Genomic DNA, 72,089 nt, shown 5'->3' on the forward strand with positions numbered 1-72,089 from the left:
AACACTCCAAGAATTCGATGGTCGATGGACGAAACGATGTGTACAGATCTACTTTTGTCCGTGAATGTAAGTAGAGAATGCCACCATTATCGTGTTAGAATTATCAAAATACTGTTCTAATTTGATTTGTATACTTAAGAAAGTGTGTTACTTTCCCGACGTTTCGACCGATGAGTTTTGGTCTTCCTCAAGGGTCGTAAGGTCTACCGTTTGTCGTTACGATTGTCCAAATGATTTCGTTGTCGTTTCCCGGAAACAATGTTTGTTGAAGGATTGCTTCGACGGCGTTCCATCAGCGAACTTACGATATGACAAGGAAGGATAGAACAACATTTTGTTTTAGCAGTTTCTCTTTATTGAATAAATATCATTTTTTTTGTGTGTGTGATTGCATGCTTGTGTTTCAATTGTACACAAGAATCATCGTTACATGTTACGAAAGTAATACTTAACCTAGCGCGTTGTATATTGGGTTTTGTATTATTAATTAGCAAATAGTAAAATAATAAAAAAAAACGACAGACTATTACAGTAATGATGATAATCAATTATGTGATATAACAAGATCTTTACTTTTCTCTTTCTCTCGAGGGAAGAAAATGGAAAGGGGCTGCACACTAGTTCCTACGGTATGACAAGCACATTCTTTTGTTTTCCTTTGGTTCAGAGCTTAAACTAACAATATATTCGATCGTTATTCTTTCATTGCAATTCATTCAACCTATCTAGCTATTGTAGAACTTGTTTGATTTGTTATTGTGTAATGTTTGTTAGCTAGAACCACCGAAAGGGGGCGGGGTGGTTAGCCTGTTTTCATTCATCTCTCAAAAAGCGCGCTGTTACTATAACTCGCCTAACTGCGGGGTTTCCTAATAAGATTTTGGACTTCCTATCTACTGCTGAGCAAATTATTAATAATGGTTTCGTGTGGTAGAAAAGGGTGCTTGATAGAAGGTAAAAGGGACAGGTTAAATTCGTTTGGCGGTTTCGGTTACTGTTTTTGATTTGTGTTTTCACGGTGATCGCAGGTTCGTGTCCTGGTCGTTCGCAATTGTAATCACTAAATCTGGACACTTTGCACTGCTCATTTTGTTGTTTTTTTACGTTTTGTAGTGAATGGATGACAGTTTTTGAAGTTTGAAGGGATGGTTAGTTTGAAGACCTTTTTTTTGTCGAGCAGCAAAGTTGTTTCCTAAATCTTACGCATTGGTTGGTTGGTCAGAGCTATACATTTTAAAAAGGGATTTTAAAGGGAATATCAGCGATCAAGTCTGTAAGCTTCCAAAATATAGAAGCTCGAGAATACACATTTAGTTTAATAAATAAAAATTATTATAATAGAAAAAAGAATAAACGAATCTATATCTGGTAGGATGTGGGATTTAAACCATCGTTAGCGCACCAGCTCCAATTCCAAATCCGACGCCTCGTGGACCGTAATTTCGACCGTAGCATCCTTTGCAGTAGATTTCTCCGTTGGGACCGTCGTTCAGATTGGTCGAGTCCAACGATTTGTGGCAGTCGAAACAACTGAAACACCGCTTGTGCCATACCAGGTTCTTGCTAAGCATTTTTCAGCTTCATACACGGTGCATCCACACCGGCGGCAGCCTGCCGTCCTTGGCCTTTGGACCATTCATTGGGTTAAACTCGGTACTGTAGGGAAGTAGGGAAGATAAAAAGGGCTTAGTAATGTAGGGAAAAGAAAAAAGGCTTAGTAATGATCGTGTGGTGATAGTGTCGTTGGAGTAACTTACTGGAACGGAGTCTCCTGCACTTCGGTGGACACCAGAGTGGGAGTGTGTCCAAATCCGAATCCCTTAGGTCCGAACAGTTTTCCGTAGCATGCACGGCAGTGGATTTCCTTGTCTGGTCCATCACAGGCCAGCATCGAGTCCAGTGGACGATGGCACTCGTTGCAGTTGAAGCACTTCTTGTGCCACATGGTGCCCTTAGCTAGCTGTTGTTCAGCAGCGAACACCATTCCACCGCAACGTGGACAACCTTGACCGGCCGGAGCCTTGATGCTGGTCGTATCGATAGGAACCGATGGCTTTTGGGAGGCCAACTGCTCCTCTCTGTAATGATAACACACTGTAAGTCAACAACAAAGTCTTGAAAATAATATTTGACTTACGTCATGCAATCGGTCTGTAAAAATCCGGATCCGCAGGCGAATCCATAGCCATGTGGTCCCCACTTCTTGCCATAGCAGGTCTTGCAGTATACATCATGATCTGGGCCGTCACAGGCGATGATCGAATCCAGTGTTTTGGTACAATCACGGCATTTGTAGCACTTGCGATGCCATTCGCGTCCCTTAGACAAGACCATTTCGGCAGCGAATACTACACCACCGCAACGTGGACAGCCTTGTCCGGGGGTTGCCTTGATGGCACTTGTATCGATGGCCGATGGTTTCGGTGTAAACTCACTATGGAGAAAAAACAAATTATTCACTTATTTGGGGCTGACCTTCTACATTGTAAATGGATGCTGGTAGTCACTAGCCGACACAAATACGAAGTAATGGAATCTGTACCTCTGGAACTCAAGGTCCCTTGCATCACACATCAGCCCGAGGAAGGAAATACCCGAGTGTCCATACCCGCGTGAACCGAATCTACTGGCGTAGCATCCTGCGCAAAAGGACAATCTTAAATGTTTTATCTCATATTCAAACACGGAACATTTAGACTTCGGAGCAGTTAGTGACTGGTACCAGACTTCGACAACATTCCCACAAACAGAAAATCCATTCTTACCTGGATGAATCGTTACTGTCGCTCTGCAGAGCTCCGCCACCTTGGCCGTAGCCGTAACCCTTGGGGCCAAACTTCTTGCCGTAGCACACTGTGAAGACAACACGAGGATACGTTTAACATACACGGAGTGGACACGAACAGTTAACAAATAGCAAACCCACCTCGGCAGTAGATTTCTCGATCAGGACCCTCGCAGCAGTTCACCGAGTCCAGGTTCTTCTTACAGTCGCCGCACTTGAAGCATCCCTTATGGTAGGCCTGCGGAAGACATTATCAACGGACAACACAGATACAAAGATGGTGGTGAGAACACGTGGACTGGAACGGCACGCCAGTTAACGACTAATACGTCTGGTTTAGTACAAATGGCTTCCGTAAGCGTAATACAACAACTACATCGTCTGATACTACAGGAGTACATGGGAATGTTTCTTTGGTTTGGCGATTTAAGTAGGTACCTCGGCAATAGATTTCTTTGTCCGGACCATCGCAGTGCATCGTGGAGTCAAGGGTGCGATTGCAAACCAAGCACTTGAAGCAGCGTCGATGGTAGCCCTGCGGGTTAGGTTAGGTTTGCGGTTAGTAGCGGCAGAAAGCATAAGCTATAAGTGTTGTACACGGAAAGAAAGTACTGGTCGAAATTTTGAAATTGTTTCCAATTCATTTGTTGCATTGGTATTATTTGTTGTCAGATCAAAGTTTCCCTTCAGTGTTTAATGCTTGGCATAGGTCATTTCATGGCTTAACAGTATTTCACAGACAGTGTTTTTTTAGATCGCTTACAATATTTGTTAACCTTCCGGGACTCGCATGCTTCTGGATCACCCATGCAGTCTCGCCCCTCTTGTGAACGACAAAAATAAGGACGGATTTGGCAGAGTTCCGTTCTATTTATATATATATACATTTTATTTTTCAGCTGAGGCTTACCTCATGGTTTATCATTATTTTTTTTGCCATATTGTCCTGCGTCCTAGGCTTACCATTATTTTTGCCTGATTTTTTTTCTTTTCAACCAACTGCTAACTTATCTTACCATTTGTGGGAGCAACGATCACGTCATTGTCGTAGCCAAGCAAATCCGTTTGCCAACTTGCTTTTTTTTTTGTTTAAAATAAGCGTTGGACACTTGCAAACAAATGGTGTGTTCACGCCTCAAGAAACGAACACTGAATGATCTTCATTTATTTTCTTTGTCCCCTTCTAACTAACTAGAATTCCCGGTCAGCCTACTGAGATTCAATTTCAAATTTCTTCTCATTAGCTTTCTAGTATGCTGGTTGAAATGCCTACTACGATAGAATTTCAAATCCGTTATATTTTTTTTAAATTCTATTTTATTTATCAATGTAACCAAAAACTGCAAATGCTTTTTTCAGGCTCTCTTTATTCCCCACACTGTATACAAATCTTTAGATTGTGAATATCAGTGTAAGACATTAAGAAAAACCAGAAAAACATATACATATTCATGGGCGTAACTAGCCCCGATGCCTAGAGGGGGGGGGGGGCTCTAAAGTCCCTTCTTATATTTTCTCTATTTTGTTCTTTTTAAAAAAAAAATTTGCACATTTTTCCACCTCATTAAGTTATCTTAGTGGTAAATGGTAATGTGGTAAATACGGCCCAACCAGTCAAGGCAACTACGGATCAATCACACTTATCCATATTCTCTTTTCTCAAGAACGTGCTTTATGTTGCAAGACCACATTATCGGAATGTGTTTGTTTACCAGCCGATTATTTGAACAACGTCTCGCATTAAAAGTGTATGGCTATTTCGTCTAGTGTAGTAACGCAATATGTGACGAATCGCCATCAGGTTCCCAGGTTGCATATTTCATAAATATTCTCGATCTTCAATGAAAACAAAATAATGCAACATTCCTCCAGGAATTCACACGGATTTTGATGAGAATCCTTTAGTGATTCTGACGGGAATGTTACGGGAATTCCGACGAGAATCTCCAGAGTTTTCGACGGGAATCCTTCAAACATTCCGAAAGGAACCCTCTAGGGATTATGAAGGGAATTCACTAGGGAGTCCCAAGGATTCAAATTCTTCAAGGGATTCCGATAGATTTTTTTCAGGAATTTAAATGAGAATCTTCTAGGGATCCTCCATCCTCCAGGAATTCCTTGAGAAATATGCCAGGAATTCCGACGGGAATATTTGAGGAGTTCCGACAGGAATGTTCCAGACATTCTGTCGGCAATCCTCCAGGAATTCCAACGTAAATATTCCAGGGATTTCGTAGGCAATGTTCCAGGTTTGTAAAAGCAAATCGTCGAAGGATTCTGAAGCAATCTGTCGAGGGATCCCGAAGCAAATCGTCGCGGGACTCCGAATTTATCCGCCAGGAATTTCGAAAAGAATCCTACAGCAATTCCGTAGGAAATCCTCCAGGGATGTAGAAGCAAATCGTCGAATGATTCCGAAGCAATTCGTCGAAGGGATTCCGTAGTAAATCGTCGATGGACTCCGAACTAAATCTTCGAGGAACTCGAAGCAAACCGTCGATGTATTCTGAAGCGAATCGGAAGAGGGATTTTGATCGTCGAGGGATTCGTAGGCAAAACGTCAAGAGACTCTGAAATAAATATTCAAGGAGTTCTAAAAAAGAAATCATCGGAGGATTCTGAAAGACACCGATAAGGAATTCCGATCCAAATCTTCGACCAATTCCGAAACAAATCTTCGTACGATTCCGGAGGAATTCCGAAGCAAATCAACGAGGCATTTTGAAGCAAATCCTCCATGGATTATGGAGGGTATCTATCCCCCACAGATTGCCAATGGTATCCATCAACGATACCGAAAGGAATCCAGTGTGAGTTCTTCTGGATTCCGGTTAGGATACTTCGATGATTCTGAAAGGAATTCCAAACTTTTTCAGTAATTCATTATGCTATATGTTGAAAATTGATATCACTTCTAACCAACTTTTCAAATCCTAGGAAGGGCTATGTTTTTTTTCTAGGGAGGGCTAAACCCCCGCTAGCCCCTTCCCCCTTATTTACGCCAATGCATATTTTTAATGTATTTCCGAAAGCAAGGGATAAAGTATCAATTTTGTAGGTAATATAGGTATCAGAGTCTCTTAATTCTCGTGTATACATGGATGAGACATGATCTACAAAAGCTCCCGTAGCATTGATTCTGTGCGACGAGAGAAGCTAGCGCGCATAAAATAACTGAGTGAGCGTGTCTCAATGTACGTCTCATGAGACTCATCTCATGCGCTAGGAATGCATAGTTGGCGTTGAAATGAAAATTTCCCGCCCAAGCTGTTTTACGCACCTCCGCTGTTGTTTGCAAAGGTTTGCCATGGCAAACAGCGCATGAGCTGATCGCATTGAGATGTCTCAATGCGACTCACCAATGTTATTGTGAGGTACACAAGCTTCGTGAGACTCGCGTGCGCTAAATTTTATGTGCGCGTAGCAGCACCCCCCTGAAATGAGATGTAGTTCTTGAAGCCGTCTACCGATTGGGTGGCGCTAGTGTTGCCTTTCCTATTTTAAGCTCCGTTCATACTGCCTTGAGAGAATTGGCGATTGGCACTTCAATGTTGCATGAAGAAGAAGAAGCAGAAAGATGATAATCAAAAATATTCGCACGGGAAAACATACGAAGAAATTTTTGAAACTCTCTCTCTTTAAAATTCTAGAAGCAATTTAATCAAAAACGGTAAGCAGTACGAGGTTAGGCTTGTTTTCTACTGCACAATAAACACAATATTTCAATTTCAATTTTTACTCTGTGATATCATACTTAATACACAGCTGGATGCTGCGGATAGAGCCACTTTTCTGCGCTCAAGCGAGTAGAGGGATATTTTGAAGTCACTCCCATAAACAAAATTATTTTGCAGTTACTTGGCTGTCAAACATTTCCCGCTCTTCGAATTTCTCTTTCCACGCTGCATGAGGGCGAACAAATGCGCTAGACTCTACATGACTTTACGATTGTTAACATACTTTCATGCTCCAATCAGAATTATGCTCCAATTAGAATTTCAGAGATATCTTTGTATGTTTTCTCGTGCGATATTTTTTAAATATCATCTTTCTGCTTTTTCTTCTTCATGCAACATCAAAGCGCCAATTAATCACGTCGAGAATCACGCAACAATGCAATACATCTCGTTGAATATAATTTAACAATACAACACATGCCGCTTACGCATCCGACTTCGACATTCTGACTTCGTGTGTTTATTGCTTAACCGGCAATGTTTACATCCAGCACCATGTTGCAGCACCATGTTTTCGGCTTCAGGCGAGTTGTTCGTGGATGACAGCCGTTTCATGGGGGTGCGTAGCAGTCGTTGCTCAATCTCATCCTTTTTTGTACGCGTGCATGATGTCTGATAGGTATAAGTCAAATTGTTATCATTTTATTATTTGACTTTAATAGCATGAATATATTATAATAGGTGCGGTAAGAAGCGCGGCTTCAAAGCAAGACTATGCTGAGGGTGACTAGGTGACTGGCGATTCCCAATGCCGGTCTATGCAATTTTCGTATTGGAAATTGTCTCGACTTCCCTGGGGATAAAAGTATCATCGTGTTAGCCTCATGATATACGAATGCAAAAATGGTAACATATGGCTTAGAAACTTTGCAGTTAATAACTGTGGAAGTGCTTAATGACCACTAAGCTGCGAGGCGTCTCTGTCCCAATGTGGGGATGTAATGCCGATAAGAATAAGAAGAAGGATGAATATGCCACCTGTGGATGGAAGAACCATACTAGTTGTAGGGCTACCTTATTTCTTATGAAGCTGTATGTTAATTATTAATAATTGAAAAGATTTTGAGATATTTTTGTTTTGTATTGGTTCTAATTCAATACCAAATTTTCAAAACGACTTATCTGCTATTGTAAACAAAGATTGCATGATGTGTACATGCCCATTGAACCAGATTGGGTGAATACCGACGATGAGGACATTGGCTAAAGCCTTGATTGATCTGATGGATACCGTGGGCTCAACTCCAGAGCGTTTTGGAGTACCTTGAGTATGTCGTATTCAAGGAAATTGGGTTTGCATGCCTATTGAGCCGGATTGGGTGAATACCGACGATGAGGACATTGCAAAAACCTTGGTTGGTCCGGTAGATACCGTGGACTGAACTCGAGAACGTTTTAGAGTACCTTGAGCATCTCGTATTCCTGAAAATTAACCACAGGCATAACGTTCAGGATGGCTCAACTTGTCTGAGTTAAAGACACTGTAAACCGGGGGTCTGATGTTTTGGTTGTGTTTTCGTAGCATAGATGCAGTCTCTTTTAAACTGCTTTTCGTTTATGGAACTGTCAGTGTGGATCGCACCTATCTCTTTTCTTCCCGTGATTATCCTTATGGCTGTCAGTGCGGAATTTCCAATGTTGACTACAAAACAAACTGTGGTGGAGGTATACAAATGTCAGTCCCGTGCTGTAAACAAGGCGGGAAATGTTCCAATTGGAATTTCAAATTTACTGTCAGTGTCATTTCAATCGAGCAAGAGACCTGTCATTCCAAAAAAAACGCGCGTGACATTTGGTAAGGGCTATAGATAGTAGAATCTGTAGATGAGCGAAAGCATGGCTGAGTCGATTTTCTTGCCCGTGCATACGCGCACACGCGCATATTTCCATTGAAATCGTGACGTCATGCTCGTTTGGAGACACGTTTGATAGTTCGTTTGGAGACAGAGGATTTATCTTCGCTCATCTATATATTCCAACTATCTATAGTAAGGGCTATTCCAATTATTACAAATATACATGTTTGAATTATTATTTTGCTATTTTTAGATCATTTTGAACTAATCAACCCCAACAAATAAAGTAAATAAAGTTTACTTGTTTATCGTGAATTTACAACCCGATTTGGTTCGGTAAACGCGTTACAAACTGAATATTGTTGATTAATGAAAATCTTATTGACCAATTTGAAAAGTTTATGCAGCATCAGCAGTGTTGCGCATTCCGGGTTGCCGACTGGTTGGTTTGTTCAGGGATCAGATTTCGCGTCTTTGTATATAGTGTCTTTAGTCTGAGTATGCAGAACTATCAAAAAATGTGATTTAGGATTCAAACATGTCAGATTTATTTGCATGCTCTCAGAAGCGAAATCTTCCCAAGGTTTCGGATATCTGGGACTTCAGGGTATAGTCAAACTTGACCCCTGATATTTTTCCTGCAAAGCCAACATCCTGGTGAACAGTGGTGACCTATCTCTCTTCTGTTATTTTACACAGCCAATCTAAAACGCTGGGCATATATGACCGATCCGTCTTGAAAGGGTTAAATTTTGACAGATAGCAATGAAGTTTTCCACAGGAACGAAGATCAGCAATAATTATTAGTTTCAACCTCGCGAATAATTTATGAAGGCTCCTATACAAATATATCAGTGATTCATTTTTTCATGGTCTTAAATATATTTATTTAACAAAACAAACATACAATTGGGCAGACAAACGCTGAATTCGTTGAATAATTTGTAAATAATACGAGGGAACTATTTTGTATGACTTTCGTTTTACGAAGACTTTTACGTTTATTCTACGATAAGGACGTCTCACATTTTCACTACTCGTACTGGTCCATTTTACTTTATATTGCAGATTCTTCGATTTTTTTCATATTAGTCAGCTTACTATCCTGCTGAGCATAGTTGTCTCATGTCGTTTTTTTATGCCATTCCAATTAAGTTATTTCTCTATCAGACATCATTGACTGACGGGGAAATCTGTCCCATTGGTTGCTATTAAAAATTGGCCAGATTGGACTATGGGATCAGAAGTTATGGCTAAAATACTATTTTCTATGTGCAAAACACGTTAAAAATCACTCGCTCATATTTTCAGTATTTGTTTTGCACGAGAAAGCTACCAACATCGCTAGGTGGGTTAATCAGGGTTTTCATTCGACAATACTCACGTTTGCTCGTGGTATAAGCTCAAAGTAAGATTAGAAGAAAAGCGCATGATTGTTTTTCATTTGACAAAAAAGTACCTACGAAATAACCTAATATCAGAGTTGTTCAATTATCTGGTTGATGTCGATTTTTGAGCTTTTGTAATAGTCTTTCTCTCCTACTAACTTTGATAAAGGAGTTTGATACTTCCATACTACTGTCAGTCACTAAACCACAACTTTCGAAAGTATCGTAACGATTCGTAAGTTTACGTTTAGGACGTTTTTGACGGCAGACGTGGTACCTGGCGACAGAGTATTTTTGATATTCTTGGAGCTGATCAGTACACAAAACTGAATCTACAAAGGACAGGCGCCACGGTTTGGATGGCATTCTTCGAGACGCCGAAAATACCGCCGCCGTCGATTTTAGAACTGACGCACATCTCCAATCTAAGAGTTCCAAAAAAAAAAAACGATCAAAAGCGTTTTTGTAGTTTGCACTATTGGCAGATCATATCGAGATGTTGATGGTTTGTCGGACGTCGCTGCTGATTTAAATATTATTTATTCAGACTAAAGCCGTGGTGGTCCATGACTGTACGTCGCCAGCCACGCAGTCTACGAAGTGGCGGCAAATAATCTTCCACCTGATCGATGATCCACCTTACTCGCTGCGCACCTCGCCTTGTTATGTCCATTTGATCGCTATCGAGAACCATTTTCATCGGGTTAAGGGCCGACGTCCACGTAGCGGTTGTTTAAGCTGCGTGCACGCTGCTTCCACGCAAGGTACCCAACATCAAATAGAGTAATGCACTGCACACGTATACGTGTGCACGACTACATTTGATGCTGGGTACCTTGCGTGGACATGTCTGCTAGAGCCGCTCTGAAGACTGAGATTAGATCAAGCAAAAAAGCCTGCTTCGAGGGCCTGTGTCAAAATGCCAACGCGAATCCATGAGGTGACGCCTATAGGGTCGTGATGGCCAAGACACGTGGGGCGATGGCCCCTACCGAGCGGTCTCCAGAGATACTGGAGAAGATAATCGCGGGGCTCTTCCCACGTCACGACCCATGTCCCTGACCTCACTTTGTGGAGCTGCCAGGGGCCAGGGTGGCCGACGAGGGAAGAGTAACTGTGGCGGAACTTGCGAGGATGGCACAGTCCCTTAGTGTAGGTAAGGCGCCAGGACCGGATGGTATTCCGAACCATTGCTGAGGTTCCCGAGATGTTCAGATCTGTCATGCAGAGATGCCTGGACGAGGGAGTCTTCCCTGAAGCATGGAAAAGGCAGAGCTTGGTCCTATTGCCAAAGGCGGGAAAACCACCGTGGGATCCGTCGGCATATAGACCAATATGCCTGCTTGATACGGCGGGGAAGGTGCTCGAGAAGATCATCCTAAACACATTGTTGATACACACGGAGGGTGCGGATGGTCTATCGAGTAACCAGTTTGGCTTCCGAAAGGGTAAGTCGACTGTAGACGGAGATAGCTATCCAGCGTAAGAGAAGGGGAGTTCGCTATTGTGCAGTAGTAACGCTCGACTTGAGGAATGCATTCAATAGTGCCAGTTGGGCAGCTATTGCAGATGCGCTCCTGCGTCTTGGAATTCCCGAGTACCTGTACAAGATTCACGGAAGCTACTTCCAGAATCGAGTACTGGTATAAGACACGGCGGTGGATCGGAAGTGCGTTGACATAACCTCAGGGGTTCCGCAAGGTTCCATACTGGGTTCGGTGCTATGGAACGTCATGTACGACGGTGTCTTGAGGTTGAAGTTCCCGGTGGGCGTGGTAATCGTTGACTTCGCTGACGATATTACGCTGAAGGTCTACGGCGAATCGATCGAAGAGGTGGAGTTGACTGCAGTCCACTCGATCGCAATTGTGGAGGAGTGGATGAGTTTCAGGAAGTTGAAACTGGCTCACCACAAGGCTGAGGTGTTTGTTGTCAACAACCGAAAGTCGGAGCAACAAGCGGTGACAAGGGCAGGCAACTGCGCGGTCACCTCTGAACGCTCCATCAAACTCTTGGGGGTAATGATCGACGATAAGCTCACCATTGGTAGCCACGTCAATTACGCCTGCAAGCGTGTCTCCACAGCTATAGTGGCATTGTCCCGGATGATGTCCAATAGCTCTGCGGTTCTGGCTAGTGTCGCTCTTTCACATGGCGTAAACGCAGTTTGGCGACTCGAAGTGTAGCTGTTGGTATGGTATTGACTGCAGTGACCTAACGATTGAATTGTGGTGACCAGTTGTCGCCGTCGCGGCGATAAAATCGCTTAGCTCTGGGGGATCTTTCATTGTCTGACATTCTGGTTACGTGCCCGGCCAACTGTAATTTATAGTTTGTTCGTACCGAAGTTTTTGCTGATCAGTTGAATGAGTGAGTATTAGCAACCCTATAACCGGCGGAGTGAAAAATTGTCGAAATGGCAACGTATGAAAATGCATGAAATCGTAAAAATAATACTGGCAGCACTTGAACTTTTTGCTTGCTTCTTATAGATGCAAAATGTGAACAAGTCGAATTGGAACCGCTTTTGACGGTTCGATTGGAAACAAAATTGCGTCTTCGTCGATCTCTTATTCTAGTATTTCTAGCGATTATCTTGTTCTTTTGGGTCGGAATCATCCTTGCTTCGCCCATGTGTCGTGAGATATCGATAAGGAAGCGAATATGGACAGTTGTTGTGAATTTCACTCCTTTGTCGACTGAAAGTCCACCCACGCTCGCATGTCGCATCTGTAGCTCCTGTTTCTTCTAAGTCTGAATATTGATGATGGGACTGTTCATGCCCGCTCAATCGCGATTCGCAGCTTTTGCTTCTCTACGCTATTCAACCTTCCGCCAAGTTTCATCACATTTTCACTATGTGGTTGTTCTTGCTAGTTTTGATAAAGGCACTCTTGATGACAGTTCACTGTTTTCTTCGCTGACACCTTCCGGAACATCTCCTGCGTGAGCTTCAAGTTCTTCAACTAACGATATCTTCACAGTAGGATCTTCAGGGTGGCGTGTGTTCAACCTTCTCCACCGCTGAATATGAGATAGGTGTAGCTGGATCTCGAAAATTATAAGGTAATGTTCAGACTCTATATTAATAGCTGAAAGCTTCTTTAATAAACATTATATTAGTATTGCGTTTAGGGGGGGTCCCGTAGCGTAGTTGGCTACACGTTCGCCTTACAAGCGAATGGCCATGGGTTCGATTCCCAGCTCCTCCAACAAACCCTCGTCTGTCGTCGGATGCGCAGCCCATACGGTGGCGTTTGGGAGACGCGCCTTACCGTCACGGCTGCCTGATGACGACTGACAACTTGTTCTTCTCGGAGACATTCCTCCAACGTACCCGGATAAATGGCAAATAAACAATGCAACGATCATTGGATACACGACATGGACAAACGTAGCAACCCTATAACCAGAGACCGACGGAGTGAAAAACTGTCGAAATGGCAACGTATGAAAATGCATGAAATCGTTGAAATAATACTGGCAGCACTTCTAATGGATGCAAAATGTAAACAAGTCGAATTGAAACCGCTTTTGACGGTTCGATTGGAAACAAGATAGCGTCTTCGCCGATCTCTTATTCTAGTATTTCTAGACAAACGGACACAATGGACTCACGATGAGATGGACTGGCAACGACAACAATAATGGTAATTAAAAATCTAAAAATAAATTCTGTGTGGATTCTATACAGCAGAATACCACAGTAGATCTCGGCACAGTAGCGGTTAAGTAACACAGAGTGCCTAACAAATAAAGAAAGGAATAAATTAGTACTGCGTTTATTCCGGACATCATAAAGGCTCCATTCCGTCTTAATTTTTTGCTGATGCAGTTGTGGTCGATTTAATTTTCAGTACGTCATGAGTATGAGCATGATTTATCGCTCACGGTTGCTACTCCAATCCCCATTATTGCCGGATCAGTTGTAATTACCAAAGAAACAACATTTTCAGTATGTCACGTTAATGATGAAGTAAGAGTGAATCACAAATCACCATGTCGTTATTGTTACCAGTGTTGGTAGAATCATGCTAAAATGTCACTCAACGAAGCCTCATGCGCGAGCTGACTCGCTTGCGATTCTGCTGGGAGAGCATCGTGCATTAGTTTTTCACGCAGAAAAATGATTTCGCTACAAAAAGTGTCAAAACCCAATCGAAGCGTATATTTTATGTTTACGTATGGATTTTTTATCCATTGTTTTAAGTAAAGAAAGTTATTCCGATGAATTTAACGAAGAAGAACACGCAGAAATCACGCAATAATGCAGATCGCGAATCGAATCATGGACGATTCTCTGAGCCATGAGTCGGGTGAGGTTTGCCTCGCGCTTGATTTGAATCGTGGATGAGATTTGAGAATTTGAGTTTTTACCAACACTTGCTACTGAATTCTGCAAATATCTCACCGTTTTTGCTCATTTCGTTCCATGACAAGCTCATAGTCTGTGTTGTCGAAGAAGATTTTCACATTGAGATCGCCCGTGTAGATGCTGATGTCACCCTTCGGCACTAGCGCATTCAGTTTACTGAACCTGGGTATTAAATAGGAAATCAACTCAAAGGTGTCCGTGAACGTTGTCTCCCGATTACCGGAATATAACAATACCTGTCCCGACGGTAGTTTGTGCTCTTCAAAGTTTAGCCGACGTACTTCACTCAGGCAAGGCTTAAGATGTCGAGCTTCATGCGTCGCGCTTCGCTGACGAGTTGCGCCAGCTAAGCTGCTATAAGTTAATATTTATACAATCCATATTCCAATTCTTGTTCTTTGTTTTTTTTTTTAAATTTACCGTTAAATCAGTTTGCGATGCTTCTCTTCTCTTTGGGCAAGAACTTCATCGGAAGTGGGCCTTGTTGCCAGTTCATCAGCATCGTGCAAACTATTTTGGTCTAAATCAGCGGTTCTCAACCTTTTTGTTTAGAGGTACCCCTTCGAGCTTTTACATTCATTGAGATACCCCCTATTTTTTCGCTGTAAATGAAAATAAGCATAACGGATAAGTGTGAAAAAAGTATATGAAAACTAATGGGATATTGTCTGAAATTTTTGAGGTTCCGAGAAGCTTTCCAATTCAAATTAAGTTTATACATACTCTGAGGACTTTTTAAAGCTTCCGAGCCTCTTAAAATGAATCCTCCGAGCCCATTGAAAGTAAGTTTCCGTGACTCATGAAAGTTGCTTCCAAGCCTTTTGAAAATAGGCTTCCAAGGCTCTTAGAAGGAGACTTCTGAGCATTTTGCAATGAGGCTTCTGAGTCTCTTGAAAGGAAGTTCTCAAGCCTATTGAAAGCAGGCTTGAGAGACTTCCGAGCCTCTTTGAAGGTGGCTTGCGAGGCTCTTGAAAGAAGGCTTCTGAGCCTCTTGAAAGGAGGCTTCCGAGCCTCTTGAAAGGAGGCTTCCGAGTCTCTTGAAAGGAGGCTTCCGAGTCTCTTGAAAGGAGGCTTCCGAGCCTCTTGAAAGGAGGCTTCCGAGCCTCTTGAAAGGAGGCTTCCGAGCCTCTTGAAAGAAAACTTTGGAGCCTCTCGGAAGGGAGCTTTGGAGTCTCTCATAAGGAAGCTTTGGAGCCTCTCGGAAGGAAGCTTATACGATCTGCTTGGAAGGAGACTTCCAAGCCTCTTGTAACGGAGCTATTTAGCTTATCGGAAAAAGGCGTTATGCCTCTCAAATAGAGGCCTCCGAACCTTTAGGTTCTAGATTTTAATCACTCACTCTACTCTGTTCCACAGCTCTTCATACACTGTGCTGGTTGTAGTAGCGGGATTCAGTAGGTTTTGATTTACTGATCACCATGCATATTATGTACAATACAAAGTTTTCGAATATAAAATTACACAATTATCAAATATTCAAATTTTGGCTTTCTCAGTCTGTTGAATTAAGAAAGATTTATTGTATACGTTCCCGACGTTTCGGCCGATTGGTTTTGGCCTTTCTCAAGGGTCGTAACGTCGGCCAAAACCAATCGGCCGAAACGTCGGGAACGTATACAATTAATCGTTCTTAATTCAACAGACTGAGAAAGCCAAAATTTGAATAGGTGAAGCAAATCCAGTCGGTAACGCCATTACAATTATCAAAGCATTATCAATAAATGTTTATTGGAATTGTGATACATCCGCCATTATGCATTTTTGTCCGAGGTACCCCCTGAGATCAGCGAAGGTACCCCCAGGGGTACATGTACCCCAGGTTGAGAACCGCTGGTCTAAATGCATAATATTTACCATTTTAGAGAGAAATTTGCTCGGCTGTCTGTCCGTCTGTATTTGTGTGATAACATTTGCTAAAACGTTAGCCAACGTTGCATATATAGTTATTCTTTTTACATATCTCCATATTTTCGCATAAATATCTTCACGCGTCATAGCCACTAGTCAACTGTTAAGCCTGTTAATAAGCAAAGCCTACTATACCTATCGCAAGCTACCAGTGTCAAACTTAAAACAAGTATTAATTGAGTAAACAAAGAAAAATCAACTCACTCGTCCACGTGCCAACATTTGCTCGGCCATGTAAACATATCCACCACAACGAGGGCAACCTTCTCCTTCGGGTGCTTTCGTTACCGGTTTCGGCTCTACAACGTGCCCGTTAGTTCTGTTTCGAATGATGAGTGGCGTTCGGGAAACGACGAGGACGATGAATGTGGACGTGATCGGTGTGCGTGTTTGTGTGCGTGCGTATGTTTGTGTGTGTGTGACCGCGCACCATCGAATGTTTTGATTGGTGTTTTTGGGTTGCGGCACCAGTGTGAGTGTGTGCACGTGTAAATGACCGAAGTGCGTACGAAGGAATTGGTGGTGACGGTGTAGAGAATGAGAAATACAAAAAACGAAATAAAGAGAAAAAATAGAGAGAATTAGTGAATTTTGGTCTCTGACAAGTTGGGTGCGAATTTCACTCTACGGAGCTACGAATTCCATTCAATTCGATAGAAAGTAGGAGAGATAGGAAGAGCGAGTGAGAGAAAGTGGACAACGGAGAAGAAATTAAGTACAAAAAGTGAGTAGTTGTCAGTCAGGCTTTGGCAAGCGTACTTAATTTAGTCTCGGGACAAGGACAAGTCCCCCGTTTTGGATTTCTTTCACTAATGGCGCTTGCGTCATTTTTATGATTCAGTTAAAATATAATTTTTGTTACAACATGACTACTATTTTAAATGCATTCATACTTCGACTTCAGGGCACTTTCCTTATCCCTTTGCGGATAGAATTACGAACAGAAGTTGGGAATTGTACGGAGGGATTACGCCCAACACGTTCATCTTGTTTGACAAATGTTGGACGAAATCTTTGGAGGAATGACAGGTGGTTAGTAGAAACTAGATTTGTCAAAGTGACAATTAGCGATGTGATCAGTGGTGGGTGCATGCGGTGTGTGAGGTTGTGATGGAAGCGATAAAGCGGAAAACTCATTTGCAGAGTTGGTAAGACACAAAAACAAACAAAAACACAAACTCGGCAAATCACCTGTCAAAATGGGGGGCTTACTGCCGGAGGAGAGGGATTACAATCACATTGGAAACTAACACAGAATTCTCGAGAAGACATTAGGCCACAACGAATTATGAAAAACACGAAAAAAACACCAAGAAACAAAATATCTCACCGATCAACTGTCAAATTACACGTACACTGGGAGAGACGAGACGCCAGACGTTACGTGTGTGGCTTGATTTGTTTACACGCTTTTTTTTGCTCAGTTGGATGATGACAGTAACACACAACAAGATGCGATCCAATATGTTCCGTATTGTTTTTATGCTTCACACACAATCACGCTTCTAATTTTGAATACACGAAATTAGGTAGTTCACCCTACTTCGTTATCAGTTTCATTGGATGATTGTCACATTTATCAAGGGTCATTTGGATGGAGTCATTTGACAAGACGACGACAGTAAGGTTTTTGAATGTTTTTGTGTTTCGACTTGTTAATTGTTGTTTTTCCGTAGCGTGCCATGTGATCAAGTGGTGATTATCATGTGTGAGACACTTCGGTTTCTGCTTTTCACCTTCAATGCAATCTGTTGCAAATACCCGAACTCTCACAAAAATATTCAAAATCCCTCGCTCAGTGTGACGTGATTTTGGATTTGTACAAAACAAATGGAATTAGTCACAAATGGTTTACTGAAAATCGACTTTATTCAAATTCTTTCCTTTTTTATTTGTTTACACATTAAAGCAAATTGTCAAAAAATCCATTTAATTTACGCAAACCAGAAAGCTTCCTACAAACTAAATCTCTGCTTGATAAATATCGATGTAAAGTTAACTGATTCATAAATAATTCATCGAAACTAACTCAATCCTTTCATCGTTCAAAATTATCTCAAACTTATATCTTATTTATTTCCTGTACGTTCGAATCAGAAGAAAATCCTGCTAAAATTTTACGAAAAATAGAAACGAAATATCGCTCCTATGACACAAACTTCTTCAATCAAGCAAGCAAAACAATGGAGAGACGTTTTCTTTTATCGCTGAATCTCGCTTCCTTTTGCACGGCAAACGGCGTCCTGTCGTGTTCTTTTGTTCAGATCGAGTGGTCGTTGCGTTTGATGTTGTTGTTGTGTGTGTGTGCGCGCTCAAAAAGTGACATTTTGCAGTGTTGCCAAACAAAGGAAGTGGAGGAAATTACGCTTGCTTGGATATTTATATTTATTTTTATTCTCTCTCTCTCTTTTTCTTTTTCTTCATCTAGGATCAATCGATGCATAGAAGTGGATCATAAATTGGCTTACTCAAATAGTGAATGGTTTAAATTATAGCACTAAACATAAACATAAATGGACACCTATAGGTATTGGCTCTGATGATCTTTGTTGTGGTTTTAGATTCGGGTAACGATTTTGTTTGGGTGTTTATCCTCTCTAACGACTGTCAGTGGTCAAATTTGGTTTACTTGCTACGATATTGGATTCGAACATAAATATTTATTTGTTTTTGGCATTGGTGGTTGTCAGTGGTGGTTATTTGATATTGTAGTAGCGATTGCGGTGGTGGTTGTGGTATTTTTTTTTTGGTTGGCGGTAGTGGTGGTGGTAGTTGAAGGTGTCGCATATTTTACGTAACAAGAAATAAATGGAAAACAGAGAAATGGAGATAAATCAGCATGCAGTCGTTGAATGTGTACATATTTATATCTTATTCGGCACATAAACAGATTTTGAATATATTGTTATGAAAACATGAAATTCGAAGAATAAAATGCAACAATTTGAAATCTTAGCCAACCAGTGCAGTGTTGGTTGGCTAAGGTTGGATCAATTAGTTTTACAAATCTTAGCACAAGACATTTCAAAACAACTGAATTTAAGGACAGGCCTCTCGGAATCCAAAACAAAAAGCCTCTATTCAAAACGGAAGCAACGCACAGCTATCATTTTTATTATTTCACACATGCTGTGTCTGCCATGTTGGAATAATTAAAATAACCGTTGCGCGTTGCTTTCAAATTGAGTGGAAGTCCCGACTTCCGAATTCTAAGTTGGTGCTACACCGACAATATAATCTTACCAAGGGTCTCGCAACTGCCTCGATTTGGAAAGTTTTAAAATATTTCTGATCATATTAGAATTTGAATTGTCCTAAGGCCCTAATATCCTTTTGAAATACCTTATGCCATTGATGGGTCACTACATGCGACTGACGGTACATTTCCTGATTGCTTTGATTGCTAATAATGTGGCTGTCAGTTGTGGTTCGCATTAGGCCTACTTCGTTGTATTTCATATATGGGTTTTTATAGCACTTATTTCTTCGAATATCATGAAATCAATATATTTGATTGTATATTCATAGATTTTTATCGCTGTATTTTTATTATAAGAACTATAAAATATTTCGTTGTGACACAAGGCAATAAGGGGATAACGACATCATGAGATATAATTGGTAACAGGTAAACATACTAACATAAAAAAAAGAATTTAAAACATTGAAACAATAAATAAAAAAGAATGTAACAAACCGGAAACATAATCAAACGAAATAAAAACGGGAAAACATGTGGAATGACAACGCAAAATACACTCCAGCATAAATCGATTGATTCTGTTGCAATCGTTTAGAATGGAGTAGAAGAATGATTTAATGATGAACGAGAGAATGTGATGTTTACGTGACGAGAGTCTAAGGAAAGGCCCTGAACGAATCCGAACTTCATTATCGTGTTTCTTTCACTTGCGACAAATGTTGAACACCGATACTGATACGAATTGAAGCTAGTTATCAACAAAACGACGGACCCATCGCATTTGGGACGAGAAAGGGGGCGTGCAAATTTTGCATCACAAACGGAAACTTACCCTTCAGTTTGGAATTGGGCACCGGAGTCCATCGATAGGCAGCCGGCACCACCGCCGAAGCCGTATCCCTTTGGTCCGTACTTGCGTCCGTGGCAATTTTTGCAGTACAGCTCGTTCTCGTGCTCTGCGCAGTTTGTCGAGTCCAGCATCTTGCCGCACATTCCTGTGGATTGAGGTACGAACAGTGAAAAGGGAATTAGTTATTAAATGGATTTAGATTCAAATTGAAATGAAAATTTAAAAAATTCAAGACAATTCTTAATAAAATAATTTTTGCATAACAAAAGAAACACGTGCTGATCAATTATCATGGCTGTTCAAATGCATAGCCCATGTTAGGAAAATTGAAAATGGACAAATCGATATTAAATTTGCAAAAAAGATTACGTGACTTGGTAAGACTCGTACTCACAACCTCCTGCGTCAATACCACTCAGTATTTTCGTTTGTGAAGGAAACCACATACGAATGTAAAGTTTTTGAAGTACAGTTCAAATTACCTTGTGTCAATGATGTTTGCAAAAGCGTTTTAATCGAAAATGCATTTAGCAATAGCAATGGAGAATGATATTCCAGTTGGATTACAAAAAAAAAACAATGCTAAAATCGTTGGAATATTCGTATCTAAGCTAAGAGTTTGACGCACAGACTCCAACCAGATTTTTCTCAATCGCACATCATTTACGCGTTGTTTATCCCATTTTTCGAGCGATTGAAAGCTGATTGATTGATCGTCCAATCTGCGCGTTGGTGACCACTTTGCTTCACCTCGCTTCCACCCATCAACTAAATAGCCCAAAAATAGATCGGCCTCAAAAGCAATCACCCGCGTAGGTGTTGTTATGTAGCGCACATCACCAAGCGCCACATTGTTTCGCCGGCGGATTGTAGTCAAGTGATCCTCACATGTTTCTCAGCCTCAGACTGTACCGTGCGCACCGGCCTCACAGCTTCGTGTAAACATTGTGCCACAATGTATAAACTATCTGTGGATTTTGGACCATTTCGGATGTTTTCCCCATCGTTTAAAATTATTACCGTGAGTTGCATAACAGCCTGCACCCCCGGGGAAGTTTCATCTCGTATGGAACGTACTGAGGCTTCTAAAAAAAGCACCTCATCCAATATCCATACACTTGATTGATGGAAAATTAACAAAAAAAAATCCTCATCGCAACAGCAACAGGGTGCGAACTGCCACGACCTCCCGTCCGCCTCTTCTGTACCAAAGCGGCAGTAAATGGCGAATGTTGCTCGGTGCGGTCCAAGATGGAGACGCATGGTGTCGAATAAATTTCACTAATTGAGAAATTCTTGGCAGATCGCCTCGCTTAGGTGACCTCGTTTCGGACGCGCGCGCACACACATATTCTATTATGCCGCCGCCGCCACGGTTGCACCACTGTCGAAATGTTAATTAAAACTACGGCGTGTAAGGCATTTTCCACCATTTCTTGGCTATTGGCAGGCGTTTCTTGGCTCATTAAAAAACGCGTGAATAGTTGCGGTTTCTGATGGAGGACTTGGGGATGATGTGGGTATAGTTAGATGCGATTCGCTCAGTACTCCGAAAATCGTTTTTCTAGGAAAAAATACAACACATATATTTCAAAGTTTTCCAGTCAAATATTTTTAACAGATATGCCCAAAAAATATTATTTTACTTAATATCGCTAGGTTAGGGTTAGGTTAGGGTAATTTCAAGCGAACGTAGAGGTGTGAGCCGTTTCGGAAATTGTTATCGGTGTCCCATCGCAAGCCGAGTAAATTTCCAACCAAGCCTCCTTCAGCATGGTCTTGCTGCCTCCGGAGTATTGTCCTGAATTTTCGCAGGATATCTTTTTTTTTTGCAAGGGTACTGGTCGCATTTTTCGCGATTAGATTTTTGAGTTGCATTTTTATTAATTCAGTTAGTACTTTAATTTGGTGAGATACTTATTTTCAGATCAAAATTGATCAAAAATCAAAATTGGATTTGTTAATATGCAGTTTATAACTGAGAATTGGATCTGGTGATGGGTTCAGATTTATTGAGTCGAAGTTGTGGTTGGATATGGAGATCAAATGATTAAAATTCATTTTGATTGAGAAATGTAACTTGGATTGTAGTTAGAAATTAACTATGAGTATCCGGCTTTGTTCGAAGAGTGCATTATGCAATTGAAATGCTCAATACTTAAGCTATCAGTATTCATCGGTATCTTGAAGCATACAGACACGTTTTTTCCTTCATCGCTACGGTATCGGCTACTATTTTCCTCCGCAATATACGCGTCATTAAAGGCTGAAGTCGAACCTCCGACCAGAATGTCGCAGATTATAATCCGACGAGCATAACATTACAACAAATCTCTTCATGATGAAATTTCATCGGATAGCAAAAATTCCATAAGTGAAGAGTCAAGGCCAAAAAGTCAAACAAAGCAAAAAACACTGAGAAAACAACAATGCAGACGATGCCTACCGGCAGTAGCCAAAAATCCATTACTAACATCCCCACAAGTGATAAGTACATTACTCTCACAACCTTCTGATGGGAACGATGATACGCAAATCGTAAACAGGAGCAAAAATAATAACCTCCTTAACAAGAGGGTGCACTGCCCACCTATAACAGTGTTACGGCGGGATGCGAAGCAAATTAGAGATTTGCTTAAAGGCAACAAAGCTCCCAACGATAGCTATCACACCGTAGGTATAAGAGGTAGTGTACTAGTTATCACCAATAATTTTGACATCTTCAAAAGCATTATTAGCTCAATGAGTGTGAGTTTCATGGGAGTTTTTCACCCACCAAACAAAAAGTGATACACCCCATGATGTGTAGCAAATTTGGTTGAAATCGGTTAAGAAGATCAAAAGTGCATTGGAATGCTCTTTTTCCAAACCATGTCCCTTTCTTTGAAGCCTCTCGCTTTTCCTAATGACTCTTCTACCCCTTTTATAAACATCTCCATAGAATAGAGAATAGGTGCATTCTAAACAGAACATGAGCCAAAAGCGTACCTTCGTTTCGTGTTCTTAGGTTTGAACTCTGAACACAGTTCAATATGCACTGGGTTGATACGCAAACAAAAACGATCATGGTTTTAGACAATGTTCCCTAAATTTGGAAATATGCAAAGTCACTCGTGCGTGGGTGCGCAGGCTGTAAAAAATGGATTAGTTTCGCAGTTTGATGTACCTCGTTTTTCTCTGAAAGTTGGGCAAGTTTATTAGAAATTAGGAATAGGGTATGCATAAATCATAGTAATTAACCCTTTAAACTTGAAAACGTGCACATTTGCATAGAAACCTATCTTGAAACAAATCTTAACATTTTTTTGTAGTTCATGCGTTATCAAAGTATACATATGTATTAGAGTGGGGCGTCATGGTCATTTTTTCAAATCAATGGTTTTTCGAAGCCATTCTGGGTCCTGAACAACTGTGCAGAATTTGGGACCGATTGGTTGCTTCCTCGCTTTCCGCATCGCGTTTGAAGTTTGTATGGAAATATGTATGGGAGCGCGTATATTTTTGCATGTCTACTACTAAAGGCTTCAGTTCATCGTAAACCAAGTGGCACATTGCGTTAAAGTATAACCCAAAGGATGCCGAAAAACTTTGCTGAATAAGGCATGTTGCTGGAACGTCCACGAAAAAAGTTATAACGCTTAGAACATTGAGTGTTCGAACCATATGCAAAAAATCGTTTATTCTGCCAGCACTGCCGTACTACGCAGACCAATAATTCAACTGAGTGTTATTTCAAAATAATTGATCTTATAGGGCTTTAGAGCTGATGGGAGCTGTCCGGAATTATTTCACAAAGAAAAAAATCCGACAAGAAGGAAGATGAGTGTTGCCCTTCTAGAACCATAGGTTGTCCGGTAGTGCTGGCAGAAACATTGATTTCTTGCATATGGTTTGAACAATCATTTTTCGAAACGTAATAACATTTTTTGTAGACCTTCCAGCTACGTACCTTCTTCGGCAAAGTCTTTCGGCATCTTCCAGACTATATGCTAACGTATTGAGTCACGTGATTGAAGATAAATTGAAGCCGCTATGAGCAAAAATGTTTAACAGTGCGTTTTCCCATACTAATCTCCATGTAAATTTAAAACGCGATGCGGCATGCGATGTTGCAGCCAATCGAGCCCATATTTTGCACCGTTGGTTGGGGTCCCAAAACGTTTCAGAAAAACCTTGATCTTACTTGATCGGACGAAGTTTGCGTTTTTCCATACAACTGCGCCCCACTCTAATATATATGTTTTCGGATATTTGTCTCAGCATTTATCTTTTTTTAGCCTATATACTGTTGAATGTTGTATCCATAATTCTTTCTTGGGACATTAGCGCTAGACGGCCAACCCATTGTCAATCTGCCATATTTCATAATATTTTCCACGTCATGGACAAGAACCTCGCCGAATATTGTTTGCAACACATTTTACTTGAAAACAAAAGTGTCCTTGCTTGCCTTTTATAATTTCCACGCAATCTTGTCCGAAATAGGTTATCGGATGAACTAAGGTTTTGAAGTTAGCAAATTACATTTTCGACTGCATGCTACGTAAGCTAAGCTGTTGCTTCAAGCACAACTTTACCATATTTGATTGATTTCATATCGGCGAAGGTCATTTATACTGTCAAGGTACAATCAAGTGGTGGAATTAAATGGGAAGGTACAAACTCGTCTTATAACAAGTCTCCTTGCATGTTCTTCATGAATTGTTCAATAGTTCCTAGTGAGAATGCTAGCAAAAATTCTGAACTATGGCTTCCTTAGCATGGTGACTACAAAGCAAGGCCATCCATGATACGGTGTATTTATATGCCTATGAGTATAATCGTGTTAGTTTTATGACCCATGAATGCATAAATTGTGAGTCTACTTAGAGACCTAACTAGACACTATATACAAAGACGGGAAGTCTGATCCCTGAACAAATAAATCACTAGGCAACTCCGCGTGCGCAACACTGCTGATGCTGGATATACTTTTCACATTGGTCTATACGAATTTCATAATTCAAAAATATTTTATTTGTATCGTGTTCAACCACCCAATAAAAAGCCACAATTCACTTTAAACATGTTTAATTGATTTTCAACCTCATACGAACACTTTTTAACCTAAATCCATGAAAAAATATTCAAATAATAATACAAACATAAGTATTCGTGCTGGTTCAAATGAACCCTTGCCAAATGTTGCGCGTAATATTTTGGAATGACAGGTCTCTTGCTCGATTGGAATGACACTGACAGTAAATTTGGAATTCCAATTGGAACATTTCCCGTCTTTGTTTATAGTGTCTTTAGACCTAACCATTAATAACTATGCTGCCATAACGTGAAAAAGTGACGTATACGACATTTTCCAAAAATGGTGTTAACGAGTACAACTCATCAAGCTCTTTAACAGAAAAATGGAAAACATGCATGTTGTAAAATGGCGGTTACGTCACTTTTCCAGATTACGGCAGTATGGAAGTGCCTAATAAACACTAAGCTGCGACACGGCATTTTTCAAATGGGGGATGTAATGCTTGTAATGGGTATGCTAAGATGAGAATTCCAGCGGGACATACGTGAGAATCCTATAGCAAATTCCCTGAAACTTTTCCAGGTATTTCTTATTCAGAAAATCTAATCTAAGACACGTATTATTCAATCCTCAGAACTTCTGGATAAAGGATTATAAATTCTTGGAGTAAATTAAAAATCTGAGAGAGTAAACCCCCTAGAATTCTTGAATAGGAGTTTCACAGTAATTCTTGTGTAAGGAACTTTTAGAAGTAATGTCGGAGGAATTTTCTCTTATTCATAGGAGAATATTTCTTCATAATTCGTGATGGCGAAATTCCCCAGAGTTATCAGAGAGAAGAATTAGGAAAATCGTGAGGAACATACGAGGATATAATTTTCCAAATTCCTGGAGGAGAACCTACTCTTACCCTAGTAGCACAGTTCAGATCGATTTGGTTGCAGCAACTCCAATGTGACTGGATTTGGTCGCATAGGAGTCACAGTGACTAGTATGTGACAAGTGTGCTACTCGGGTAATTTCAGGGGAAGGGATTTCTTAAAATTCGAGCGAGAGGGATTGTCATGTTATTTTGGAGATGAATGAGTATTTCGGATAGTTTTCGTAGAAGGAATTCTTGTAGGATAAAATTCCCCTAGTTTCTGAAGGAGAAATTCTCCAATAATTCTAGAGCAGGAATATACCACAATTCTTGCATATCGAGCTTCCAGAATTCCTGAAGAAGAATTTCTCCGAAATATCTGGGTGGGAGATTTCCAGAGAATCAAAAAAGGAATACTTGGGTTGAGGTTAGAAGCGAGTCTGTATTTTAGAATTCCTGAGGAATAATTTGTACGGAATTCAAGAAAAATGCCAGTCTGATATGGTCCACATTTCCCAAAAATCTTTGGAGGAAGAATTCTCCATAATATCTGAAGGGCTACAGGGAACATCCCCAGAACTATTGGGGGAGTAATTCCTCATAATTGAAGATGGAGTTTCGCATTACTCCTGGGGGGAGAATTGTACAGTATTAAATAGAAAGGAAGTTTCCAAAATTCTCAAAAGGGGAATTTCTAAAAAAAAAAAATGGGTGCGAATTCTTCAGAATTTCTGGAAGAGTAGTTCCTCAGAATTCCTATAGCTTTCTATAGCTGATGGCGGAGTTTCTAGTAATGGTTTTTCCAGAATTCCGAGAGAAGGAATTTTGCAGATAGGGTTTCTTAAAAATGGTATCAGAAGGATTTTCTAGTTTGGTACCAGTTATATTAAAAGATGTTCGCTATTTTTTCTAGCTCTGTTGTGTGGAATGGTTCCATGGTGGTTTTTTCATTGCCAGAAATTCTATGATGATCACCGTATCGTACCATCTGATGGCACATTACATCAAAATATCTGTCATCAGTAATATTAAAAAAAAAAGATACCATAGCCGGTAAATCAGTGGCGTGGCAAGAAAATTTTGTTGTGGGAGAGGGGGGGGCACCCTGTATTGGGTTCAGTCAAACTACTAAGCGTTATGGTTCTGGTCGACATTGTGACCTCCGTCGTTCAAATACAATGACTCACAATCTTTTCGTTTCCTAAGCTTCTTTCGAGCAAATAAAATAATAATTACAACGTGTCGTTCTCCAATTTTCACGAATAATAAGAAAACACACGTCCCTACCGACAAAGAATAATCCTTCAACATTTGTTGCATCCCAGATCATATAAGAAATCCCTGGAGTATAGGTCTTGACCTCCTTGAGAGCTGCAAGCTTTTTTAAATCGTTTATGCTGATTGTTTTCCGTAGAATTAAATTAGATGAGCAATTAGATGATTAGTTCAACATTTTTTCAATTTAAGTTCACGTAAGGAATTCCCTGGAGTGTATCCTTACGGCTGTTATCTGTTTTTGAAAATTGACAATGTTCCAAAATTGACAGATTGTAGAACCAAATTGGATATGCCCTCAAGAAGTATATTAGTCCAGAACTGCTGCCATTTTTTTTGCTAGCTAGAGATGGTTCATACTCTATGATGGATCACATAGAAATTGGATAAGCCTCAAATATGAAGTCAAATGCTATTTGATACAAATGATCACAAACAGCGAGGTATCCCTTAGCCATGCTATAAGATGCGTAGCTACAAAGCAAGACCAAGTTGAAGGTGGCTGGGTTCGATTTCCGGTCTGGTCTAGGAAATTTTCTCAACTTCAAGGCATGAAAGTATTATCGTGTTAGCCTCATAATATACGAATGCAAAAATGGTAACATGACTTAGAAGCTAACAACTATGGATGGGCTTAATGGATACTAAGCTGCGAGGCGGTAATATCCCAGTGAGATACGTAATGATATTAAGAAGATCATAAAACACATGTTAATTTCTGAAAGGAGCAAATAAATCTTTCGTTATGCGTATTGACCTTAAGACCTGTTTTCCAATTCTTGAAAATCTTGAGTGGCAAGGAATGCAACTGGCATTCAATTGACCTTTCCTTGTGTGTCGTTTTCTATTTATTTTTGTTTTACTTTTTTTAAATAGTTAGAAGCGTCAAAAATTAAATCTTTGGGAAAGCTGATCTTAAATAAATTGAAGAATAGATTTAGCGAACAAAAGTTTTTGACGGGAATGGTGAATTCAAATATAATTTGGTTTAAATGATTCCTAAAAACATGTTCCATATCTAAAAGGAGTGAATAGATTTTTCGTTACGTATATTGACTTTAAGGCCTGTACACCAATTCTTGAACTTCTTGGATTCCTTGGAATAAAACATGCATTCAATACAAAGCCAATTTGATTCAAATGATCACTAAAATTGTGTTTCATTTCTATAGACCTTAAGTCCTATACTTCAGGGAATTCTTGGGTTACCTAGAATGAAACATATGTTGAAGGTATGTGCAATTTGATTCATGAATGGCTAGGAATATTGATTTAAGGTCAGCTGGAAGCATATTTCATACCATAAGGCTGAAATGTATTAGTTTACGCGTGGAGGTGTGAAAGCCTAAGCTCCCGGGAATTCTTGAAAGACCCGGAACATTTGGCGATAACATATCCATCACAAAAGTTCAACTAGTGGACGCAACGGTGTCTTGGCCAAAAAAAAAACAAATTGGGTCTTTGGATTGCCATAATAATGTATCATATTTAAAATAATCCAAAGATCCATGAAATAAGTGAAAACAAGTGATTTGAACAAACATTAATTTTTCATCAAATTCGTTTTACGTTCCCAATCAGTACTGGAATTTCTCATTTTTAATGAGAGATGTCACGCGATGTTAATATATCTGCTCTTTTCAATATCTATAGAAACGCGAAGGATGGATGGCATGCTACAAAGCATGGACAGGACATGGAAGTGTGCAATATCTGCTTCATTTTTGTATTCATTGCCACTTTCAACTCGGTGAATTAAAGGAATATGATTAATTTATCGACTAGTCACTATTCTCCGCATATATTTATTAAATTTATTTAGAAATTTTAATTATAAAATAAAGCACAACATCCTTTCATGCGAAATTAATCAAAAAACCCACAATTATTTCATTTGTTTTGCTGAAATGGAAAAAGGCGATTTGCTCTTTGTCTTATGACGCACGACCTTTTACAGTATTGGGGCTCTCAATAAGTAACGTAAAAAGAGGTTTGAATAGGTACAAGTTTTTTTCAGCGGCGCAGCCGAAATTTTTCAAACGTATAAGTGTTTGAACGGAATTTTTCTTCTAACAAATTGCAGCGGCGCGCCGGTCAAAAATGGTGGCGGCGGCGGCGGCGCTTAAAAATCGACGCTTAAAAATGTCTGTCTCCGCGTGTAGCCAAATAAGTGTTTCTAAATTTTATAAATTTACATTTTATACAGATACTAGTCGACCCGGCAGACGTTGTCCTGCATAGTAGGCAAAAATGCGCGTTGTGAACTGCCTATGCGAAATTCCCATACGAATCTTTATTTTAGTATTTCACTATTTAATCGACTTTAGTAATGATTTTTGCATGAGGAATTATCATATAATCCCGTCGAAAACGATAACGAACATGTCTGCTGAAGGAATGAAGAAAATCCATCCATCCGTTTTCGAGTTATGCGGATACGAACACAGACTATTTCATTTTTATTATATAGATTTATATAATTATTGAGAATTCTCGACTCGAAACGAGCAAACCATGCAAACTGTCTTACGAAAGAGCTGTCGAAAGGAGATGCGCAATGAGGCCCCTATTTTTAGGGTCTGTCCATACAAAACGCTCGTATTTCAGAAACGATAATAGATGGACACTCGATGCTTCCAGCAAAAAAAAAAACGCAACAAATTTGCCAAAGATACCATGTTTCGGACAGCAGAACGATCGCGTGGTCGGCCGAATTATTGTGTTCTGCATTGCGCGGCCGGTAATAAAATTAATCAGTTCAGTGCGTGATCTCTCATGTTTCGGACAGCAGAACGATCGCGTGGTCGGACGAATTATTGTGTTCTGCATTGCGCGGCCGGTAATAAAATTAATCAGTTCAGTGCATTGCGCGGCCGGTAATAAAATTAATCAGTTCAGTGCGTGATCTCTCATGTTTCGGACAGCAGAACGATCGCGTGGTCGGACGAATTATTGTGTTCTGCATTGCGCGACCGGTAATAAAATTAATCAGTTCAGTGCGTGATCTCTCATGTTTCGGACAGCAGAACGATCGCGCGGTCGGCCGAATTATTGTGTTCTGCATTGCGCGGCCGGTAATAAAATTAATCAGTTCAGTGCGTGATCTCTCTTGTTTCGAGGCGGGCTTGGTGGTCATATGGCTACTGCATCTGCCTCATACGCAGGAGGTCGTGGGTTCAATCCTAGGTCCGTTCCATTCTCATACTTTGTATCTTTCTCTTTATTTCTCATGTTCTAGCAATCGCTAGAACTGGAAATGGACTTCCATACCGTTTCCATTACTATTCCTATACCTTCAATTTGAGTATTCTAACAGTAATCTGCTAGAATTGGAAATGAACTTATAGGGCTCGTTTCCTACATCCAATTAGAAATTCCATCAGTTACCTTCTCCTATCTATCACATTGGCAGCTCGTTAACCAAGACGGACCTCTGCCTCTCCAACCTAACCCAGAAATTCCAACAAATTCCGCATGAACTCGTGGCAAGTGCAGAGGTATATTCGGCTTGCAGTGGGCGAGTGATTGCATCATCATTTCCTCCCCTTCCCTACATTGACTTGCATTCTGACGTGGCAGGCGCCAGTATGACCTAACAAATGAGATCACCAGTACTTGTACATTGAAGATGTGTGCTAGTCCCAAGCAAACATCTGTTGGTTCCCTGTGCAAGAACAGCTGATCTGGTCATAATGGAGTAGCAACTACGAGCAGTCAATCAAGCTCAAGCTCAAGCTCCATGATTTTTTTTCTTTTCGTAGCTTTTTTTAATTTCCATGATTTTGGCGTTCGAAATTTCAACAACATTTTTTTTATGCACGAAAAAATCTTATGAATTTTTAAGAATAATTATTTTCGAGTTCAAAGGGGAATCCTTCGGAATTTCCACAAGCAATTCTTCGGAGTCTACATAGAAAAAAAATCTTTAGAATTTCAACGACATTTTTTTTCGGAAATTCCATAAAAGAATTTCGAAAAAATTTCGAGAAATAAACTTCTAATTCCTAAGAATTTCCAGTAGAAATTAAAAAAAAAACATTTGAAATTCCGAAAAAATAATGTTCAAGTGGAGATTACAAAAGAATTTGCGGTTGTAAGTACTTCTGATGCAATTCCAGTAGGATTTCCTCAAAGATATGGATGGAAATTGGGAAAAATTTGCAGACAATTTTCAGTAAAGATTTCAAGCAATGTTCAGCTGAAACTGCAAAAAATAAATAAATAAAATACCTTCCCGAAGATGAATGCATTCTCGATTACCTTTCGGAAGAATTAAAGAAAAAACCCAGATGGTTCCACCTAGTGGTGACGATTCTTTCGTTAGGTTTCGCCATAGTGTAATGCACATAAACAATATTTGCCTGCATTACGGTTCTTGCAAACGCTGTACAACGAATCAACCAACCAAGCTTTTATGGATCAACACAACATTTTCTTCATAACTTTTGAATGCAATGACCGATCGTGATTATATTCAATAGCGAACAACTAGGATTTGTCACTCGTCGAATGCAACCTGTTGCGAAAAAATCGGTTAATAATTACTATATGAAAAAAGGGCTAATGTATTTTGGTTTTCGTGTGCAAACTCGCACATACACACGGACTGACAGACATTTGTTCAGTTCGACGAAATGAGTCTATTGGTATATAACATCATGGGTCTCCGAGACTTCTATAAAAAGTTCGATTTTGGAGTGAAATCCCGAGCAGGAGCGACGACCTCGATAACAGAAATTGGTATAAACTAGCCTTGCATAAGAAGTAAAATACCAAAAAATTATACCTAAAATTAATATGCAAAGAACTTTAGGCATAACATTCTCTGTTATTACAATACCAATAGGCTAGTACATAACAGAGAATGGTATCAATAACAGATTGAGGTATTCTCCTGCTCGGGATGATAGCCTTCGGTACAACTTTGTTGTACAAGAAAGACCAAAAAACATGGAAATTCTAAAGATTTTTGAGGATAATCCTAGATTCCCTTAAATATCCTGAGGATAATCCAAAGATTCTTCCGTGGATGTTTAAAATAATGACCCGAAGAAAAAATTCTTGGAAAATTCGGAGAATTTACGATAGAATTCCCAAAGAACGGGAAATGTGAATTCCGAATAATTCCTATTGACAAATTCATTTCTGGTTGTAATTTCTAAAAAATAAGCGGGAGTTCCCATAAGTGTTTCATGTGGCATTGTCGTTGAATATCTCTTGGAAATTCAGAAGAATTTTCTTGAAAGTTTAGAAGTGTCCTCCTTGAACTTCTTATGGAAATGAAGACAAATTTCTCGCCAAGATTCGGATGAATTTGTTGAAGAAATAAAATAAAATATTCAGTAAAAATCAGAAAAAATGTGAACTATTTTTCCACCAGAAATTATTTGTGTTTCCCACGGAATTGGTTTGAATTTCCAAACAGAATTCCTATGGGAGTTTCTTCAGAGTTTTGAAAAATTGTCCGTTCGCAATAAGCTATGCCAAGCAGAGATTCAAAGAGAGATTCTTCCTAATTTTCACAAGAATTGTTTAAAAATCAGTCGGAATTCCAGCACTTCATCAGGATTGCCTAAAATAATTTCAAAGTTCTTACAGGAAATTTCGTTATAAGATTATTCCTGAAAATACAATGGAAATGTTTTTGAAGTTTCATTTTACGAATTTTCTTGGATGTTTGTAAAAACTAAACTTTTACGTGTGCTGATGCAAAAGTGTCGGCGGCGTGAATAAAAACAATCAGCGGCGGTGGCGTTGCGCGGCGGAAACATTTTTTTTTATATCGTATTTTTATTCGAGGTTATATTCCTAACTTCATATGGCTTACAGTAGTATCAACTACAACTTCAATGGAGACCCGGTTTTGTCACTCCTACTTTTATCACTTTTCAACCCGATTTTCAAAAATCACTATTACGTTCTATTACCTATTATGCATTATTTTTGTTGAAGCTTTTTAAGTCTGATATTTTCTGCTGCGGTCTATGTAAATTTTATTCAGAGGTAAACTAATTTGTTTCTGGAAATCCACTTACAAACGTCATTTTTCGCTGAAGTCTACTTTTGAGGTTTATTGGCCAGGTAGAACTTAATGTATGGAATAATTTCTGTGGGACTTCTTGAAAACCGAGCATATTTGTATCTTAGTAGGGGTTGGTTTGGTTTGGTTGTGTGTACCCTTTTGTCTTTGGTCTATAACATTGGCCCGAGTTGATCTTATGCCGACATTTGTATACCAATGGAAAGCCAGACAAATAATCTTACTATTAACGTAGAAATCAAATTGATTTCGACGATTTGGGACATTTTATTGACAATTTCTCTAATTTGACATTTTTGGACATTTCGATTTTGGGGTTCGGTTGTGGGCATCTTTGAAAACTCAGCAGAATATAAAAAAGAAAGAATAAAAAATCACCTAGACTTAAAGAAAAGGAATAACTTGTTTATTCTAATAGCCAGGAGGCGCAAAATAAAAATCAGATCAATCCACCTAGCAGTGATCATGTCTTTCTCGTGCATTACCTAAGTAACATTTCAAGTTTTATTCCGCTCTAGGAATGGTTTTCAAGATCGAATTACAAGAACTGGCAATAAAACCAATTACTTCAGGATTACCTTCTGATGACCACTATAAGAGTAAGATATGTCCAAATGGCCCTCTCTAGATTACCACTATAAACCTTTTATAAGAGTATATAAAAATCCGTTTTAAGCCGCTTGCAGAAAAGGGAATTTGGCTGCGGCAGCTGTTTCCTTACGTTACTTACAAATTACGGTTGTCAGAATGACAGCATCTGTTATCTATCAAAAGATACGTAGGGGTGCCCACAACCGAACCTCTTCCCCTACTGTTTTGCTTAGTACAAGTTTCAGTCAAAAATGCCCAAATTTCAACGATACAGATCGCGAGGCGATCGTTTGTTCACCCTTTATTCCCGGTGTACATCACACAACAATCGTCGCAATTGTAAACATATCCCATGCTGCACGACACCGCCGTCACGTGGTTCTATATTTACCCACGACTGAACCCGCACGATCGGAGCAAAAACACCCCGATGTCAACAAAATAAAGATTCGTGTGCGTTCACGCGATCTCTTTCCGGCGGCGTTAGAGACGTATGATCACGATCGCCACACGCACGCACGCACGAACATCTCGATGAATGATTTTCGGTTTATTCTTCTATAGGACGAAATTAGACAACATTGCCCGCTCTCCCCCACAACCGCATCCCACCACAGCGGTTAATGGTCCAAGTGATCCCTCCGTTTAGGTTTAGCAAAAATTGCGTAATACCGATTTTTTCATCCTTTTTTATAATGCTGTTGTACTTACCGCATTTGAAGCATCCTTTGTGCCATTTGTGTCCACCGGCAACTCGTTCTTCTGCGGCGTACACCGACTTGCCGCACTTGGGGCACTTTGGGTTCTCAGCTGGCTTGAAAGGCATTTTGGTGGTTTTGGATTTCGGTTTGCTGGATTTACTTTGGAATTAGCACTCAATCACACACTTATTTCTTCTAAATTTGATTTCTCTGCTGGTAGGATAAGGAAGAAAGCTCTTGTAAAGACTTGACAAGAACGACAGAGGGATTCGACCCAGATTTTCACACGATCTTGATTACGTATTCAGACGAAAAAGGGTTCACAGGTTTGGTACGCGATCGGATTGTTCCTACTTTTGGGCGGATTGTCCAAGTGACAGCACTTCTGCTACGTGGCGCAAAAACTATTCTTCTGGAGAATGTGGAGAACTAATCTTTTTGCTAAATGGTTGGGAGTTTTTCACAGTCACATTCGCAGTTGTCGGCACGGATGGAGTCTTGGCGAACACTGAGCAAGTTGTTTCGAGTACGTGTTTTACATTGCACAACCGTTGGAGAGCACCGCGATGGAAGTACTGATGGTGACGAAAGATCTCAAATCGGTTGCAGTCTGCGGCAATCGGCAAAGGAGTGAATTTATACGAGATGTTAGATAACCGTAGTCATTATGCAGAGCTTAGACGAGTAAATCGAATAGACGGTTAGAGTAACCGTTCGAAGAATGGCGACACCGAGTTGATTGTAGTGGCGCATGCAATGCAGTCCTTTAGTGTTGTCTTTTGTGTCGTTAGTGAACTCTTGTGCTCGGTGCAGCGGCAATGGAACCGGCGACGCACAGATGCAGCGCGTCGCTAAAAATAAGACCAATTCAATACTAGACGGTGGTGTTTTCCCTGCAGTCGCCGAACTTTTGCGCAATGCATGTCACGCGCCTTTGTTCGGGTCGAATAGTGGTTGCGTTGATGCAACTTTGTTGCGCGGAAGTTCGCCGGTTGCGAAGAACTCTAACGGATGTCTCGGTGAGAGAAGGAACACCTGTTCGAGCTATTTTGAAAGACTTATAGTATGTAGTTCGATCGAGTTTTGAACATTATTTTACATTTGTTCATAATAACATAGCTTATAAAGTGCTCGTTTAAGTAGTCACCAGAATAATCTGGAGCTCTGTATAATGGCCGTTAATCACTAGCTCGTGCCAAAAACTAGTTGTCTCAGTACACCTCCTCGAGGTTCCGCACGATTTAGCAGTCGTTTAATGACATGTGCGGTGCTGTTTTTTTATGGGAAAAGCTAATAGGACGAGTGGGATTAGAGCGAAATTGAATTTCGTGCTTTGGCATTGATCCAACAAGAAATGTGTGTCGGCGGGATTTGATCGGAGGTAAACCATTACGCTAATGTAATTTGCTGTTTTAATGTAATTTGCTTTCTTTCCATTTCAAATCGGGTCAATTGTTAATTGGTTAGGGGTTTTATGATAGTTTTCTTGTCATATTTTTAAACTACAGGCTTGCGTATTTCGTGACCTTTAGAAAATCTGATGTCTTTCATGGGATTTCGAAAGCTACCCGGTTTTATAGTACACACAAAACACTGATGTAAAGTAAGGTGGAAGTGAATAAATAAGATCATTTTCCTTGCAGTGTTTGTAGTAGGAATGCCAGGTTTTTTTTTGTCGATACATATTCATTTATTTATCTCATATGAAACAAACGAGTGCATTGTAACAATCGAAGAAAAAACATGAAATACATAATTTGTACTGGAAATTAGAGTATTTTAAGAAGGTCTGGAGATTTCTGTAATTTCGTCGGAATATTTTCGATAGTAGTAGATGCTTTTTTGTAAACATATTTGATATTACCCACGGTTTATTTATATAGCTCTGCAGTTAGCCTTATAATCAAGTATGGAGGATTTCTAATCCAATGGCAATGAGAATCATTCATGTGAAATGCTTTTTCGACTTCCTGAGAACAATTGGTATTCTTTTCAATAATTGTGTCAATCTTTCATAAGCATATGAATTCATTCATCAGTGTATGAATTATTTCATAATTTCAAGTACTCTTTAACAATTACGCGATGTACCTTAAATGCGCCTAAATGTTTTGACAATTCCTGCAAATTTTGAATATTCTATCACAGATACGATATTATAATAACTTTATAATTAAGATACAATATACGTTTTTGATTCTATCTTTGTAAAATTTTTGTATTAAACATACTTTCATTTTGTATGCAACTTAATGTACCTATCGGGGTAACATATCCCGGCCCGGAGATCCACGATGTTTACAAATTGACCCAGTTCGACGAATTAAGGTGACGTCTGTGAATCCGTAAGCGTATGTGCGTAAAAAAATCTACTTAATTTAGCGGGCTTAATCTTCGGCTGATTTGTTTGTAACAAGTAGCAATGAAAAATTATGAACTTCACCACTGAATTGTGATGGGTGTAGAACCTTCGTCTTGTTTAGAGAATTGCCGAGCAACGGCATAACAAATGGTCCGATTGTCACAGAAGCTACATAGGGTAGATGTACCAGTCGTCGCACTAATGCATTATACACCAAGTGGAAACGTTTTCTGATCAGTGATTCATATGACAAAAATGATTTTGCTTAATTTTTGTCGTCTTTTGCACCAGTTATCGCACCAGTAGTCCCATTATGGCTAATCCCATAAGAAAAGAATGGGATTTGCCATAATAAGGACAAAAATTAAGAATAGTGCCACAACTGGTATATGTGTAAGTTATTTTGGTCACTATCACGAATTTTACTGCAGTTTTTACATTTCAAGCTTTATCTGGTAAAAGGGCGAATGTCTCTTCGTCAAATTCTCTTCTTTCGAAAGAAAAATGACAAGCAGAGGATTTCTCGCTTAACTTTTCAAAAGGACCTAAGTAACATTTTTTTCATGAATTAATTTGAATAGCGCAATCAACAGAAAAACATGAAAGCTTTTGATTGCAGTACTCAAATTAATTCATGAAAAAAATGTTACTTAGGTCCTTTTGAAAAGTTAAGCGAGATTTCTATGCAGTTTACGACCTCAGAATGCATGTTCACATTGTTTTCTATCGTTCTGAGGTGATAAACCACGTAGAAATCCGCTGCTTGTCACTTTTATTTAAAAGAGAGGAAGTCGACGGAAGTCCAGACAGAGCTTGATTTGTTTTAAATAGCAGGAAAGGAAACCTTTCACTTGAGATATCAACACTTTTATTTATATTTAAAAAAAATAGTTGCTCCTAACTATGGCGACGATTGGTACACCCACCCTATATCATTTTGAAGTTTTCATACGTGCTTCAAATGATATCGACTCCGACAATGTAATGAGGCCCGAATAAGTATTAAAGTGTAAAATACTTAAATTTAAGTGATGAACTTTGCATTCAACTCAAAAATCACTCTAATAAAGCTTTAAAAAAGTACTTGAATTTTTTAGAAAGAGATCTGGTAAGTGCTAAAAAAGGTTTCGATCGGTATTGGCATTGGTTGCGTTTCTAGAATTGACTTTTACTTTCGTCGATGCATACAAAAAGATGAAGTCTCGCACTAAGTACCATAAGGGCGTAATTGTATTGATCGATTTCTCTTTATCAATATTTTCTTTCGTTTATAGTTCAACTGAATTAAAAGTTTCAAGGTTACAACCAGTGTTGCATTTGAACGCGTTTAGTTTGCGTTCAAAAAGATTGAATTGAACTCGTGATAATAAGAACAGCACGCGCGTTCCGATCAAAAATTGAACTCTCTGAGGCTTTGCTTGAACACAGTATGAACTTTATTATTCGCTGAAAGGTCTGTCTGTTCGTTCACACCAATGCGACAGGAGCTGCACAATATTAAGATTTCAGTATTAATTTGAGATCTACGTAGACTAAACCCATATTCGTGTCAAAAATCCCAATTGTTATTGACATTTCACGGCACTGTTTCTCATATTTGTTTTGAAGTGCATGATGTCGATCAATATGCATATATTTGTATATAATTTATACGCAAGCATATAGCAAGCCAACATCCCATGGGAATTGAAATAACTATTCCGGTACCAGATACTCCTGCTCCCAGTCCCACTTGGTTGTTTCATTTGGAGCCGTCAGTACAGTATAAACTGGTATCGCTTCAAGTTGTGTAAAGTAAGATTAGATTAGATTAGATTTTTTCAACTTCTGTCTACCTCAATTAGGGTAACCAACCTGATTTGACCCCTACACATTTTGGACCCTCCTGGTGGCATTTTCTTGATTTCTGAACTAAAATCAATGCCGCTGCTAATTCTCCAATTGGCCTTAGAAAAAAAAATGTTTACAGATGCTGGTTTCCGTGCGAAAATAGCGATATTTAGAAGAAATTTCGAGGAAATTATTTTGTTCAAGAAGGCGAGTGTTACAAAGCGTTACGATTAAAAGTATACATCACTGAAAATCTCAGAATGCACACAATAAGTTTTTGTCGAAATTGTGAATTTAAAACGCAGGAATCTTCTCATTGATGCATACCAATCGAAAGGTAAGACTTTGCTTCGGCTCAATTGACCAGGCTAAATTAGAAATTCGACTTTGAAGAGAATAAATGGGGGGTGTCCAAAATGTGTACATTTGGGGGTCCAAAATATGTTGCAATGTTCAAAACGAAGAATATTTTCTTTTCAGAAAAAAGGAAATTTCACCGGTTTATCAATGACTGAAGCCCATTTCGAATTTCTATTTTTTAAATAAGATCTTCATCTTTGAAATTGTGTCATTCCGCCCGTATCGAACCTGTATTTCAATAGATATAAGCATATATTGGGAAGCACTTCCTCTAGGGGTCCAAAATAGGACAGTTACCACATAACATATAGGCATCTTTGCTGTGTAATGTGGTCCTTCCATGATTTTGAAACGCTAGCGAACCTAGCGGTGGAAGTCAAGCCTTACTGAACAACGCGCATAAGCCAGAGCAGCATCGCATGCTTTGCTGTCTCATTCTGTCGCCTCGGATAGACGGGAGTGTCGTTCGACGATTATTGATACGCAAAGAGCCTACTTTGAAACTTGTAGTTTGTTCTATGATGTCTATCTGTTTTGTGCAGTTACCCTACCATAGCTTCTTGAATCCCTTCTGATTTTTCTACGATTTTTTGTGGATTTTATGTTTTTTAAAGTGATTCAAATTTTGATTTTTTTTTGATCCCCGATGCTTGAACGATTGCATTTGCCATTTTAATAATCCTCCTAATTTTTTTTTATCAAATTTGGATGTAATTTGATTGAGCAGACGTCATTAAAAGTTTGTATGGAAATTATACTGTGAAAAATGACCCTTATGTGAAAGACCGTTCCGTGCGGTGGCTCATGAATATAACGCATATAATATAATCAACGCATTGACTACATAGAATACATCTCAAGCTGAAAGACAGTTGCTGTTGCGAAGCGATTTGTTGTATGGAAGCAAAGTTATGAAGAAAACAAAAATGCTCATTATTGATATTGTGATGTTATTCTTTTACGTGTTAAGAATTTCCCACGATTCAGTATTTCTAAAATAACTTCTTGCAAGCATCAAATCGTTTCGCAACAAAGACGACCTGTGTCCTCGTAAAATTTAATATGTTGCCGATGTACTAATCTGTTTTTAAAGCTTAATGCGAATCGTTGTAGAACGATTTTCTATAAAAGTTACTGTTTTCATAGTAATTTTCATACAAACGTCAAACTGCGCATGCTTACTCAAATTACATCCAAATTAGCTAACAATTTAGGAGGATTATTAAAATGGCAAATGCAATCCTTTAAGCATCGGGGGCTAAAAAGTCAAATTTTGAATCACTCTAGTTTTTATTTATGAAACATTCAACCCTAGGCTGGCTCGGAGCTTTTTCTGGATTATTTCGTTAGTTCCACTTAATGTTTTAATAAATCCAAAGGGCAGAAATAACCGAAAGCAGACCTTAGTGTTGAATGCAATTGATCCTGACCGAAATTTGCCTCCTCCATTTAACCACGTGTTGCGCCCAACATCATTTAGGGGAACTGGGGGTAGGACGCCCACGTTAAGGAAAATGCCATTTTTATCAATGAAAACCACCATTTTTGCCAGTTTTCATCAGCGCATACTGAAGAACAGCATATCTGCGACTGACTACCGATAACAGATATCTAATTGTCCATTTTATTGCACAGAAATTTGATTTTAAAAGCACCCGAAAAAATGATTTTGAAACCATGCGGGGTGAGATGCGCCAGTGGATGGGTTAAAACGCGCATGTGCTTATCGTACTGATTTTCATTTTAATTGCCTACATTAAGGCAATTAACCGAATGTTTCAGCTGTTTCGGTCATACGAAATGAGCATGGGCGTAATGCCCCACACCGACCTCAGAAGTTTGAAGGCCCATAAAATCGTTTTAAAACCATTTTTGACGACGATTTCGTGTGGAACATAAAGAACACGAGTAAGCAGCATGGCTCATGGCTCAATTATTAATTTATCAATGTATAACAGCGACAGAAAGACTAAATTCCACCGATCTAGAATTGCATCAAAACACGCAAAAATCGTTTTGTCGAGTTTTTCATGTATAACTAGAGAAAAATCATGAAATATATGTATCCAATGGCAATATTTTTCATTGCTTTATCGTATAGACTATTGAAAATAATCAAAATGGGGATATTTAACCTTATTCAGGGGTGGCGCGTTTTAACCCCTATGGGCGTGCTACCCCCACTTCCCCTACGTGGAATAGCCGTTTGGAAACGTAAGGGCGTAACTGTAATGATAGATTTCTTTTAATCATTGTTTTTAAGTTTGGTAATTGAGTCGTCTTCGAATTCGGCAATTGCGTGCTTTAGCAAGTATGCGTGCAAGTATGCGTGCTTTAGAGCCGTCGCACTAAGGGGTAACTAGACCAAAATTATATTTCGGCGTTCTCTGGTAGGTTTTGCATCTTTGATGCAAAAAACATAGTAACAATCGATTTTCGAACATTTTTACAGGTGCAAATTCACCTTCCAGTGATAAATTATCTTTCTTAATATGTTCAAAAATTGAACAAAGTTATTATAAACTGATACAGAAGCGACAGCTCCATGACAGTTCATTTGTTTACTCGCTTTTGTCCTTATTTTGCGTGGGAAACGTGAAAAATGAAAATCACGCATAGCATTGTATAAGGCCTATTACAGAAAGGTAAACATTAATCGATGCAAAACAAAACTTTTAATTTTCAACTCATATTTCACAAGCTTATTATATTTTTAGCAGCGAAAGCTTCCCAGAACGTACAAACAACACTTACCAAGTAACATTTTTTGTTTTATGACGTTATTCAAAACCATAATGTGCTCTTCATGGCTACCATAAAACCAGCATAAAACCAAAATGATACTGGGGTTATTACCCATGCATAACATATCGGAAACTTCGAAATTGATTAAACAAAAGTCTTGTTTTTGCACGCTTATGGGTCGTTCATAAACTCTTTGCTTTGCTCATATTGTTTACCAAAACATGGGATCGATTATTTTTGGAGAGGAAATGTTTCTTTCTATGGATTCGAGACGAAGAAAATTCGGAAAATTTACTGTTTTGGTCCTAGTTACAAGGTTGCCTCAAGTGGTTACTTCACTTAAGACCAGGGTATGCAAAACAACAACATTGCCAATGACAACAACATTGTCCTCTCTTGTAAATATTGGGACATACTCAACTCGCAATAAGCATTTGTCCCAAACTGCAACAGAATAGGAAAATGATCGCCTGCCGCGGGTTTTCGGCGTTGTTTTTGGTTAAATAAGTATCAGTTATCAATGCTTAGACATAAACTTAACCTGTTAACGTTATTTGTATACTTTTGAAATATGCAAGTTATCGCATTTTGAAAAGTTTACAACAATTACCTCTCCATGATTGTTGCAGATAAAATGAAACGGAACATTGTCTGTATCCTCTGCAGATGAGGACAAAGGCTTATCGCTATTCTCTTTTGTTGCTTGTTTTTTGCATTTTTCAGTGTTTCTATTTAGCTTGAAGCGGCACCTGCTCATTTTATCCCCTACCCCATCTTATGTCCATGCTCCAACTTGTCTACATTATTTCAACTAGTTATCGAGTTATATCGAGATTTACATAAGTGTTGTCCAGGGCTGACAATCGTCATCGTCATAGCACGAAATGCCACAGTAGCGACGAGTTGCATTGTCTTCATTGCTACTCTACACATCGTCAATGACGCGCACGACGTTAGCTTTCGTCGTATAACCAAATCGTCTTGACGACATCGAAGAACGAAGACTTCATACCATTATTCTTCAAGCGGCAGCTGCCATGCGAAGATTTTTACTAATTCTTTGTAATAATGAATTTGAAGCAACGTATGAAAGCTTTATGAATGTTATCGATACATTTATGTTACCAAATTTCCTACTATTTGTTTATTTGAGACGCTATTATGTTTTTAACCAGTTCGTCTATAATGACGTGCAATCAATTGTGTGAAGAAGTGACGACGAAAATCGTCATAGCTTTTGGCTGCGCGACTATCGTCGTGGTACGCATGCGGCGCGAAGAAAACGAATAGGTGTTGCGTCGTGCAATGTTATGACGAAGACTAAATTTTTTTCGCTTTCTTCATACGACGAGAATGACTATTGTCAGCCCTGGTGTTGTCAATGCAATCGCCTAATTCAATACAATTGTTATTTTGATTTTTCATAAGATTGGTTAGTGGGAAGGAGACGAAAGATAATGGACCATGCGCATTGCGCAATGTTATGTAGAGATTCAAATGGGCAGCAGATGCCCCAAACTAATTAATATCTGAGCGTTAGGTTACAAAATTGTATTAAATTTTTTTTTAATCGGCTCCGTAACGCCCGACAGCATTTGAGCCTACCAAATAAACGAATGAATAACAAAAAAAGAGTATGTTACTATTGTATTCAATCATGTCTATGTGTCAAATGCTTCGAAAGTCAGTAAAAGTTATCTGCGGAAATTTTCTGCCAATATACTGTTGAAAACAATGGCGGAAAGTATGAAAACAACCTATTCTGAAGCTACTCGAAAATTCGTTTGCGGACGAATGCGGATGATCTTTAACCTGCAATAGAAAGATGGAAGCCTATATTTTCATGTGCATACAATCTCGTTGCGGAATACGATGTAGTACTTCCATTTATTTAATAATGAGGTTTGTTAAGAAAAGTCAAATACTTGATGTTTTTTTTTTATATGAAAAAATACCTTAATGTTAAATAGAATTTATTTCAACTCATGGAAGTCCTGGGGCAGTTCATAAATGATGTTTTGTGTACTATAAACCTAACATTATATGTGTTGTTTAGGTTTGTCACCAGTGGTAACTGATCTTTGTCTTACGGCATCAAATTACCATGATTTTTGATAGGTTGTCATTAATACTAATAAGGATCAAACGTAAAAATCTCAATGACACATAATGGAGATAATATTGAAGAATATTCTAAAAATGTAATACCATGTAAAAGTTCAAAAAACGAGAATGGGGTTTTGGCCAGCCATTTGTTCTAGCTACCCCATCGTGCGTCGCTTCGTCCAATTTTTGGTCAAGTTTCAGTTGCTATCACCGATAACACGGAACTATTATTGAATTTCGACGATTAATACCCTACGACTATTTTACGGATCCCGACACCCAATCTTTCTACGACCTCATCGATCGAGGCTAGGGATGCCTGATTTAAAAAAAATCGATTAACGAGAAATCGATTATTTTTTCCGTGCCTTTCGATTGCTTCGATTAATCGACAGCAGCTAATCGATTATTTTTAAAATATTTGAAAATTTGAAAATATGCACTATGTTTCGTTATTGTATGATTTTCAAGAACTTCATAGTTATTTCCGAAGAAATGTTTTTCTAAAAACGTTTTTCGTTTCTCGAAATCCGTTTTATTAATTATAGAATGTTGATTAAGTTGTGTATGGATGGTTCTGAATGATTAAACAATTCACATAGTTATTCGAAGTTTCAAGACTATAAGCCATTTTATAGAAAGCTCAAATGACAGGAGGAGGAGGAGGAGGCCTGGCAGTTTCTTCATACTTTCTGTTTTCACTCAATCAGTTGAAAGAACAATTTGATGACGATATAACGTTCAGTCAGTGAGCTGTTGAGTGAACGGTTTGGTTGATTGCATCTTTCGCCAGAAGAAAGATTCACGGTTATAGCTCCTGAGTTGAGATCTGATCGTAAGGAAAAATCGAGGTATACAAATCGATCGATGCAGTTACGCTATTATGATACTAAGCGCAGAATGTGCTATTTCAACTTGATAAGGCATAGTATACCGACAAAAGTCCTGGTAGATCAGACAGATACTCAAGGACGTTATGAGGAAACTTAAACATCTCATAAATGGAATTAATAGTAGGTTAACCATTTTAAGTTTCTAAACTTGGATTGAGTATTCAGATGTACAGTACACCCAATCGGCGGTTGTTAGATTTTATAACAATTCTGTGTATGAATCTACCAAAACCTGTATCAGAACTGAGCATATGCGAAATTGTTAGATTCTTATACAAGTATTGTATAAGAAACTAACAATTTTGTAAGCTTTTCTAACAATATTTGTTTGAGCGCTTACATTTTTTGTATAAGAATCTAACAATTTAGCATATGCCCAGTTCTTATATATGTTTTGTTAGATTTTGTTAGAATTGGAATTATTAGGAAATCTAACAACCACCGGTTGGGTGTAGTAAACAATGTGACATAGCATCACTTCCGGTTCCGTTGCAATAAGCTCTTTAACATAATTTTTTTCCAAGGCACTTTGAATATCTGAGTTTTTAGGCTTCAGGCTGACACACCTTGAAAGGGGTTATACAAAAGCAGTATCGGTAAGCATATTTCCAGTTATTATACAGATTTTGGAAGATACTTATACAGAATTGTAAGAAAATCTGATATTCGCTGATTTGGAGTTCGAACCTAAAAAGGGTATAAATTAATTTCTCGATTATTGAGCTTGTTAATCGTTTAATCGATCGATAATCGTACATCTCTATACACAAGGCACAATTAACTAAGCATCGAAGTGTTTCTTGAGCCAGTCAGCAACTTTATTCTCGGTACCAGCAAAATATTCAACGGTACTAAAAATCGCATCTGAAACGATTCTTGATGTATGTTAACGATCAGCGCAAAGAATCTGGATTACTGCCGTCCGTGATATTTAATAGATCTACAACAAATTTGGAAATATGTGCGTATTTTTCAGACAAGTTTTGCACATGTGTTATCTAATGAAGAGTTTCGTGATTACCAAATTGAACTCGCAACAATGTGCAATGTGCTACTCATGGATCAAGCTATCGGTTCTGTTTTTACAATTTTGCAAGCCTATTTGATTGGTAGCTTCTTTAAACCATCCGTGCTAAAATACGATTTTTAAGCTCAAATTCTAATAAATACGATTATGTTCGTTTTTTCAATAAATAAAATAATGGAAAAGCTAATTATTTTATTTATGCGTGTGCCTACATAGTTGACTATTTTGTGAGTGAAAAATGTAAGTTATATTTGATGGAATTAGAAACAGAGACATTTTAATAAAATTTGAGTTGTTATATCAAAAATTTGGCTTAAGAGCTTTGTAGTAATATGTTTTGTACGTTATCTTATTCTTCTTTATATGCATAAAATGAATTTCTGTCTGCCTGACCATGTTCATAGACTCGGAAACTACTGAACCGATCAGCGTGAAAATTTGGATGCAGAGGTTTTTGGGGCCGGGAAATGTTCTTAAGGTGGTTGGAGACTCCTCCCCCTATGGAAAGGGGGGCTCCCATACAAATGAAACAGAAATTTCTGCATAACTCGAGAACTAATAAGATAATAAATTAGTTTTAGGCGACACGAAGATCGTTGGGTCTGCTAGTTTCTAATAAAAGTGAAAATTCACAGAAAAATTGTATTGTTTAAACTTCTTACTATTTGGTTGGAACGAAAAAATGTTGAAAAACTTTGCATCCTTTTTTTTTTGTTTTCTAAAAACAAGTTTTTGACAGTTATACTCTTTTGCGTTTGACCCCCTAATTTTGTAAGGCACATTAAGTGAAATGAAAAGAATTTCATTGAATTTATAGCTCCTCGGACGCATATTATTATATGTTCAAAGTTTATTTCAGTAAATGTTATAATTCGCCGATTATTGATGTGTTGAATCTTTACATGATTTGTATGATACGAAAAATAATGAAAACTTTAGAGTATATTTTTTCAGAAGTAAGTTTTTGTCTCCCTTACATGCCTTTGGGTCTCTACAAATCGTATTAAATAGCTGTATTTAAATGAACTTTTAAATAAATTATGGAATTTTGTTTCTTTTTTGTTTGGTTTATGACTAATACTTTTGACAAAAATGAATGTATCATCTTCATCTTTTATCTTCCAATTGCAACGTTTGTCGAATTTCATTTTAATAGGAATAATTCTTTTCAAAACACATATCTACATAAAAAAAGTTATTTTTTCACCTCGTTTCTCGCACGTCAAACACCTCATCCGTCCTCACCTCGCTACATATAGAGAAATTCTCACCCCGACTCATTCGCTAAAAATAGCATTTCTCCGGTGCATCATTTTCAAATTCACGCCTGACAACGACGCGGGCACTGACTGACTGGCTGCTTGGCTGGCAACCAACGCAACGCTCCATCCTGCCATCATCGCAGTCTCCGACCGACCTGTGCGGATCGGTTGCATAATTTTGGAAAAAGAATTCACCACCCACCGACCAACAAACACGGCTGCTGGTCGGTTGCACACGTTCCTCAAGATTTTTTTTTCGCGCTCTTGCCACACCTCTCGGAACATTCCACCGTGCGTCTCCATCGTTTATGTTGTTTATGTGTGTTCCATTTCGCCTGCTGTGACTGCTTTGCCAGCGCACTTTGGGGTTCGAAAATAGCACATTTATTTTTTATTTGGGAAGGACACTCGAATGACTCGTCGCGAATGTGACAGGATCTCCATTTGTTTTTTTAGATCTTCTTGACTCAATAACGCACACAAATGTTCTGCCATCTCTCCACACTCCACTTTCGACCTTGCTTTGTTTTTCACTTGTTATTTTCTATTTTTCTTATTGAATTCGATGGTCACACTCTGTTTTTGTTCCAAATCGTTCAGAAGAATAGTATTCACCCGATTTCGTATCACTTTAGCAAAACTGATCTTCTCCAGAAAATCAGTCCTGGAGCGCTTATCCGGAAAATGTTAGAGTCCCACAGCTCGACCCGAGGAACCTTCAACTCAGCGGAAACTGACTGCACCGCGCAAAAATGCACTCTTGGAGGCTGTACGATCGGCACCAGGGATCCTAGAAGACTGATCGAGTCTAGCCTTGGCGGGATAGCAAAAATCTCCAAGCCACCCTTTTTTTTGCCTAGCTACTCACTTTCACACGGTTCCTATGGGTCCTAAACTACACACGTCGAAGTATCGCAGATAGGGACAAAAAAGTACACACCGAGGGGGAAAAGTATCTCCGACTACCAACCGCGTCGTAATTCGAATGATTGAATGGGGTAGCGTGCACTCGGTAGTCTATGTATCGGGCTGCACACGGCACTCAACTTCTTTTTACGGCCAAAAACACCGCCGCCGCGCGAACAACTCCGGTCTCTTTCGTGCACGGCGGAATTGTTGTTGGACGGGACTCCCGGGCTCCCCTTTGCGGGACAAAGTTGGAACGAGGTCCGTTCCGTTCGGTGGTGCCTACCAACACAAGTTTGGGACGCGGGTCGGGGTGGCATTACTCACACCTCTCGGCACCGGTGGCATTTTCACATTTAGCCATAGTAGCTCGAAGGAAGCCTAAGGTAGCGAGTGCATTATCGAACAATGTCATATAAATTGTATGTATAAGTGACAATGGAATATTTCAGATGTTTTATTTATAAAATTTTGAAAAGAATTTCTGCTCTTTGGCGCGCTCCGGGAGGAGATAAACTTATCGATTTGCTCTAAAGCTTTGCTCGGATAAATAGGGATAATAAAAGTGGTGCTCATCCTGAACGTAAGTAGAAAAATAGTAACCAATCGTCCTCGTGATGTTGGCTTTCAAAAATGCTTCGAAAAGTAGAAGCCTTTGCTCAGGAAGGCAAATATCAATGAAAGCCTAGATGTTGCATGAAAGAATATTTCCCAGCCAATTAGTTCTGAACAAGTATTGTTGGGACAAACGAGAGCTAAGTATGAACTAGAAATCGCAATTAGATGGCAAATACCTCCACGGTGTGCCTGTGACCGTTTTTAACGAAAAAAAATGTCCATCCATTCTGAACTCGCCTTTCGAAAGATATAATATCCAGGCGTCTGCTATGAAAATTTCAAAATATTTCATCTAGGGAATCTAAAGTTATAGCAGTTACAAATTTATTAGTTTTTGCGTTCGATATTTCACTAATATGCAACCATTCATTCATTCATTTAGTTTACATCTAAACAGCACTCAATCAACACTGAATCAACAATTTGACGTCACAACTCACAATACACGGTTCGAGGCCGCATCTCTCCATCCTCGGATACGCCCCTCGCTCGCCAAGTCGTTTTGCACCTGCTCTGCCCACCCCGCTCGCTGCGCTCCACGCGCGAACACCATCTTTGCAGGGTTGCTGTCCGGCATTCTTGCAACAAGCCCTGCCCATCGTGCCCTTCCGGCTTCAGCTATCTTCTGGATACTGGGTTCGCCGTAGAGCTGGACGAGCTCGTGGTTTATTCTTCGCCGCCACGAACCGTCTTCTTGCACAACGCCAAAGATGGTCCTAAGCACCTGTCTCTCGAATACTCCGAGTGCTTGCAAGTCTTCCTCGAGCATTGTCCATATTTCATGCCGTAGAGGACTACCGGTCTTATCAGCGTCTTGTACATGACACATTTGGTGCGGTGGCGAATCTTTTTTAACCGCAGTTTCTTCTGGAGCCCTTAGTAGGCCCGACTTCCACAGATGATGCCTCTTTGTATTTCACTACTAACATTGTTATCAGCCGTTAGCAAGGATCTAAGGTAGACGAATTCCTCGACCACCTCGAGGGTATCCCCGTCTATCGTAACACTGTTTCCCAGGCGGGCCCTGTCGCGCTCGGTTCCGCCCACAAACATATACTTTGTCTTTGACACATTCACCACCAGTCCAACTTTTGTTGCTTCACATTTCAGGCGGGTATACAGTTTTGCCACCTTTGGAAATGTTCGGCGAAAATGTCCATGTCATCTGCGAGACAAATAAATTGACTGGATCTGTTGAAAATCGTACCACGGTTGTTACACACGGCTCTCCACATGGCATCTTATAGCGCAATATTGAACAACAGGCACGAAAGTCCATCTTAGTTTTAGTCCCCGGCGTGATTCGAACGAACTGGAGTGTTCGCCCGAAATCTTCACACAGTTTTGCACACCTTCCAGAATCTGTCTGCACTCTTCGTCGAACCAATCGTTCCGTCGACTTCGCCCCACATATCCGACTTTGTTCTCCACTGCGTCGTTAATGGCTGCTTTGACTGTATTCCAGCAGTCCTCAAGAGGGCCCCCATCGAGCTCACCCTCTTCCGGCAACGCTGCCTCGAGATGCTGCGCGTATGCAGTGGCGACATCAGGTTGCTTCAGTCGCTATAGGTCGTACAGTGGCGGTCGTCGGTACCGATATGTCCTGACGATATGTCCTGACGTCGATAATGTCACGATATGTCCTGACGTCGATAATGTCGGAGAAGTGCCGTCCATCAATCAGAACGTGGTCGATTTGTGATCCTGTCTGCAGTGGTGATCTCCAGGTGTACCGATACGGGAGGCTGTGTTGGAAGCAGGTGCTGTGAATGGCCATATTCTTGCAGGCGGCGAAATCAATTAGCCGTAGGCCGTTTTCGTTCGTCAGCCGGTGAGCGCTGAACTTCCCAATAGTCGTCTAAACTCCTCCTCTTGGTCAACCTGAGCGTTCAAATCTCTTATGATGATTCTGACGTCGTGGCTTGGGCAGCTGTCGTACTCACGTTCCAGCTGCGCGTAGAATGCGTCCTTATCATCATCAGTGCTTCCGGAGTGTGGGCTACGAACGAACGAACCGAGTTTCCAATCGCTAGTCCCTTTTCGTCGCAGTGGTATTCGCCGATGGTTCCGGTCCGTTCTCTCTTGTTGATTGTTCGTTGCGTATGTTTTTTTTTAAGGCTGGCCTGCAGAGCCTAACACCAAACCCCCTAAATTTCCGGAGGACCATTCCTCCTTATTCCCGGTAGACGATGGTGCGCAGTTTCACTTAGAGTCCCTCGCTGGCACTCGGTCGATGATCAGTCGCCCCTAACATTGAGAACAGACGCTGTTGTGAGCCGATCCTGACATGGAGAACAGACGCTCAGTAAGATTTGTACCTCCGGAGAGGAGCAAAAGCCCCCTTTCCCTATCAGCATACGACCATAGTTCCCACCGGGGTTGGTTACCCGATCTTCCCTATATTTGCTCGTATTCCGGTCAGCATCACGGGAAGGTAGCGATAGGAGTTGCTGGGTAAGAGGCTAAGGACCGCGAGATGGGGTCTTTTTTATTCCTTCAGGTACGCGAAGTACCAATGGTATTCTTTACCCAGCATTTGTCGTGCCACCCGGTGGGCATATTGGTTCCGAATTTTCTTACATAAGGCTTGTACGCGACAAAATCTGGACATCCGTATACACAGGTATACACGAATAACTTTTGAAATACCTCATCAACAGGTGAAATATTTTGTATAGTGATGAACGAAAAACTGTTCTTTCTGGAAATAATATTTTAATTGGTATCACAAGTACTTAGAGGATAATGGTGTCGAAAGAGTAGCAGGATTGAAAAGCAATTATTGTGTACGATCACAATTAAAATCCGGATTTCTCGAACCGAAAACTTGCTAAAAAATTTTCGTTTTCTTGGAAGCACTGTTCATAGAGTTTGAAAATTATTTGATGCTCATTCGACAACATCAAAGATGTCAGAAAGTGCAACAAAAACATATTTTATGAAGGAAGGTGGGAAGGTAAACATTGCAGAAAATCAATTGGCGCGGGATCGATCGCATTGGTTGTTCGGGAGAACGGAAAGTAAAAAAAACTGATTTCTGCATCGAAGAGCAGACAATTTATTAGTGCGGGATCGGTCGTGTTGTAAAAGCTTATTAAACGAAGCATATTGATTTCGCGTTGGATTGATTTGAAACACGGTTTTCGTCTTTGTGTCTTGAAAATAACTTCGCTCACAATAAATATTTAGTCGCTTACCAAGGTGAATTACCTTTTCAACTAACCTTTCTCTTCAACTATTCCTTTCTCGTAGCGCTCACGGAGATGCAGAGGATTCCTCGGTTTCTTGTAGCAAGCAGTGTTGAACTAATTTTCCTCTCCTAATCCTAAATTGACTGCGAGGCGAGGACGTGACCGGCATCGTTAGTGGTCTTGAATTAATGAAACTCCAAAACATGGTACAGTGAGAATAGTTTACTAATCCCAAAAAGGCTATTAAATTGGAGAGCTGTGCATTTTTGTTGTTTCTCTGCCAATCACGACTAGCAACTGCGATGTGTAAGTCAATCAATCTAAGCTGAGCTGCATCTGGACAAGGAATGTCGGTATTTGACTGCATCTTTTATTTATTTTTTATTTTTCAAGTTATGTCCAGTATTTGTCGCAAACAAGCCTTATATAAAAAACGCATTTTCTGACGCATTTTTTTAAGATGATCTATCTGATGCAATTAATTGAATACAATTTGATTTCACCACAGTATAAACAATAATAATATCTTTTGTTTGATTCGGAGCGGGTGAACAAGTTACGAAATATGATTTCGTGTAGCGTTTGATTTCACCGGTCGATTCACTCCAATTCGTAAGTTTATTATATTTTATTATGAAATAAACAATAACAATGAAATAACAATAACCATGGGAATGTCAAAGATGTAAATCTTGCAAATTATTTTGAAAACAATCATCAGATTTAACCAAAACAAATAGTAAACGAAACACATGATGTTTATTTTCGTACAATAACAACGGACGGTAATGAGCTACCGTCCGTGGACATGGTGACTATTGTCAAACACCTTGTGATAGTATAGGACGCCAGGGGGTGGAGTAGACGTCAAATGGAAATCAATAATGGGCTAGGAGAACCGGATGAATGCTGTCATCTAAGTAGAAGTAGAATCATCAAAATTTACCATGGCAAGGTATAGCCAATGCACACTGGGCCACGGGGCGGAGCTAGCCCGACAAAATACCTTGGAGCTTAGGGGATGCGTAATTTTGTGTTGGTGTCTTCGGAAGAGTGTCGTGTTTTGAAAAATATGAAGCTCAGTGTCGAGCATTAGTTCAAATTTTCGCCGCATAGGTGGCGATGCAATACAAACTTTTTGTTTTACGTTTTAGAGCTTTGGTGTCTTCGGCAAAGTTGTAGAACGTAAAAAATAACTGTAGTCGCCGAAGACACCTATGCTCTATGTCTTCAAATTGCTGAGATATAGTTAAAATTGTAAAATTTCATTGATTTTTATATTTCTCGCACTATTTTACCCAAAATTGCAAAAAAAGCTAATCACACGCGGTAGAACTAACTGATTTACACAACTGATTATGGTTATGGTCCATGCTTGAGTTGTTTTTACTGTAACTTGGTATAAAAGTATCATAGAGTTAGGGAAGTTATTGAATTCGAAACATTAAACTATCATATTAAGATAAAGGAACCGATCAGAGTAGTCCATATTTTTATCGAGTAACAAAACACACAGTACAAATCATCGGATAAATGCAATCTAAACGCATAACATGATTGACATTTTTAGTCATATATATTTGTTTACGATAAATTCAGTCTTACTACTAGGATGTTCAATTGGGTTGTTTAGCAAAGAAAAATATGAGATTTTTTATAGTCTAACATAAAAGCATGCTTAGCTAATCTCGAACAAATTTTTATTTTGTTTGTAAACCTTTTATTTACATTTTTATACAGCAAACAATAAGCCATTTCAATCGATAGAATGACAATAACATTCATAGAATGACAGTTGGCCCATGCAGCATAAGAACATTTTTTAATCCCATATAAATTTAAAATGCAAATTAAAAATAGTTCCGTGGCTCAAAAAATTCTGAAAAATTGGGGATAGGCTTAGTTTTTTATGCAGATTCAGAATATGTAAAAACATATATACCACTAAACAACCCAATTATAGTTAATATTGATAATCGATGCACGATAACGTGTTCTGCAAATATTTGCCACAACATATCGATTAAGAATCGTAGTAGGCAAAGCGTATGCTGTTGATCTTAGTATACATATTTACCGAGGGTTATGCAGGTGAGATTTCAAAATCAAAACATTTCATCTTCATTAATTATGGTTTTCTTGTTAAACATTATAGCGAATGTGTTTTTTTGCTTTTATCCGATAATCGATATGGCTCAAGGTAAGTTATTTTACTTGTCATAAGACGAGTTAATACAATCCCATTGAATTCCACCACTTAATTGTATCTTGACAGATACGTATTTCGACCTCAACAGTAAGGCCGTCTTCAGTGTCTCGTACTTGACTCGACTAAGTCTAAGTCGAGTCAAGTACGAGACACTGAAGACGGCCTTATTGTTGAGGTCGAAATACGTATCTGTCAAGATACAATTAAGTGGTGGAATTTAATGGGATTGTATTAACTCGTCTTATGACAAGTGAAGACATTCCACTAAAAAGCTCAAAATAATTTTCTTATCAAAAAGTTTTTTTAATCAGTTTATACATATCATACATTAATTACTATATCAGTATCCAGTATCACCATACGAACAATTGTCGAGAAAACAGTTTCCTCAAACGGCCAGAGATTTCTTCCCAGAATCAGTGCAACAACTATTGAAATGTGCAAATAGAAGCGTTTTCATAATTGTTTGTAGATTAGTCATTTTTGATTATTTTGTCCTTCATATGTCACGTTGTCCAATAAAAGTTGTAGTCTGGGAAAAATAATAGAAGGCAACTGAAGTGTATTGTGTTTGCAAACTCGTTCTTGGTTAGCCATGAATTGTTTGCTTTGACCCACTAATGTTACTTTTGTACCAAACTTTAAAACTATTTAATATATTTGATACCAAAAAAACATGATATGTTTCAATATTCAGGTTAATATTTCTCTTTCAACTTGATGAAATATCAAAAACTCTTGCATAAACCATGAGCACTATCAACTGTGACAGACTACTAGGTTTTAATATGTTATTTTTTACATTTTTCGTAAATAGTCCAAAAAAATCGAAAAAAAGATGAAACTTTACAATTTTTACTATATCTCTCCAAATAGAAGGAATACAGCTTAGGTGTCTTCGGCAACTACAATTATTTTTCCACGTTCTACAACTTTGCCGAAGACACCAAAGCTCTAAACCGTAAAACAAAAAAGTTCGTATTGCTGCGCCACCTATGCGGCGAAAATTTGAACTAATGCTCGACGCTGGGCTTCATATTTTTTCAAAACACGACACTCTTCCGAAGACACCAACTCAAAATTACGCATCCCCTAAGCTCCAAGGTATTTTGTCGGGCTAGCTCCGCTCCGTGGCCCAATGTGCAATGGAATTCAAAATAATTTTAAAAATTACAAGCTGATTTATTTTTGAAAAAGGTTTATTGCACGAGATTAGAAATTCAATAAACATCAAAAATAGTACCTTTTCCGGGATCAATTCGAGAAAAACATTTATTATCATGAACAATCAAATAAATATATGTACAATGTAGATAATCAAAAGTCTAACCCGGTGTTCAAATTATTTTCAAATAGGGGAAATTACGGCTTTGGCAGATTTTGTTCTATTATTGTCAGGGGGGTTTTTGTTGACCAAATTTTATGAAATTTGGCCAAAATATTCTTTGATATGCAAAGAATGTTAAGGCCAAATGTGAGCATGATTAGTAATAGAAAACCTCCTGCGCATAATAGAACAAAACCTGGCAAAGCCGTAATTCTCCCTACATATCATTTAATTAAATTTTTTTAACATTTCATTAAAATTATTTACAAAATTGCATCCCATATCTCGCTGTGGAAATTTTTCCGTGATTATAATTTTTATTTTTTTACTTTTCTCCTAGCGTTTGATCGACTGTGCTTCTCACGATTCTGATAATGGCAGCAAAATAAAATTTCCATGAAGAATTATTAAAAAAATATATATATGAAAAATTGCGAATTTGCCAATAAAGAAATCAGGGTATGAGCGGTAAATAAATCAAAAATTTCCACAAATAATGCAAAATTTCCACAAACAATCAAAAATTTTCCACAAAACAAAAATAAATTAGCACTTTTAAAAGCAAAAACTGCAATTATAAAAGAAGAATTTTTCATTAAAAAAAAATAAAATGTTCCACGGAAAAAACACAAAATTTTCATAAATTATTGTTTCCTGTAAAACAATAATAGACAATAATTTTTAGTATAGACAATAATTTTTCGAACAATTTATACGTAGAGTTACTTCTGTTTGTCTGTGATTCGGCGGAACTATGAATTTCTGATGTGTAACTCATTTTGATCTACAGTAACTTAATGAAAGATTCACCATAATCTATATACATAAAAATGAATTTCTGTCCGTCTGAATCTTATAGACTCCGAAACTACTGAACCGATCGGCGTGAAAATTTGTTTGCAGAAGTTTTTGGGGCCGGGGAAGGTTCTTGAGATGGTTCGAGACCCCTCCCTCCTTTGGAATTGGGGGCTCCCATACAAATGAAGCATAAATTCCTTCATAACTCGAGAACTAGAAGAGAATAAATCAATTTTAGGCGAAACAAAGTTCGTCGGGTCTGCTTGTGATAAATAAAAAAGACACAACACGTTCAATACTTAATGCGTTGGATCCATATATCCATAATCCAGAATGAATGTTTATCGGCAGACCTGAGACAGTTGCCTTTGAGTTTTTAAATTAAATGGTACGAGATCGGATGTGTTTCAGGTAGGACGCAGAACATCTGAGAAATCCGAGTTTGTGGTTGTGCTTTGTGCGGTCAGTGATTAAATGAAATGGTGTGAGATCGGACGTGTTTCAGATACGACTTGTGTGGTCAATAAGTAAAGGCTTTTTTGTGCGTGTTTTCGAGAAGTATGCAGAACTCCGTGAATGTTAGTTATCGTTCACGTGTCCTCTCATATTCATTTGGCTGCTAGCGAAAACATTCCCGCTAAAACGAGCTGATTTCTTTCTCCGGAGACGACCTTAGAAATGGATTGCAAAGGTCTGACCTTCTCACACAGCATCACTTGTGGAAACATTTTTTCGGTGTCCTGCTCAAGGATCACTAGTTTCGTTCGATTACGCAACCTACGGACCATGGTTGTGGTACTTCCTTTCCGGGACTACCGAGTGGTAGCAGCGTTTCGGTTGAATTTGGGTAGCCTGGACCTTGGTCACATGGCCAAGCTGAAGATACCACTCCATGGAATATATACAATAAAGTCAAACCACAAGTTCAAATTCCAAATCTCCGGCTTGGCAGCTCAAAACTTCGTCCAAATATTAAAAGCATGTAGCGAGAGACGTGAAGGGAAGGAATAATGTATGTAGAATACCAAGATTAATGCTTCGACGGACGTATACCGTGCAACTCACCCAGAGAACTAATGCCGTTGACTACAAAAATACAATGTACGTTGCATATGCTATTTTGCTTATGCTTATTTTTTAAACATTTTATCATATAATTAGTTTTCGTACCATATTGTGTTCCATCACCCAATCCATTTGACGGCAAAAAACATATGGAAGTGTGAGAAGTCGACACTGTTTTCACCTCTAGCTCTTGGTGAGTGTGAAGAGAAGATTCAACCATCTCGCAAACTTAGCTAGGTATAGAATGTGATGTGACTAAGTCCTGTCTCAATTTTTTTTCTAGACATGACTCAAAAGTCATCTATCTGAATATTCAACCTCAGTACGTGTGGCACAGTAAATCCCGTATGTCAAGACCCCGCTCTTTGTATTTGAACCCACAAACATGAAACGACTCTGAAGACATAGTTCGCTTTCAATATGTAAACAATTGCTTGCGTCGGATGTATGACGTTGGCACGGATCTGACAAAAGCATTAACCTTTTATCCTACGATGAAGGGTAGAAACGTTATTTGCTCGAAAATGGATGACACATCCAAGCTGACCAACATGAACCGATGGTGCCGGGAGGCAGGCTCTCGGACTACATCGAAACGATTTGTAGTAAACATGAACTGTCGAAGGGGGTGGTCCACGCGGAGAGGGACAATCTCAGTGAGAAATGTCTTGGATTAATCTAAGACTTTTGGATGTAGCTGTGGAATCTCACATCAGTCTCGCGGTGTTTTGCCAACCGTCATCCACCCACGGCAGATTGCCTGCGGTTTATATATTTACCTACAAATTCTAAACATAGACGTTCAACTGTTGGATGGAGGTGCAAAAAGATTCACCTGCGAAAATCTACAAAATAGAAGGTGAACCGAACCACTCATCAAATAATTCTCTGCTAGATGGAAATGGAAATTTCACTTTTCCTCTTGATCTGGATATCTTTATGGGAAGCGATTTCGCAACTCACTCTAAATTTAGCTGGAGCGCAGGTAATTCGGACAGAAGCTAGGCAAATCACTCCGGTTGGTGTTATTTTTAAACTATCCGAGTGATGCAATCCGAATGTTTCGATTTCCCACCCTCGCAATCCACTGAATTAATAGTTAGTGGAAATGACCATCTATCTGTGAGGTCGTATATTACCACCCCGTGTCCCCATGCTGACTCATCCATCGACACGGCCATCAGTCGTCGTCAGCCGCCGAGTATCCACGTCGTACAATTCAAACAAGAAAATTTCGTAACGACCCTACACTTCGCTTCTTCACTCCCGCGTGAGCGGCGGCGCATGAGTTATGGAATGTAGTGGAGCTTAGTGCTTCGCGTTAAGGATTTTGGAATGCAGAATGTGTTTTGCCAAGACGGTCGTGATGGTTGAAAAATAGCAACGGTTCGCTCGAGATACCCACCTTGGGATGCATGCACCGACCACTCGCCGAAACAGGCGACGGATCATGTTGAGAGAATCCGGATCGAAAGCTAAAAATAGCATCACCGGTGCACACGGGGAATCTACAGAATTTTTTCACCGTTTGATGTGGAAAGGTGTTTGGCTAAGGCTTGCTGGTGAAAATGATGTAAAAGTTAATGTTTTCTTTGCGGAAAGTGCGGTTATATTATAAACATAATTCTCGAAAATTTGGCAATAATGCTGCACTAAACCAGCGCTTGTTAGATTGTTTTACAATTCGGTATAATCTACGAATATACACCCAAAAAACAAATCTGACAATTATTGTATACAATCTTGGCATGTACAATTCCGTAAGATTTTTATACAGATATTGTATTAAAATAATATAAATCTGTAAGATTTTAATACAACAACTGTATTAAAATCCTCCGAAATTGCCAATATGCCAAATTTTTATACAGTTTCTGTAAGGTTCTTATGCAGAACTGTAATGGCTGTAAGTATAAGAAACGGGTGAATGCTTAATTGCCAATTACTTAATTACTTTTTTCAGATGGTAGACATCCATTCATTAGGTATGACGTACTTGTAGCGCTTAACAGGCCAGCCTGCCCAGGCCTGGTTTTCAAATTACGGATCAATCTTCAGAATTACCACCTGCTAGCGGGCCAGAAAATATTCGGCGTACATTTTTCTGTTTGTTTCAAAATAACTGATGTTTTGTTCAAATTTTTCTAGAAAGGCTAAATATTCTTCAGAGAAAAACTAAACAAAAATTAATTGCGGTCAATTCTCGCTTAACTTTTCAAAAGAACCTAAGTAACATTTTTTTCATTAATTAATCTGAGTACTGCAATCAAAAGCTTTCATGTTGTTCTGTTGATTGCGCTATTCAAATTAATTCATGAAAAAAATGTTACTTAGGTCCTTTTGAAAAGTTAAGCGAGAATTGTTTTAGCTTATTTTTGTTTCTTTGGTCTTTTGGTTGACAATTTAAAGAGAAACATATAATTGTTGGCTACTCTGTAATCCTCGACGTAGGGTTACAGGTCCTGGAATTCATCTCTTAGATCCTATATTCGTCCTATGAAAAACAATGCAATGAAAAAGAAATTTGTTTTTTCATTTTTTGGCAATTCAAATATGACGTATGTATACTGAGATTACAACACCCCTTCTTCCCCCTCTGCCATGCTTTTTTGTATACCTAGTATATGTACTGTCACAAAATCTTAGACCTCCCCGCCCCTGTGACGATCAGTGGTGCGAATTCTCAGTATCAGTGACTGAGATTTGTAGGATATTGATACCGCTGCCTGTTCACACTCACTTCCTAGCAGTGAAAGCTAATAACAAAAGATCTCTTTTCTTATCGCACACGCGTCGCACACGCAGCCCGCAGTAGGAGCAGCAGGGACTTTCTCCAAGGGCTTAACGACCCCTCCCCACGGCCTCTGCGATTTATGGGGCCTGCATAGGACGTGGAGGGGCTTGGAAGTGGGCTCTGTTAAACCTCTACAAAAAGCTGCATGTGTCCGCAAGCATGCCCTAACAAAGCGATCGTGTCCCGCTCAAAGCGCACAAGAGCTCAAGGCACTTCAGGATCAATGTCAGTGAGATCCTGATTATGGCATGCTGGATATCGTAATATTGTGAAAGCGAGGGCTGGCAGTCTGACATTCTACTCTTGTTCACACCGCTGAACAGTGCTAGGTCCGCAGTCGGTAAAATAGCCGAACCCTCTGCCAATATAATTTGCGCGATACGCAAACAGCGCTTCGCGCGATAGGCGAATATGAGAAAAAAAACAAACCAGAAAGTTGAATTGAATGAATGCAGTGTAAATAGCTTATTATAAATTCTTGCTAAAACCAGTGTTTTAAGGAGAGATAGCCGGAGAAATCGTTGAGAAACGTAGAAATTCCGAAGATTTGCCTGTAAGTAAAGAAAAATATGTAATTAGTTACTGAAATACAAACAAAATTATATAGCTTACAGAACACTTCCCAGTAGCATTATACTGCCCGAACCGTTAGTTTACGCTAGTTTGTACAGTGATCAGCTTGTAAGTAAACCTGAAAAAGAAAAGAAAATTGTAATTATTTAAGTTTTAAATTGCTAGGAAAGTGCAGTAGAAGAAAAGGAAGAAGTCGAAACGGATTTGCAATTGTAAGGAAGAAGGGCACTATAAGAGTGGGTATTATATAGCAAATAATGTATGCGCATTAGGGCAGTTCAAATTTCGAAAATGTTCGAAAATTCCAACTCCCATATGTCTATTAGCATCATTTTGATAATATAGGAGTCCTGACAAAATTTCAGGCAATTCGGTGGCCATTTAGGGGTGGCGCGAAGTCAATTTATGTTTATATGGAAATTTGTATGGGAAAAACGTAAAATTTATTCAAGTATCCCTACAGCTGTCAAATCGTGATGAATGCAAATAAACATCCCCAACCTCCCTTTTTGGAATCTATATAAATGAGACCTCCGGATAACACATTAGTTATAAGTGTATTGAACGGTTCTATTGACAGTGTAAATATGGGATAAATGGCTAAAATGGTGTAATTAGCCTCAACGTAGCAGTGAAAATAAAAATCAAAATTAATGAGTTACCCACTGGTTGAGCTCAAATAGACTCTAAAAATGGAGGTTGGGGATGTTTATTTGAATTCATCACGATTTAAGAGTTGTAGGGAGATTTGAATAAATTTCGAGTTTTTCCCATACAAATTTCCATATAAACATAAATTGACTTCGCGCCACCCCTAAATGGCCACCGAATTGCCTGAAATTTTGCCAGGACTCCTATATTATCAAAATGATGCTAATAGACATATGGGAGTTGGAATTTTCGAACATTTTTGAAATTTGAACTGCCCTAATGCGCATGAAATAATAAAAAAAAACTCATTTCAGTTTTTGAGCTGCTGCAAAGACCAGCTGCTACAAGAAGTTAGTGGAACTTATTTAGTTCATCCGAACAAACTCAAAAATCTTATATTGAGTTACGGATACCCTCACCACAATGAGCGAATCCAAGATGGACTTCACCACGACACCCTGCGAAGCTTGTGGAGAACTTTCAACGCAGGACGAGGAGATGATCGGGTGTGACAGCTGCGAGCATTGGTTCCACTCGCGCTGCGTGGAAGTTACGGCGGCGGCAAAGAAGGACAAGAAATGGTTCTGTCCGGAAGGTGTCTGCCAAGCGGTTTCCCAAGCATATCAGAAGCAGAAGAAAAGTTCCCGTTCAAGAAAGGCCCCAGAAGATTCGGATCGGGCAAGTGTGAAATCCAACGAGCCTCTATTACCGGCCTTGCCTTCGTCTGTGGAAGAAAGGATCAGAGCCATGGATGCGGAGAAGAAGCGCCTGGAAGAGGAAATGGACGCAGAGCGTCTGATACGCGAGAAGGAGTTGGAGATCAAGAATGCTTTGAAGGAACGAAGAATGGTCATGGAGCGCGAGCTGCGAGAAAAGGAGCTACAACAGGATCGAGAGCTTCGCGAGAAGGAGATTGAAGAGAAGAACCTTCACTTCCAAAGGGAGCTGCAGGAGAAGAAGGAACATCTAAGCCGCATTCTAATGATGGTGCAAGCCCATCAGGAACAGATGTCTTCTGTGGAACGGAAGTTGAAGGAAGCGGAAACAGACAATGGCCGAAAGAAGACGGAAGTGGATCCGCGAGAAGGTTTTTCTGGAGGAGTTGGCCTAAAGGTAACGCCATTACGTCATCCGGCCATTGGTAAGCTAACGGAAGCTAACCTGAAGCTGTATGCACAGAAATCCGAAGACGTCGAAGATAATAATTCAGAAAGTAGTGAAAGCGATGCGGAAAATGAAAGGGAAAGCAACGTGACAACCCCAAACGGGCTGGAGCAGCCGCGACAAGGACCGAGCAAGGCTCAATTGGCCGCTCTTCTTCGGAGCTTATCAGGCGTCCAACGAAGCTTGCGGATATTCAGACGTGGAGAACTTGGTGAGACTTCAAGACTGCTTGAAGGGACCGGCGCTTGAATCGGTTCGTGGCCAACTTATCTTCCCAAAATCTGTTCCACGCATAATCGCAAAGCTACGTCAGTTTTACGGACGTCCGGAGCAGGTACTTCAGAACCATCTGGAAAAGGTTCGCAAACTGGAACCACCCAGGGCCGACAAACTGGCGAGTTTCATACCGTTCGGAAACGCCGTGGAACAGTTGTGCGAGCACTTGGAAGCAGCAGATCTCACTCTCCACTTGGTTAACCCGATCCTTATCCAAGATCTAGTTAACAAACTTCCGGACGGAGAAAAACGGCAATGGGTCCACTACAAGCGGAAGAAGAATGCAGCGACACTTCGAACGTTTACCGATTTTCTGTCGGGCATTGTGACTGATGCCTGCGAAGCGAACGTCAACATCGAGTATAAGTCGGACACGAAAGTGGTAGTAGGAGTAGGCGGAAGAAATAGACCGAAGGAAAAAGCGGCGGTGTACAGTCATAGTGAGGTGATGTCTTCCGGTGTAAACGAGACCTACAGGAAGCAGCAGAAGCCATGCAAGGTATGTCAGCGCTCGGACCATCGACTGCGGTTCTGTCAGGACTTCAAGGACTTATCCCATGCAGATCGGATGAAGGTCGTTGCCAGGTGGAAACTATGTCAGGTTTGTCCTAATGATCATGGGGGTCAGTGTCGCTTTAAGATTCGATGCAATATAGGTGACTGTAGGGAACCTCATAATCCTTTAATTCACCCAGTTGAGGGCGTAGTGGGCATGAGCGCGCACATTAGGTCGGGTCAGTCAGTTAGCTTCCGAATGGTTCCAGTAAAGGTGCATTCTGGGGGAAGGTCGATAACAGTCCTCGCATTCCTAGATGAAGGTGCCTCAGTAACCTTGATCGACAGCAAGCTTGCTGATCGTTTGGGGCTTGTAGGTGTACAAGAGAAGCTCACTATCAAGTGGACAGCTAATGTCTCAAAGGTAGAGAAGAGTTCTCGGCGTATGAATGTTTGGATTTCGGCAGTGAGTCCGCCGGGTAATGCGAAGATGTTGCTCCAAACGGTTCACACAGTCGAGAAGCTGATGCTGCCTCATCAAGCGTTGAATGCTGAAGAGCTGGCGATGGAGTATGAACACATACGGGACTTGGAAGTCACATCGTACGACGGTCGTCCAGGAATCCTAATAGGAGCAAACAACATCCACTCCTTTGCTCCGATGGAGGCAAAGATTGGCACAACAATCGAGCCGATTGCTGTCCGCTGCAAGCTTGGTTGGACCGTGTATGGGCCAAGACAAACCGATTCGGCGCTGAGAGGGAGCTATTTGGGATATCACCAGAACGTGTCAAACGAGGAAATCCACGAGCTACTGAAGAACCACTATGCATTAGAGGAATCGGTAGTAAATGTGCAGCAGGAGTCGCTTGAGGACAAGCGGGCTCGGTCGATACTGGAGCGGACTACAAGACGACTTAGTGGTCGATTTGAGACGGGACTTCTCTGGAAGACGGATGAGATTCACTTCCCGGATAGTTATCCAATGGCCCTGAAGCGAGCGACACATTTGGAGAGAAGGTTGGAAAGGAAGCCGGAATTATACCAGAAGGTTCGGAATCAGATCCAGGACTATTTGGATAAAGGCTATGCACATCTGGCGACGGAGGAGGAGATAGCCAATACACAGAGCGACAAGATTTGGTATCTTCCTCTGAACGTCGTTCTCAACCCGAAGAAACCCGGGAAGGTGCGACTAGTCTGGGACGCGGCAGCAACTGTTCAAGGAGTATCCCTAAATTCAATGTTGCTAAAGGGACCTGATCTACTTGTGCCACTAGTGTCGGTGATTATCGGTTTCCGGGAACGAAGGATTGCTTTCGGCGGAGACATCCGAGAGATGTATCACCAGTTGAAGATAGTTACGGATGACAAGCAAGCACAGCGCTTCCTCTTCAGAAACAGCAGCAGTGAGTCAGCGACAATTTACGTGATGGACATCGCGACGTTTGGTTCTACGTGATCTCCAGAATCAGCGCAGTACGTAAAGAATCGGAGCGTGGAGGAGTACGCAACTAAATTTCCGGAAGCGGCGGCAGCAATCATTCATCGACATTATGTCGATGATTGCTTTGACAGCGTTGACACGGTCGAAGAAGCGTTAGAACGAGTGCAACAAGTGAGCTTTGTTCACAAGCAAGCTGGTTTCGAGATTCGGAACTGGGTTTCGAACTCAGTGGAAGTACTTTCAGGCCTTGGAGAAGATAAACCCATGGAGCCGGTTCTATTCAACCAGGATAAGCAGTTGGGCAGCGAGCGCGTGCTTGGAATTACATGGGATCCAGAAATAGACGTGTTTGCGTTCACAATAATGCACCGGGAGAGTGTCAGAGCGTATTTGTACGATAGTAAGCGGCCAACGAAGCGAATAGTTTTGAGTTGCGTGATGGGATTTTTTGATCCACTTGGTTTGCTATCGCCATTCACTGTTCACGGTAAAATAATAATTCAGCAATTGTGGCGAAGCGGTTGCGAATGGGATCAACAGATTGGCGACGAGGAGTGGTGCAAGTGGAAGCAGTGGACGGATCTCCTCCCGGAGGTAGAAGCCCTTCAAATACCACGGTGCTACATGGTGACACAATATCGTCGTCGGTGGAATCTCTCGAGTCGCACATCTTTACGGATGCGAGCGAGCACGCCTACGGATGTGTTGCTTACCTGAGAGCGATCGTGAATGGGCAGATCCATTGCAGTCTGGTTATGTCCCGAGCGAAGGTAGCGCCACTCAAGCGGCAATCGATCCCCCGACTAGAGTTGATGGCCGCAGTGCTTGGGGCGAGGCTGAGTCAAACCATTCTAAGCTCACACTCTCTGCGGATCACTGTGTGGCCTGCTTCTGCCGAGCAAGCCGGCTGGTGTGCTGGTCGCGCGTCCGAGCTTGATGATTGCCCGATGAAGAGAGGGGCCGACTCATGGCCTGCTATTCACTGATCAATGATAACCAAAGATCCGTTATACGGAAGATGGTTGCATATCTGTCATCAATACACACTGAATGTGTAATACCCAATTTGCAATATATCTCACCCTCACATTCCCCTTCTACTCTCATTAAAAAAGAGAAAAAAAAATGCCTCACCTAGCAATTTCCATCAACAGTTTTTTTCTTTTTTCTTTTGTTCGAAATTCAGCATATCTTTACTATTCTGATTACAGTTGTAACTCATTTTCATACGCTAAGAAGCTAAGAATCTATCCTGTCATAGATTATTATTATTTATTCAGACTAAGGCCGAAGTGGCCTGTGCGGTATATAAGAGTCTCCTCCATTCGGCTCGATCCATGGCTACACGTCGCCAACCACGCAGTCTACGGAGGGTCCGCAAGTCATCTTCCACCTGATCGATCCACCTTGCCCGCTGCGCACCTCGCCTTCTTGTGCCCGTCGGATCGTTGTCGAGAACCATTTTCACCGGGTTACTGTCCGACATTCTGGCTACGTGCCCGGCCCATCGCAGTCGTCCGATTTTCGCGGTGTGAACGATGGATGGTTCTCCCAACAGCTGATGCAATTCGTGGTTCATTCGCCTCCTCCACGTACCGTCCGCCATCTGCACCCCACCATAGATGGTACGCAGCACTTTCCTTTCGAAAACTCCAAGTGCGCGTTGGTCCTCCACGAGCATCGTCCAGGTCTCGTGTCCGTAGAGGACTACCGGTCTTATGAGCGTTTTGTAGATTGTCAGTTTGGTACGGCGGCGAACTCTATTCGATCGGAGCGTCTTGCGGAGTCCAAAGTACGTACGATTTCCAGCCACTATGCGTCTCCGAATTTCTCTGCTGGTGTCATTTTCGGCAGTCACCAGTGAGCCCAAGTACACAAATTCTTCTACCACCTCGATTTCGTCACCACCGATGCAAACTCGCGGTGGGTGGCTCACATTGTCTTCTCTTGAACCTCTCCCTATCATGTACTTCGTCTTCGACGTGTTGATGACTAGTCCGATCCGCTTAGCTTCCCTCTTCAGTCTGATGTAAGCTTCCTCCATCTTCTCAAAGTTACGTGCCATAATATCTATGTCGTCGGCGAAACCAAATAGCTGGACGGACTTATTGAAAATTGTACCACTCGTGTTAATTCCTGCTCTTCGTATTACCCCTTCCAAAGCGATGTTGAATAGCAAACACGAAAGACCATCACCTTGCCGTAACCCTCTGCGAGTTTCGAAGGGACTCGAGAATGCCCCTGAAACTCGAACTACGCACATCACCCGATCCATCGTCGCCTTGATCAACCGTATCAGTTTATCCGGAAAACCGTGTTCGTGCATTAGCTGCCATAGCTGGTCCCGATCGATTGTATCATATGCGGCTTTGAAGTCGATAAATAGATGATGTGTGGGCACGTTGTATTCGCGGCATTTCTGCAGTACTTGACGAATGGCGAACACCTGGTCCGTGGTGGAGCATTCGCCCATAAAACCCGCCTGGTACTGCCCCACGAACTCCCTTGCAGTTGGTGCTAGTCGACGGCATAAAATTTGGGAGAGTACCTTGTAGGCGGCGTTCAGCAATGTGATTGCGCGGTAGTTGCTACATAGTCATAGATATCACATGGTAATTTCTTCAACCTGTGCACTTTTCATAAAAGTTCATAACTGTTTTTTTTGTTGTTAAAAAACCTAAATTGATCTGAAAACACTACTAAGCAAGCACAACAACAAAAAAATCATATTCAAGCGCATTTCTCAAGAGCTATTTAAGCTTCATAGATCTGCTTTCCTGTCTGCAACAAAACTATGTTGTCATTCGTATATCGTGACTATAAACGAATGGCATTCAATTCATATTTATATATTTTAATCTGTCCTCAAGCAATAGTTAAATTTATTTTTATTTACTTCTTTAAGTAATATTCATGTTTCAAACAAAAGTTTTTAATTTCATATATGTAAGTTCCACATTTAATTCGGTTTACCTAGTTCAATCGAAGTTAATTGCCTATTTCTGGGGATTAAACCACTCGACTTGAACATTAATTTACAATGTTGTGAAAACTCATATGTGAATATGTACATTATGTGGAAGATTACCTATCCGATAACAAAAACAAATATCCGAACACCAAATCCGAAAAAAAAACCAATTTATATGCATCCAATACTCCTAATATCATCATATTTAAACTTTTTTTTTCAATATTCAAAACATAACTTAGTTCGCTTTTTTCAATATATTCTGGGTAATACGCAAACCCAATATTCTAATATTCGAAAAACCTAGCGAAACTCAATTTTTACATCTAATAATCATATATGCATATTATCCATTTTTTTAAGCTTCGGTATTGTGAAATGTTTTATATTATGCATCTCGAGATTAAATAGAATACTTCTGCTGGTTGCTTCTCAGGTAATCGCAACGGTCACTAAACACAACAGAGTCAATGAAAATCTCACAAACCGTATGCACTTGCCATGATAAACACTCTCCATGTACTCAGTGACTCCGGTTGCCTCTCACTAATACAATCGAATACTGCTGTCATTTCGCGAAAAGCACGTGGTTTTGTTTTGAGCGGGAAAAATCTGCATATCTTTTAACACGGCGAATATCTTGACGTTTACCTTCGCAGTCGAGCCTGCGAGTGTAAGACCGCCGCAGCATTCTAGAAAAAGATAAGCGCGACAATATCCATAACCAATATAAAAGAATCAAATCCATTTTTTTTTTCAATTTAAAATCCAAACATAATACCCAAAGCCAATATTCAAATACAATATCCGATGCTAATGTATCATATTTAATACACAAATCCGTCCAAAACTCTTCCAGAGCACTTTTGACTTAGGAACTTTCAACTATTGCAATTCCAGATAAATTCTACTACAATTTGTTTCAAAATTGGTACCATCTCAAACGTAATATTCATCGACTCTTAAAAAAAAAAAACCAATCCTTCTTTAAACCATAGCCAGGGAATCAATATTCGAGCAATGCCTAACAATATACAATATACCCTTTGTCGTCAACAGAGTTTGTTACTGACAAACGCACCTCGCAACAAGCCTTTGTCAGAACCCAAACACAATATAGGACAAGAATCATTTGGCTTGCATGCTCTGATATTTCCGAAAATACGATGCTAATTTTGTAATCATAGTTAGATTCTCGAATATTTCCATAAAAGCAGAATCTATGGTAGCTTAAAACCGATATTTGCTGTAAAGATAATGCAAAATAACGGGATGAAAAGTTAGCAACAAAATTGTCTTCTTTTTTGTTGCTGACAAAATAATTCGGATCTTTGTCATTATTATCTTCGACAAAAACAAAGCTTTGTCGTTGGTTCTCTTTTATCGCTTGTTTCGTATGCGTACGAAAAACAACTCAAAACTACTGAATCCAGAGCTTTTTCAGTGTGAAATTGAAGAAAACAATGCATTTAATCTCCTCAATGCTCTTCCAGAGCGCCTTCAACATGACATGTCGAAACCGTAGAAAATAAAAGCATTCAATCTCAAGCTCTTCCAGAGCACCTCTTACATCACGTCGAAAACGATGATAAACAATGCATCTAATCCGTGGTCCTCTTCCAGTGCACCATCGACATCACAAGTCGAAACCGAAGAAAACAAAAAATCCAATCCGGTGCCCTTCCACAGCACCTTGGACATCACATTCCGAAACCGATGAAAAATAATGCATTCAATCCGGCGCTCTTCTAAAGCGCCTTCGACATCACAAGTCGAAACCGAAGAAATCAAAACATTCAATCCGGTGCCCTTCCAGAGCACCTTCGACATCACATGCCGAAACCGATGAAAATTAATGCATTCAAGCGCCTTCGACATCACAAGTCGAAACCGAAGAAATCAAAACATTCAATCCGGTGCCCTTCCAGAGCACCTTCGACATCACATGCCGAAACCGATGAAAAATAATGCATTCAATCCGGCGCTCTTCCAGAGCGCCTTCGACATCACAAGTCGAAACCGAAGAAATCAAAGCATTCAATCCGGTGCACCTTCGACATCACATGCCGAAACCGATGAAAAATAATGCATTCAATCTGGTGATCTTCCAGAGCGTCTTCGTTAATGAAGTTGAAAAACCGAGGCACAAAACAACACAATTAATACGCACTCACCTTTTAAGTCTCCAACCAAACAACTTACAAGGAGATAGCAAAATATCCACTTCCAACCAGGAACAACATGGCAGGATCGCCAAATGTGTGGCCTGCTTCTGCCGAGCAAGCCGGCTGGTGTGCTGGTCGCGCGTCCGTGCTTGATGATTGCCCGATGAAGAGAGGGGCCGACTCATGGCCTGCTATTCACTGATCAATGATAACCAAAGATCCGTTATACGGAAGATGGTTGCATATCTGTCATCAATACACACTGAATGTGTAATACCCAATTTGCAATATATCTCACCCTCACAATCACTAAAACTGTGCTGTGGACCGACTCAAGAACCGTATTATCCTGGCTGCGTTCTGATTCATATAAGTATAAGCAGTTCGTAGCATTCAGAGTGGGTGAAATTTTGGAATTGACGCGGTTGATGGATTGGCGGCGGATCCCGTCGAAGCAAAACATTGCGGATGTCCTCACCAAGTGGGGTCAAGGTCCTCCGCTACAAAACGACTCGGAGTGGAAGAATGGACCACAAATTCTCTACCAACCGGAGGAATTCTGGCCTTCTACAGGGCCGATTGATGCAACTGGAGAAGAGGCGCGAGGAATGATGCAGTTTCATGCTGTGGTGGATGCCGAATCGGTGTCTCGATGGGCAAAGCTGGTTAGGATCACTGCAACAGTGCTGCGTTTCATTGCCAACTGTCAGCGAAAGAAGAGTGGGTTACCAATCATGACATTGAAAGCCACACAGAATCAGCAGAGATTCCTCAAGGTAGGATATCGGAGCACGGTGGCGACACTCAAGAAGGAGGAGCTCCAAAAGGCAGAAATCGTCTTGTGGAAGCAAGTGCAATTTGACAGTTTTCCAGATGAAATGAGCGTGTTGACCAAAAATATTCAACTGGAGCCTGGTCAATCTATGGAGAAGATTTCGAAGTCCAGTCAACTGTATAAGCTATCGCCGGTGCTGGATGCCGAAGGTGTGTTACGGGTTCGTGGCAGACTTGAGAAAAATGAGGGCATTCCTTTCGATAAGCGGTTTCCGATTATTTTGGCCAGGAAATACGAAATCACGAGAAAGCTGATCATGCACTATCATGAGAAGTACGGCCATGCAAATCGAGAAACGGTTTTCAACGAGTTGCGGCAGAAGTTTTGGATAACGAATGCTAGAGCGGCGATTTTGAAAGCAACGAAAGAATGCGTGTGGTGTAGAGTGTATCGCTGCGTGCCTCAGGTTCCGATGATGGCACCGTTGCCGGTGCAACGAATTACATCTCACTTGCGTCCATTCAGCGCGGTGGGTGTCGATTACTTGGGGCCAGTGGAGGTCACAGTGGGCCGTAGGAAGGAGAAACGATGGATTGCCGTCTTCACGTGTATGGCGGTGAGAGCGGTACACTTGGAAGTGGTTCACAGTCTATCTACACAATCCTGTTTGATGGCTCTTCGACGTCTTTCTTGTAAGCGAGGAGCTCCGGAACAAATATTTTCGGATAACGCGACATGCTTCCGCGGAGCCGATGCAGTGATGGTGCGAACGATCAAGAACATCAACAAGGAGTGCGCTGAAAAAATGACAACAGCAGTAACAGCGTGGCATTTCAATCCTCCCGCAACACCTCACATGGGCGGTGTTTGGGAGCGGATGGTGCGGTCCGTAAAGGAGGCAATGCGTGCGTTGGACGATGGGCAGAAGTTGACGGATGAAATTCTCGCGACAACGCTGGCTGAAGCTGAAGACCTGATTAACACACGTCCATTAACATACATTCCTCAAGATTCAGTGGAAGTAGAAGCTATTACGCCGAACCACTTTCTCCGTGGGTCGGTGACGAATGCAGATATGCAAGTAGATGGTTCCGTAGACTTTGCAGAAGTGCTACGAAATACGTACAAACGGTCGCAGTATCTGGCAAATACGATGTGGGAGCGTTGGCTGAAAGAGTACTTGCCTACCTTGAACCATCGTCCAAAGTGGTTCGAAGAGCGAAAATCTTTAGAAGCTGGTGATTTGGTGTTCGTAGTCGACGGAAGAAACAGGAAGAACTGGGTGCGAGGAAGAGTGGAAAAGATAATCGAGGAGTCAGATGGACGTTTACGTCAAGCGGAGGTAAAAACAGATGGAAAGGTGCATAGGCGAGCAGTGGCGAATTTAGCGGTGTTAGAGGTTCTAGACGGTAAATCCGGAATCTCAGGTGAAGCTACCGGATGTTACGGGCTGGGGAATGTTCACACCGCTGAACAGTGCTAGGTCCGCAGTCGGTAAAATAGCCGAACCCTCTGCCAATATAATTTGCGCGATACGCAAACAGCGCTT

The 72,089-nt window shown here is 40.2% G+C and overlaps 3 protein-coding genes and 1 long non-coding RNA gene across 4 annotated transcripts in view; 2 read left to right on the forward strand and 2 right to left on the reverse strand.

The window, feature by feature from the left end:
- Positions 1-332: 332 nt before the first annotated feature.
- Positions 333-48,142, reverse strand: LOC134226535 (muscle LIM protein Mlp84B-like). The gene is given in 11 exon segments (XM_062707370.1): positions 333-1,573; positions 1,576-1,613; positions 1,615-1,656; positions 1,758-2,078; positions 2,138-2,434; positions 2,766-2,853; positions 2,927-3,023; positions 16,194-16,308; positions 20,024-20,186; positions 34,541-34,743; positions 47,984-48,142. Coding segments are annotated over 10 exon segments (1,467 nt in total). The 5' UTR covers positions 34,656-34,743; positions 47,984-48,142; the 3' UTR covers positions 333-1,382.
- A 12,312-nt stretch (positions 48,143-60,454) lies between these two features.
- LOC134222897 (uncharacterized) lies at positions 60,455-65,615 on the forward strand. Its single transcript, XM_062702040.1, has 7 exons — positions 60,455-60,576; positions 60,631-60,704; positions 60,762-60,832; positions 61,562-62,541; positions 62,609-64,591; positions 64,652-65,089; positions 65,134-65,615. The coding sequence occupies exons 4-7, from the start codon at positions 61,671-61,673 to the stop codon at positions 65,613-65,615; spliced, it is 3,774 nt and encodes a 1,257-aa protein (XP_062558024.1). The 5' UTR covers positions 60,455-60,576; positions 60,631-60,704; positions 60,762-60,832; positions 61,562-61,670.
- Positions 65,616-70,193: 4,578 nt separating this feature from the next.
- LOC134222898 (uncharacterized) lies at positions 70,194-71,772 on the forward strand. The gene is made up of 2 exons (XM_062702041.1): positions 70,194-71,695; positions 71,748-71,772. Exons 1-2 carry the CDS (start codon positions 70,194-70,196, stop codon positions 71,770-71,772), a joined length of 1,527 nt encoding a protein of 508 aa, XP_062558025.1.
- A 127-nt stretch (positions 71,773-71,899) lies between these two features.
- Positions 71,900-72,089, reverse strand: part of LOC134223667 (uncharacterized) — a 9,775-nt gene continuing 9,585 nt past the window's right edge. Inside the window, exon 3 of the long non-coding RNA XR_009982665.1 lies at positions 71,900-72,089. This exon is cut by the window's right edge and continues 165 nt beyond it. This is a non-coding gene — a long non-coding RNA (uncharacterized LOC134223667).

Source organism: Armigeres subalbatus, chromosome 3, assembly GCF_024139115.2.
Source record: "Armigeres subalbatus isolate Guangzhou_Male chromosome 3, GZ_Asu_2, whole genome shotgun sequence".
NCBI lineage: Eukaryota > Metazoa > Arthropoda > Insecta > Diptera > Culicidae > Armigeres > Armigeres subalbatus.

Bases quoted from the DNA above. Each gene is read 5' to 3' on its own strand.
- LOC134222897 (XM_062702040.1), top strand. From the start codon at position 61,671: ATGAGCGAATCCAAGATGGACTTCACCACGACACCCTGCGAAGCTTGT. The intron at 62,542-62,608 runs GCAAGGCTCAAT...GCGGATATTCAG, and splicing joins GCAGCCGCGACAAGGACCGA to ACGTGGAGAACTTGGTGAGA. The intron at 65,090-65,133 runs GTTTGCTATCGC...ATAATAATTCAG, and splicing joins GGGATTTTTTGATCCACTTG to CAATTGTGGCGAAGCGGTTG.
- LOC134222898 (XM_062702041.1), top strand. From the start codon at position 70,194: ATGGATTGGCGGCGGATCCCGTCGAAGCAAAACATTGCGGATGTCCTC. The intron at 71,696-71,747 runs GTGGGAGCGTTG...CATCGTCCAAAG, and splicing joins CAGTATCTGGCAAATACGAT to TGGTTCGAAGAGCGAAAATC.